The sequence below is a fragment of the Arachis stenosperma genome, chromosome 7, assembly GCF_014773155.1.
Source record: "Arachis stenosperma cultivar V10309 chromosome 7, arast.V10309.gnm1.PFL2, whole genome shotgun sequence".
In the NCBI taxonomy this organism is placed as follows: Eukaryota; Viridiplantae; Streptophyta; class Magnoliopsida; order Fabales; family Fabaceae; genus Arachis; species Arachis stenosperma.
The window spans coordinates 7500006-7572094 of NC_080383.1; the positions used below are offsets into that span (position 1 = coordinate 7500006).

Consider the following 72089-nt stretch of genomic DNA (forward strand, 5'->3'; position numbering starts at 1 on the left):
TTGCAAAAGGTTCCAGGGGTGTCCCAGAAATGGAAGGAGAACTGGACATTGACTATGAAGATTGGAAGGTTAAGTTAGCATGGAGAATAGGTAGTTTAGAAGCAGAAGTCAGAGTACATAGAATGTTATTATGCTTCATGTTCACTATTGTCATGCTAGTCATCTTAGTAGGAGTTTTACTTTGCATGTCATATATGTACAAGTAGGACTGGTTTCGTTGTTTCCAGTACCCTGGCTAAAGTATTGTAATCTGAAACTAGAGTTTATAAATAGCAATTTGGATTTTGGATACACCTTTGATGAAACGATAAAATGTAAAGAAGCAAATGACAAACCAGACACGTAACAAGATAATAAAGTTCCTTAAATTTCTTAATATAAAGTGTCATAACAAAAGGTAGTAGAGTTCCTAAAAGTGATTCAACAGAAGCACTCCATACCAAGGCATAACATGCACCCAAAATAGAGGCAGTACAAAACATTCAGACTAGATATTGTTTAACACAAACATATCTTTGCTAGTCTAGAGCCTAAAACAAAAAAAAAAAGTTGCATATGTTCAGATTAATGTGCTTCAGATGGCGTCGTCTTTCTTCCTAGACCATTTGAACCCTGGAGTCGGGATGAAGGTCATAAAACTTGCAAGCTTCTTGGTGGTTGCAGCACTAGATCCTCTGATTGTTCCAGCAGAAATTGGAGTTGTTGCTGTTGGTAGAGCAGGTTGGGGAGAGGCAGCTCTTTTCCCTTTTCCCTTACAAACTTGAAGCTTTGGTGGTCTTCCCCTCATTTTAGCCTGCATGACATAGTAAACACCAAACTGAGAAACTAGACAGATGTGGTAAAATGAAATTGAAATTAAAGCAATAAATCAAACCAGTGTTAATTCAGTGGCCGCATTCGATCGCTTTGGTGGTGGGGAAACAGACAATGGGAGAGGATTATGTAGAATAGCACTAGTAGCATCAGTTGGGAGCTCGTTTGGTATATCTGTGTTAGGTTTAGTTAAAGCCAGTTGCAGCTGCATTAAACGTGCTTCTTCTTCAGCATTAGCCTGTTTCTTCTTTTGGCATGTTCTCTTGTTGTGTCCAACCTCACTACAGAACATGCATCGGATGGGGTTATATTTTCTCTTCATTCTTGTCTTGGACCCAGATCCTCCCTCATCTTTGTCTTTTCTTCTGTTCTTTGTCAGTCTACCTGGTTTGGGCTTAATTGGAGGGGGAACTGGTGCAGGACGACCTGTTTTTTCCCATAAGTCTTGGCCCTTGACTGGGTTAACATAGAAAGCATACGTTTTTCGGTATGATTCCATGGTTAACCACTCATGGCAGTATTCCTCAGCCCTCTTATCATTCTTATCTTGTATATATGATATGGCATCCATACAAGGCATACCTGTGCAAGCAGTTAATATCTCAGACATAGTTTTGCAGTGTTCATAAAGTACACTTCAGAATCTTAATATAGAGTGAGAATATATACCTGTCAATCGCCAGAATCTGCATGTGCAAGTTCACCTTTCTAAGTCAACAACCATTGTCGTTGGCCAGCCGTGAACCTCGTATAACTCCTCATTCTGATCACCACTCCATTGTGGGCTACAATGCTGAGAAAGCTTTGTCATTGCCTCAAGCCTGCTCTGTTGCACTGGAGGCAGAATACCTTGGTAGTTGGCCAGTTTCTCCCTATTGTCGATCATGGACTTCATTATGATCCTCCTAACCTCCTCTGCCAGTGTAAGGATAGGCTTATCCCTATCATGTTTGGTCCTTGCATTAAACGATTCACAGGCATTGTTACAGATAGTGTCCATTTTAGACCCTTCACGAAAATGAGATTTTGTCCATGATTCTTTCGGCCACTTATCCAGATAAGCCCATGCTCATTCATTTAACACTTTCACCCTCTTCATGTTTCTTTCAAATTCACTAACAGTCCTAGACCTAGCACATTCCCACACCAGCTCCTTCAATTGAATATTGCCCCACTGTTTGGAAAAATTCCTCCACAGATGCCAGACGCAAAATCTATGGTGAACTCTTGGCATCACTTCTTGCATGGCTGGGATTAATCCCTGCAAAAACATATTACGTCGACAAGATTTTGCATTGAATCAGTCCTCAATTGATATTTCATTAAATCAAACTAGTCCAAATATATATTTCATTAAATCAAACAAGTCCAAATAGAAAGTTAATTAAATCAATTAGGTCCTTAAAAATCATTTCGTGAAGCAAAAATGTCCTTACCTTCTGCATATCCGAAATGCAGGCCCAACCATTTTCCCTGTAGTCACCAATGTCATTTTGTAGCATCTCAAGAAACCAGTGCCAGTTATCTCTGTTCTCAACATTCATAAATGCATAAGCAATCATGAAAACGTGATTGTTGGCGTCCTGGCCACAAGCAGTTAGCAGCTGCCCTCCATGCAAGCTCTTCAGAAAGGCTCCATCCAGGCCAATCAACGGTCTACACCCGGCCTTGAATCCTTTCTTACACGCCTCCAGACATATATAGAACCTTTGAAATTGTGGAAGACTCTCATGCATGGGAATGACACCAACCTGAACTGTTGAACCTGGGTTGGTGGTCCAGAGTTGGTTAGCATAATCCCAGATAAGTCCATATTGTTCAACTTCATCCCCTTCCACTACTTTCCTTGCTGCCTTTAAGGCCCTAGTAATGCAGGTCCTATTAAGCTTAACGTTGCACTTCCTCACAAACCAGTCATATACCTCTTTATGCTTCATAGTTAGGTGCTTTCTAAGCTTAGGAACCAGCTTACCCAATGTCCACTCTAGTGTTGCAGCCCTGTTCTTTCTCTTTCTAGGACAGGTGTATTCATCAACTAGTGTCTTAATCTGCTATACCCCATTGTGCTTATTACAAGCACAATAAACAACCCATGGACATCCCTCTGTTTCACATACAGCCCTCACTCTCACGTTATCATTTTTAGTGAAACTGATATTCTTACCCCATTGTATGGTATAATCTCTAGTTGCATTCATAAAGTGTTGTTTGGACTTAAAGATCATGCTAACCTCAAGCTTCAGATTTTCAAATTTTTCCTTTTCATTGTATGGTGGATAAACAGTGGCCTCCTCCTCATTAGAGTCCAGGACCTTATCCATATCTTCCGAGTGCCAGAAGTCACAGTCGGATTCACTCTCAATTCCAGTCTCCTCTCCAGAGTCTGTCAATCCAATCACAACACACAGGCCAGTTATCAAATTAATATGTGTGATAAAAAAAACATGACTAATATTGGTTGAATTACCAACCATCAGTTACCTGAATCAGATGGGTCATCCTCTTCAATATCTTTGTAGCTAGAGTCATCTGTGTCAATAACCTTCTCTTCCCTTCTAGAAGAAGCTGGTATGTGCTTCTCTCTAAAATCAGTCTTTCGTGTACCTCTACTTTCAAACTCTTCACCCCCACTGTCAGTGTCACTGACATCTCCCAAACCTTTGGTGGGTTTATATAGACTGTCTTCAGCACTCTCATATGAGTCATGAGAGTCACTATCATCCTGAATAGGGGGTGGCTTAACAGCTCTCCCAAATCTAGTGCAATGCTGAGATTCTTTGTTCTTATTTTTAGCATTTGACTTCTTTGGAGGTTGGTGCCTACTTCCTGGTTTAACAGTAGTGTTGGGATTTGCAGGTTGGGAGAAGCTTTTTGGTTGGAACTTGGGCTGGGGATTGGGCTTTTGAATGGGCTAAGAACTACACTTTTTGGTGGGCTTAGAATTGGACTTTTTAGTGGGCTTTTCTGTGGGCTCAGATTTGGGCTTTTCCTTGGGCTTCTTTGCTTGCTGGGAAGACCTTGTTTTGGGCTTAACATAGTCCATATTCTTGTGGTGAGGATTGGGTCCATCAGAGTTGGGAGTGGTTTTGGCTTTATTTTTGGGAGTGGGATGCAGAGGGTTTGTTGTCGGTGGCTGTGAGTGGCTGATTGTGGGCTGGGATGCAAGTTTCCTTGCTTGCATTGTAGGCTGTGTGCTGGGCAGCTTCAACAAAGGTGCATTGGTTGGCAGAATGACATCATCTTCCTCACTCATGCATTCCACCACGTGTGGCTCTGAAACTCCATGTTCAAAGAAAATGTTCATCACATTGTGATTCCTCCTACAGGTCTTACACAGTTTGAGCAGGTTTTTATCAGTCTCCAACTTCCTCAGCCCACTCTCAAGCGACAGCCAAGGAACCTTCCACCAACATATTCCCCCTCCCCCCAGCATATTCCAGTTCCTTATAGTATCCTTTAACAAAAAACACATCCAATGTATCCCCATCCACCCCCACCAACACTTCCGTATTATTTGGTTCGTAGATTCTACTTCCTTTTTCATCATTTTTAAAGCTTCCACCATGATGAAATATAAACGTCATCGAAGGACCCTCCATCTTCGAATTGAAAGTCCTCCAAACCCTATACAAAAATTAAAAAAGAACATGAAAAAAACTAAATCATCACCAACACAGCACCTAAACCACTAACCATTACTCCATTAACACAAGCAATAGTTATCATTTTTTTTAGGCAAAAAAAACAGAGTCTTTCCTCATTTACGCATTCACCCGATCATAAAACAAACCCTGGAATGAAACCCTAGACCCTATTCACTAACAGATTGTTAATGATCACTCAATCAAATAATGCGAAAACTAGGGGTTTACACATTTTTACCAGAGGGTTTTGGCAGCATACAAAAATTTTTACCTCTCTTACTTCGAACGCAGAAACAATGCTCTATACTTGCCTTCAGGTTTCCCACCAGGCTCCAGAGCAGACGCACCAACAATGCTCCACGCCTACTCCAATGGTTGCGGACAATGGGGCGGTCTTCTTCGTCTTCGTGATGCTTGCTTAGGGGCCAGAGAAACAGAGAGTCACGCTGAGAATGAAGAAGAACAAGTGAGGTTAGAGACCAAAGACACAGTGTAAAACGTTACACTCTACTCTCAAAACGAAGGCATTTCATTGCAACACGCTGGAGTTACCAAACGACGTCGTTTGGCTAGGGTGGGCAGCCAAGTCACAGTCCACGTCAGCAGATTTCTAACGGCGACGTCATTGAGTTAACGGAAGGACGAACGTGGTTTAAAATAAATCTTTCGGGGACTAATTTGATTAAAAAAAATATTCAGAGACGAAAATAAAGAACGCTTGATCTTTTAAGGACTAATTTAAATATTAACCCAATAAAAAAATATACATTAACTTTATTACTAATAAAATTAAATAATTTAGATATGAAGACACGAATCATATATATACCTTTTAAATCTTAAATCTTAAATCCTCAACTTAACAACTTTTAAATTTAATTTATTATAATCTCTAATCTCTGAATTCTCAAACCTTTTGATCTAAATTGTTTTGACTACACTAGGAATATTAATTTTGATACTATTAGTCGCAAATACATAGTTTCTTAACTTAAATAATCCCAAATTTAACATGCTATTATTTATGCATTTTACTTTATTAAAAAAAATGTTAAAGATTTGCAGTTGTATAAGTATAATATTACTAGTAGCGGTTTTTTTATTTTAATTAATAATTTTTACTACTTTATTGTTGTTTACGATGAAACCTTTGAGCATTAGGTATTACAATGTTTACTTTTATTTTTGGGCTGTATAATGATACAATGCTTACTACTTTATTTTGTATCAACTCCTTTTTTTTTTAAAACCACATTCTAACCATTTAATTTACTGAATGTCTAATTACTATTTTCTTTTATTTTGACACACATTTTTAGAATATTTCACTTTAATTCTATTTTTTTATTGTTTATTTCACTCAAGTCCCATTCCATTAAAAAAATTGTTCTAAGACCTGTAATTACTATTCTGTCATTATAGTAATATTTTTTGGACTACTGTATTTACTTTGAAGGGATACATTAGTTATTATTTTTTATCTAAGTGTCCTAATTTTATTAGTCAGTCAATTATAGCCACATTTAGCCACCATAAAATATGGCCACCACAGAAGTCACCATATATATATTATATTAAAAATGTTATTTGTACACTAAAATTAGTTACTAAAATCAGTCACTAATGTATTTATATATATATATATATATAATTTAATTTATTTTAAATATGTATTTATATTTTAACATATATTTTATATTAGTGATTGATTTTGATATACATATATAGCATTACTCTATATATATATATATATATATATATATATATATATATATATATATAATAAGGATCATGTGTACGCTCCGGTTGATAACTTTACATGGCTGAAATTGTAAATTTTGTTATGCATGATCTATGTGTTAGGAAATTATTTAATTTCCTAACTTATTTGTGGGTAATACATATATCAATTATAATCATAAATGATGCTATTTCAAATTAAATGACTTATATAATGATGATCTCATTTATTGTTATAAATGCTAATTGAATAAGTCATTATTACTTTTGATTTGGAATTAAATGAGAATAAAACCGGATATTATCCTTTGTTCCTTAGATAATTATCTTTTTGGATTTTAGATATATTATCTTTTGGGATTTAGATACTATTTTATTTAGGCTTAAGGGTTTAATGGGTGCCATGCTCAAATATAAATAGACCTTCAGGGTTTCGGTCCCCAATATACCAAAGCCGCCTTTGTTACTCTTTCCCCATCAAAAGAGTTGCAGTACAGCCTCCTAGAAATACAGAAGGCTTTGGTTGAGGAAGATCGAAAGAACCACAAGATCCAAATTCTTCCGATCATAATTCATGTTTATGAATTCAGGTACGCTTCCGCACTATAATATTTTTTGGTGATTCAATATGGATGATCTGGGTTATTGAAATTAATTTATTCCAACAAGTGGTATCAAAGCCATCCATAATTTAGTCATCAAAAATATCAGTATTTTGTAATATTCTTTCGATCGATATATATATTTATGTATGTGCGCGTTATATATATATATATATATGGTACTGAGGCACGAGCACAAGGATTATTTTTTTTAATGCAAATATTCTGTATTGCAATTCTTTATACACATACGTTTACCATGGTTGTGCTACTGTGCATATATGTATGGCTCTATTAAGCCTTTTGGTGTGGGTTTAATATGATTGCGTGTATATATATATTATTGCCCGCGCATATATATATATTTTACTGTATCTATTTTTTTTTAATTTGATATGATAATTGATTTATCCTATTAATTTAGCATACAATTGATTAATAATTCTTTTGGGATATAAAGATTATTATGTATATATCATTTATGCGAATATTGATCTATTCAAAAGAAGATCTATATTTGGCCAAATTATATGTACATATTAATAATATTTGAATAATAAAAAAATATTTTTATTGTTACATAAGAAAATTAGTAACAATTTGGATTATTATACCCATCTATTATAAAGATTTGGTTTTAGAATAAATTGATTGAACATTATGCTACCAAAGTAGCCTCTTTTGTGAAAATTGATTTATTTAAAACATTAGGAATATGGTGATATGTAATTCATGCGAATATTGATCGGCCCAAAGGAAGGTCTGTATTTGGCCGAATTACATACACATATTGATGGTAAATACATATTTGGGTAACTAATTAAAGAATAAAGTAATACTTATTATTTATGCGAACAATAATCGGCCCAAAGGAAGTTTATTGTTTGGCCAAATAATAAGCATTGCACACTTTTGTTTATTTTCTATTAATTATGCGATCAATAATCGGCCCAAAGGAAGGTTATTGTTTGGCCAATTAATAGAAAATATATGCGGTAATAAATAGGTTGCGAAGTTTAAGTCTCCATGTGCGCATTAAGTCGGTCCAAAGAAAGGCTTAATGTGTGACAGGAATTTTGACGATGTTTGATTACTGCAATGAGAGTATCACTTACAGTTAATTTTTCTATCCAAAGATTGAAAATTAATGTTGTACTAGATATCTCAATATGGATTTTTTTACCCATTAATTAACTAATATTTACTGCATGTTCTTTTTGTTCTAATCCAGAAACTATGGCTTTAGCTACCAATGTTTCTGCGCAAATTAGCAGTATTCCTATGCTGAATGGTTCAAACTTTAAAGTTTGGAAGGATACCGTGGAGATTGTCCTCGGTTGTATGGACCTAGATATAGCTCTTCGAGAGGAGAAACCCACTTCCACTCCGAAAAACCTCAATGAGGTTAAAATAGAGAAGTGGGAGAAATCCAATCGAATGAGCATTATGATCATGAAACGCTCAATTCCTGAGGCGTTTCGGGGCTCAATTACTGAGGATAAAGATGCCAAACAGTTCCTAAAGGATGTTGAGAAATTCTTTACTAAGAAATTCAGTGCTCACATGGCTTTATCTTCTTAGTATAAAAGAAAGCGTGATACTACTGCGGATGCGCCTTCTCAGCAGAAAAAGGCTAAGAAACAGGATCAAGTTTCAACCTGTTTCTTCTGTAAGAAGGCGGGACACATGAAGAAGGATTGTACCAAATATGCCACTTGGCGTGTAAAGAAGGGGTTGCCTGTGGAGCCGACCGCCAAGTGATGCTGAAAGATACATCTATGTGGCAGACGACAATATAGTTGCAGTCGAAACTATAGGAACCTTTAGATTATGTTCCACGAGTGGATTTTACTTGGATTTATTAGAGACATTTTATGTATCGTCATTTAAGATGGAATTTGGTTTCTGTTTCTTGTTTGGACAAATCAGGTTATTTTTTGTTCGTTCAGAGACAATAAAGTCAGTCTCTTTTATAATTCGAATAATATTTATTCTGGTCATTTGGTGGATAATCTATATAGGCTTGACTTAAAATAATAATGAAATACTGCAAACGGGTACAAAACAAAAACTAAATGAGAAATCGGCATCATTATGGCACAAACGCCTAGGTCACATCTCTAAACAGAGAATTCAGAGGTTTGTGTCGGATGGAATTATTGGACCCCTAAAATTGGCGGACTTTGAAGTCTGTATTGAGTGCATAAATGGGGAAAACAACAAACAAAAGGAAATTAGGTGCCGAGAGAGCTAGAGATGTCTTAGAACTAATACATACCGATATATGTGGCCCATTCCCTACTGTCTCTTGGAATGGACAACGGTACTTTATTACGTTCATAGATGATTACTCTCGTTACGGGTACCTATATTTAATTCATGAAAAGTCCCAAGCCTTGGATGTTTTCAAGTCTTTCAAAGCTGAAGTTGAACTTCAACTTGGAAAGAAAATTAAAGCTGTCAAATCTGATCGTGGTGGTGAATACTACGGAAGATATGACGGTTCAGGTGAGCAACGTCCCGGGCCTTTTGCTCTTTTCCTAGAGGAGTGTGGTATTGTTCCGTAATACACCATGCCAGGCAAACCTAGCATGAATGGTGTTGCAGAGCGAAGGAACCGAACTCTTAAGGACATGGTGGGAAGTATGATTAATCATTCTTCCTTACCTGAATCACTCTGGAGAGAAGCATTAAAGACCGCAGTGTACATCCTTAATAGGGTGCCAAGCAAAGCAATTAACAAAACCCCATATGAAATTTGGATTGGAAAAAGGCCCAATATAAAGCATCTGCATATTTGGGGATGTCCAGTTGAGGCGCGACCTTATAGGCCGCATGAAAGAAAATTGGACTCAAGGACAATTAGTTGCTACTTTGTTGGTTACGATGAGCGCTCACGGGGGTACAAGTTTTACAATCCTGCATCAAGGTCTATTTTGAAACAGGAAATACGAGATTTCTTGAGGATGTTGAGTTTGGGGGGAAGGAGATATTAGAAATGTTGCTTTTGATGAGGATTTTGTAACTGAGAATGATCAGGTCTTTGTACCTATTATTGTTCAAGTCACAGTTATAGTACAAAAGCACATTGAGAATCCTACTGTAGATCCAGTTACAGTACAAGAGAACAATGAGAATATCGTTGTTGCTCAAGATACTGCTACAGCACAGAAAAATAATGAGAATCCTCCTCAATCCCAATCCATACAGCAAGCTCAACAAACTCAAGAAGTGTCATTAAGGAGATCCAATAGAAAAAAGAGAAAATCCATCTATGATCTCAAACAAGCTTACTGTTAAATGGTATCACAAGTTTCATCAAGTCATTACCTCATACGATTTTGAGGTGAATATCATAGATGAGTGTGTATACCGCAAGTTCAGTGGGAGTAAATATATCTTTTTGGTCTTATATGTTGATGACATTCTACTTGCCAGCAACGATATAGGCTTGTTGCATGAAACTAAGAAATTTCTATCGAACAAATTCGAAATGAAAGATCTTGGTGATGCCTCTTTTGTATTAGGAATCGAGATACTAAGAGATCGTTCTCAAGGTATTCTTGGATTATCACAAAAGAACTATATCGAAAATATTTTAAGTAGATATGGCATGGAAAATTGTAGACCAATGGACACACCTGTAGCTAAAGGAGACAAGTTCAGTCTCAAACAATGCCCTAAAAATGATCTTGAGAGGACATCAATGCATGATAAGCCTTATGCATCAGCACTAGGAAGTTTAATGTATGCTCAAGTCTGTACACGTCCCGATATATCATTTATAGTGGGAGTGTTGGGTAGATACTTGAGCAATCTCGGTATGGATCATTGGATAGCTGTTAAACGCGTAATGCGTTATCTGAAGAGAACAAAGGATTACATGCTCACTTATCGGAGATCAGAAAATTTGGAGATCATTGGGTATTCTGATTCCGATTTTGCGGGATGCCAAGATAGTAGACGCTCTACTTCAGGCTGTATCTTCACTTTGGCTGGAGGAGCTATTGCATGGAAGTCTAACAAACAGACTCTTGTAGCTTCCTCAACAATGGAGGCAGAATATGTTGCTTGCTTTGAGGCATCCAAACATGGCATATGGTTGCGAAACTTTGTCACTGAGCTTCGTATAGTAGATGACATTGAAAAGCCATTAAAGATATTCTGTGACAACAAGTCAGCAGTATTATACTCCAACAACAATAAGAGCTTGACAAAATCGAAGCATATAGACATCAAGTTCTTAGTTGTCAAGGAGAAAATTCAAGAAAAACAGATTTCCATAGAACATATAAGAACAGAGTATATGCTAGCGGACCCATTAACCAAGGGATTGATCCCTAAAGTCTTTCATGAGCACACTGCTCGGATGGGTGTCAATAGTTGTGATGCCTTGGTTTAGTGGGAGTTTATTTTATGCTATATGTTCTATGACAGATATTGAGTTATTTTTCTGCAGAATTAAGTTGATGGTTTATTTCATGTTATATGAAATTTTCATTTTGCAATATTTGTATTGTGTTTGATCTCAATAAAGTAGGACCAGCTGGAAATAGACATGCATGAGATCACTTGGCATGTAATTTCCATATTACTCATCCAAATTTGATCAATGTCGTTAAGTATATTAGGATGGTGATTGGCGTGGTTTAGTCACGGCATTTAATGTGATAAAAGCTGCGGTAGTTCCATATCTAATGTATGAGACGGACCAGATTGTTAAAGTAATGAAAGAAATAGCATTCAGATGCGCGCATAAAGTTTATAAAATGTGATTATGTCAAGAAAGAATATATGTATAGCCCAAGTGGGAGATTGTTAGGAAATTATTTAATTTTCTAACTTATTTGTGGGCAATACATATATCAATTATAATCACAAATGATACTATTTCAAATTAAATGACTTATATAATGATGATCTCATTTATTGTTATAAATGCTAATTGAATAAGTCATTATTACTTTTGATTTGGAATTAAATGAGAATAAAACCGAATATTATCTTTTGTTCCTTAGATAATTGTCTTTTTGGATTTTAGATATATTATCTTTTGGGCTTTAAATACTATTTTATTTGGGCTTAAGGGTTTAATGGGTGCCATGCTCAAATATAAATAGACCTTCAGGGTTTCGGTCCCCAATATACCAAAGCCGCCTTTGTTACTCTTTCCCCATCAAAAGAGTTGCAGTACAGCCTCCTAGGAATACAAAAGGCTTTGGTTGAGGAAGATCGAAAGAACCACAAGATCCAAACTCTTCCGATCATAATTCATGTTTATGAATTCAGGTACGCTTCCGCACTATAATATTTTTTGGTGATTTAATATGGATGATTTGGGTTATTGAAATTAATTTATTCCAACACTATGATGTATTTGTAAGCTAAAGCACAGATAATAATTATGACAAATCGCTTGAAATCAAAACGGTAGGAAAGCAACTCTTTACTGAGTTTTATTATAAAACATTATACTACATATATACTAAAATTAGCTATTAATATAAAATATAAATTTAATCATCCATGTCATACACGTGATAAGATTGAAATTATAATTTTAAGTTGTTATATTAAATTTCATTTTAATTATAATAATTTAATTAATAAAAAAATAACTTATATGCGTTGTTTTTCTTTTCTTAATATAGTATTAATTGTATTAACTATAAAATAGTTATTTAATCTATTTTTTTCAATAAATCAGGCATTTATACTCAATATGACCATAAATAATCTAGTAATACTTAAATCTACCAACAAAGTTTTATATGTTGATTTACTGTGAAGTAAGAAAATATCAAAATCAGCTCAAAATGAAGAACAAATTAATAGAGAATCCTAATGCAAAAAGTTTTGTAATAAACAATAAATAATTTAAACCTGCTGAATAACAATTCAATGCTATCCTTTGATACCTGCAAAATATATACATGAAATAACACTGTATCAATGTTTGCATATAAAATTATATGATTACCGTAATTATAAAATTATTTGTCAAGAGAATAAAATTATACGACTTATATATATGTATACACACACTAATTACAAACGATATGAATTTTTAATGGAGATACTGGATACTAATAGAAAAAAATTATATAAATAGAAATTATTTAATTTTAATTTCAATTTCATATAACAAAACAGTGATTTTAAAAAATTATGGAATCTTTTTTTGATATATGTATTATGTCATACGTATAAATTATACGAGTTATTATATAAATTCATATATATGCATAACAAAACAGTTTAATATTATATATCTTTTACATTAATTATATGCTAATATTTTGAAAAAAAAAAGATAAAAGAAGAGATATATAAATATGTATAATATTATTGCTATATATGAAGCAATTTTATATTGTTTTAATTATAGAGACTTACTATAATTATATAAAATTTAATTTGAGGAAATAATTTTCATTACCATAAATAATATACTAAAACTGTTAGTATATTATATTATTTATGGTTAATTGAATTTATCAATGATTTTTCCGTGTAAATCGTTATTACCCAATTTTTAATAATGACTTAATATACAAAATTTGAAATTGTAAATTGTTATTACTAATTCAATTAACTGGTTAATTGAGTAATAATTATCAAATTATTAAGGTGCAAAATCATTGATTTACTCAATAGATTTCTATATATTATTTATATTTCAAGTAATAATTTGAAATAATATTATTTACTCAGGTAATAATACTATTATTAAAAATTATTTTTTGCATTGATTTTTAAATCAATTATTAAGTAATTATTTTTGTTAAGGTAATTGTTTATAAATTATTTCAAATTTTATTTTGTTAAGATATAATTATTTGATTATTACTCATGACACGGGTATAATTTCATTTTATAACAATTAATCAATTATAATTATATGACACGGGTGTAATTTTAATTTTATCTACGGATTATTTTCTGTAATAATATACAATATATTATTTACTGTGATAATTTGATTTGATTTATTTCTATTTTATTTATGTACATAAATGATTAAAATATATAACATAAATATCGTAATTATTATAATTCTATGATATAATTATAATTAAGATATTTTATCATAATTAAATATTGATTTGATATAATTATAATAAAAATACTTTTCTAAAATGATATAATTTACTATTATTCATCCACTAATTATTTGGCAATAAACCTTAATATGATTTTTTACATCTCCGCTATGGGAAATAACTACTTAGATATACCAAATAATATGTAACATATTACTACCTGTATAAGTTAAGGCACAAAGACAGGATTTAATTAAGGTGATTAAAACTTTCACCAAACAGAATATGACCTCAATCGAATAAAAAAAAAGTACTCGATTTTGTATTAATTAGCTAGTCGAAGAAATAACATACTCATTTATTATTCATATTTTATTATATTTTTTAAATAATATATAGAAAACATATATCTTGGGTATAAAAATGTGACTATTAGTAATTTTATTAATAAATCTTTTTTTAAACTATTACTAATTTCAATTTTAATAGAAAATCTGAGGAAATAATTTCGCTTGCCATAAATAATATACTAAAACTGTTAGTATATTATCTTCTATATGGTTAATTGAATTTATCAATGATTTTTCCGTGTAAATCGTTATTACCCAGTTTTTAATAACTACTTAATATACAAAATTTGAAATTGAAAATTGTTATTACTAATTCAATTAACTGGTTAATTGAGTAATAATTGTCAAATTATTAAGGTGCAAAATTATTGATTTACTCAATAGATTTCCATATATTATTTATATATGAAGTAATAAATTGAAATTATATTATTTATCCAATTAATAATACTATTATTAATAATTATTTTTTGCATTGATTTTTAAATCAATTATTAAATAATTATTTTTGTTAAGATAATTATTTATAAATTATTTCAAATTATATTTTGTTAAGATATAATTATTTAGATTATTACTCATGGCACGGGTATAATTTCATTTTATACCAATTAATCAATTATAATTATATGACACGGGTGTAATTTCAATTTTATCCACCGATTATTGGCAAATAAATTTTATTCCAATTATAAATAAAATCTGTTTTTATTGGCAAATAAATTGTCTTTAGGTCAACGATTTAATATATGTGTAGGTTCATTTTTTTGTTAAATATAATAAAAATACAAATAAAGAAATAAAGAATAAAGTTAAACTTAATAATATCTGACACTACTTTATTTTATTAAATTATTTAAAAATAGCACATCCACAAAAAATAATCGTAATATATAAATTGAGGCAATAATTTAAAATTCTATAATTATAATTTAATCAAATACTAATAGTAAAACCAAATTACCTAAACAATATTGAACCTATTTTAGTCCTTAGTCACGTATAGTATAGAATCATTCTTGTAACGACAACCAACTGAAATAACATCGTAAGTTTCAATATTTAGAATTCGTGCAAAATCAGACCATCCTCTTGTTAGATAAGTTTCATCATCCGCTATCCATGCAATGCGGTAAGGTATAGAATTGCCACATCGAGAAACCAAACTAACTCTTATTCCCCTCAATGGCATTGCATGCATGCAAAAGAAAGCTGGTAATTTCTGAAAAAAATCAAAATATGTTAAAAAATTATTCTAATAATAATGAACAGCTTAAACTAAGAAAATTTAAATATATTACCAATCGTTGAAATTGCATATCTAAATTTGTCATGAATTTAGCAAAACTGAACTAAAACTGAGGGAATTCAATTTCATTATGTGCTCCACTTCGAAGATTTTCGAGTAGACGTAAAAAGCATGAAGGGGATGGAACTTGAACTTGCCCTATAAAGTTCCGTGGATGCAATTCCTCAATCAAAAATTGAGTTCCTCCTAAGAAATCTAACTTTAACCACATTTCATTGGGTTGGTCATAATAGGTGAGTAGATCCAACCATCCTTCGGTAAAGTAGAGACTATTGCCTCTTCTTTGAACGCTTACATCCATGTAGTTGGAACCCGAATCAGTGAAGACAACTCGATGAAGTATTTCATGAATGTGATGCATTGTAAATGATTGTGGTAAAAGACAATCAAACTGGAACATTAGACGATAAGAATAACTTAGAGTAACAACAAATAAAAAATTATCCAAAGAATAATATAATAGAATGAGTATACGAAAAATATTATAAAAATTATAAATTGTACCTTAAAAGGATCAACTCAAATAAAAAAATGAAGAATATATTCTTATTCTATGAAGTAGTAAAAAAAAACACTAAATATAATATTATAAATTGACTCTCAAATTTAGATTCATGTACCATAGAAAAACACTATATATAGACTTTAGTAAAATAAAAATAAATATGTAAATTATCTATTATTAAGGTAATTTTTTAATAATGCATTAAATATTGATTTGATACAATTATAATGAATATATGTTCCTAAATTAGTATAATTATATATTAATTTCATCATATCACAGGTAATAAAGATTTTTTATTATTAGTATTACTATTATTGATATTATTATTATCATTAAAATGAATAAAAATATTTTTAATTGATAATTGATAAGTAGTTTAATAGTGCATTAAATTTTGATTTGATACAATTATAATGAAAATATGTTTCTAAATTAGTATAATTATATATTATTCATTAACTATTAAATACAAAATAATTATATTAAAGATGTTTTTTATAAGTCACCAAAAAAAGATGTTTTATAAAATAATTTAGAAAAATTATTTGATATACGTGAATCGGGTAACAAAGATTTATTATTATTATTATTATTACTATTATTGATATTATTATTATCATTAAAATTATTAAAAGTATTTTTAATTGATAATTGATAAGTAATTTAATAGTGCATTAAATATTGATTTGATATAATTATAATGAAAATATGTTGCTAAATTAGTATAATTATATATTGTTTATTTAATATTAATTACAATATAATTACAATAAAATAATTTAGAATAGAAAAAAAATTTATTCGTTTTGGAGGGAAAACGGAGGCATGAGAGATCGACACGTCACCTTTAGTAGTTGGGAAAAAATTCAGTTTTAGTATATTAAGTAGATATATTAAAATATAAGATATATATGTATTTATACGTAAATAAACGTAATAATTGTATGACTAATTTTAATAATTAATTTTAATATATAAATAATATTTTTATTTATTATATTATACTATCTTCATGACAACTTAAAATAAATCATTGATCACTCACTTATATATGCTGTTCGTTAACAAATTATATCCTATACTTTTAGTCCATAAACAAAGTTCACATTACAGAACATGAAGCTAAGTAGTCATTATATTCTTCTATGATATACATGGCTACATAGAAGTCTGGGCAAGCCAGACGACAAGGGTTTCTTTAATTCCCTAGTCAAGATAATACTTTGATTTGAAATATTTGTTTTATTAGATAGTATATTATTCTGGACACTAATTTTTCACAAAGCGCGTTGAATAACAATTTAAGTCGTAATCAGGGAAAGTTGCATTATATGGACAACGGAGAATGAAAAAACAACAAGCTAATTAAGAGTGATAACCAATGCCTATGAACTATTTTAGATCAATTAAATAATATTTTGAGAGTCGGTCAAGAATACATGCAAGAAAGGAAGAAAAAAAAATGTGGTTAATTAGATTTTTTTTCTGTTATCTAAAATACATGAATGGAAAGAAATAGCAGATTATTCAGGAATAAAAAACAGATGCAGCCAAGATTATTAAAAAGTCATTTATGAATTATATAGAGTAGAATGGTGTTGAATCTAATAGTTGTTGATGGCAATGCCAAAAATAAATATGAATTGAGTTTCTTATTTTATTTGTAAAATTTTTTTATATGTTAATTTTATATCTTGTTGTTCTACTTTATTGTGTTGAGCTCTTTCACTTAAAAAAATGATAACCAATACAAAATAATATTTTTAATTTTAATTTAACTATTACATTTTTTTGATATTATAAATAGGGATAAATCAGTTGATTTTGAATATTGATATTAGATCATATGATCTTATTATTTAAATTTTTTATATTTTATATTTTACATATTTAATTAATGTTTTAGGTTTTATATCAAATCTGAATTTTTTAGTGTGTTTGTACAAAAAAAAAAGGAACTAAAGTTATTTTTTGTACCATCTACATAAAATGAGCTTAATCGAAAACAACATTCTAGCCCATTTGGCAAATTTAAAATTCGTAAAAGGATCTTGTGTTGTACATTTTGGTATGATTGACGTTTGAATATGCGAGTATATATTCTCTAATACGTTAGTAAGCTATATAATAACTCAAGCAAGCTATGACAAATTATTTCAAATCAAAACAAAGCAACAGATCAAATATATAATAGTTTTCTTATCTTTAATTCATAAGAAGTTGAAATAATATATAGATGATTCATGTATAGTCTATTCATCAATAGAGATGCCATATTTTAGATGAGGGATCTTGCATTAGAATATTAGATAGTGCATGCTAAAAACATTTTTACAAAAAGCACATAAAATGAGTTATAAAAATTAAGCTGGCAATATATATGATGTATTCTATTAAGAATTTGCACATGAAAAATGATTTGGAACAGATTCTCCATAACCATAGAGTGCACACAATTTTATATATCCAAACTCCAGAGACCAAAGATCATGGCAACCCGTAGCAGAAAGTTTATGAGTCATAATCTGAGTTACTATTTCTTTGCATTTCTATTTTGCCACTCTTGTGATGTCCCTCTCAAGATCAAATTCAACAGCAATCTGTCTATAATTTTTTGTTTAAAAATTGAAATTCTTCAATGATAACTTTTTAAGGAATCATAAAAGATGGCATTATTTTTTTATATTAGAAAAAAATAAAAGCATCTGCAATGCACTTCACAATTTAACTCTAATATTTACATTTCACTCAATTCCACTGTTTATGAAGGAAATTTTCTTAGTTTTCATAGTCTTATTTTAGATTGATTTATAGTTTAAAGTATATTAATAAAAGCACAGAATGAGTTAATAATGAAAAACATACTTTCATGAGTTAATTATCTTTAATATCAATATCACTCACATAAACCACTCATATACATAATTATACATTTTTCTTTCCCTCTCCACACACGCTACAAAAACAGAGGAATATAGTTTCTTTACTGAATAACTCAATTCATTTCATTCTTGGCATTCATTTCATTGCAAGAGTAGTGGTACATCTTGATGAAGCTGTAATGATGTATGCATGGATAAATCACAAGCTTGATATCTAACACACTTTATTCCACAAACAAAAAATTCCCATGACAGAGAAAAGAAGGAAAAACATGATGCTTTGCATGGTCTCTGATCTGCTGTGCATGTTTTGTTAAGTATAACCACAAAGAAGTCTGGCAAGCCACACGGGTTTCGCAGTCTTGATGAACAACTTTCCAAGGAACATTCCAAATACCACTCCGCATCCATATCCCACTGCAACTGACTTCCACCCAAATAATGATTCTTTTGCCTCAGTAAACACTAAAGGTGGTTGTTCTTCATCATTGCCGCATGACTTTGACAAAGGGAATCCACAAAGCATTGGATTATCTTTGTAAGAATCATTTTGGAATGTATTGAACTGTTCTCCTGTTGGTATCATTCCCTCCAATTGATTTTTAGAAAGGTCCAAGACAGATAGAAAATTTAAATTTGTCAAAGACAAAGGTATCTCACCTTTCAATTGGTTCCGTGAGAGGTCTAACCATTCCAAACTTGTCAAATTTCCCAAAGTTTGTGGAATCATACCACTGATTCTGTTGTGTGAAAGGTTAAGCCCTTTGAGAGAATTCAATTCTCCAAGAATTTGTGGGATTTCTCCTTCAAACAAATTATTTGACAAGTCTATGGTTGTGAAAATAGTTAATATCCTTGACATTTCTGTCAATTGACCTTTCATAATGATCACAACAGAGTCATTATATGGTACACTGGTAATACTAGCATTGGTACCCATATACTTCAAACCAGCAATTTGAGTATTATCATTCCGAGCCATCATTCCTTGAAACTCTTGAAAGTATTGCATTGGCAAAGGGCCACTAAACTTGTTATTAGACACATCAAAAATTCTCAACTTTGGAAATGGGTGCTTCCTACTCAAACAAGTGATGGTACCATGAAATTTGTTATTTCGTAAACTGAGTACCTGTAATTCCTGAAGAGCTTCTAGCCTACTGGGAAATACATCTTTTATGTTATTGTCACTGAGGTCTAGAACTTCCAGTTTTGTGCAATGAGCCAACGATTGTGGTATTGGTCCCTCTAATTGGTTGCCATTCAACTTTATAGTCTCAAAAGCATTCTTCTTGGAGAAGTTTCCAGGTATGCTTCCATAAAAGTTGTTGATTTGCAAATCCAAAACCAGGAGTGAAGGAAAGGATCCCAAACATTGTGGAACCTTGCCAGTCAAATTGTTGTGAGACAGGATTAGCATATTGAGGGAGCTTGCATTGCATATTGTGGAAGAAATGCCTCCTGTGAAGTTGTTGTTTGAAACTGAAAAGTAATAGGTGCCATTTGGTGGAATTGGAAGATCTCCCTGCAGCTTGTTGAAACTGAGGTCAATAAAGTCCACTCTCTTCCATTTGTACAAGAGCTTGTCATTAAACCATTTGGGAATCACCCCTTCAATTTGGTTATCAGAAAGGTCTAGTTCTTGTAGATCTTGAATGCTTACTAGGAATCTAGGAAATTTTGTAATCTTACACGAAGATAAACGTAATGTAGTAAGGTTAGGTAAAAAATAGCCAACATTGTTGTCAAGGTTAATAGAGAGAAAAGTACTGTGAGATAGATCAAGAAATTCTAAAGACTTGAGCTTTGAAAATTGGTGAAAGTCTACATGACCGCTCAACTCAGTTGATGATAAATATAACTCTGTTAGATTTTCAAGTTCAAATAGTGAATTTGGAAAACTACCTTGGAGTTTGTTGTCAGAGAGAGACAACGTTTCCATGGAATAAGTCGAGAATTTACCGATTGGTCCTACGAACTTGTTGCTACTAAGATCCATATATGTCAATGAAGACAAAGAAAAACACCACTCTGGGATTGTCCCATTTAATAAATTATGCTCCAAATAAAAAAATGTTAATATTGAGAGTTTAGTGGCATTGCTTGGAATTGGGCCTTCTAAATTATTAGCTGATAAACTTAATTCAGAAAGTTGGGTTAGATAAAACAAAGATGGCGGTAGCTGACCTCCTAGACTGTTAGAATCAAGTGATAAAGATTCTAATTTGGTGAGGTTGTGGAACACATCTGGGATATGACCATTGAAATTATTAGCACTAAGATCTAAGTTGGTGAGATGTTTGAGGTTTGAAAGCAAAGATGGGATTTCACCATGAAGTGTGTTTTCTGGAAGGCCCAAATCAGTTAGTTGAGTGAGGTTCCACAAAGAAAGAGGTACCAATCCATCAAATTGGCAGTGCCCCAGGAATAGTTGGTTAAGAGACTTCAAATGGCCTATGGAATCAGGTATTTCTCCTGAGAAAACTATGCCACTGAGATCCAAGATCTTTAGAGGAGTGCTCCAGTTAGACTTTGGAAGTTCAACTTTGAGGTCTTGATTATCTGCCAAAGTTAGTTCTTGAAGATTAGGTAAACCAAGTATGCCGATTGGAAAATTTCCCTGCAACTTAGTGTCTCGAAGACTCAATGAAACCAAAGAAGATGACAAATTCATCAACAAAGACAGTGAACTTTCTCTGATGGAAGACATGTTTACCTCATCTAGAACTAGCTCTTTCAAGTTAGTGGTGTTTAGAATGAGTTTGTTCCATGTGGATGGATCAAATCTCAATTTGCTATATCCTGACTCATCTAGCATATCTGTACGGGAGAGATCAAGTGAGAGTAATTTAGACAAGTGAGAAATTGTGAAGGGAATATCACCACCCAATGCTGAGTTGGATAGATTGAGATGAGTCAGAGCCACAAGGTCACCGATTCTAGATGAAAGTGGAGAGGCAGAGAGATCATTGTAAGCGAGGTTGAGTTGTTGAAGATGAGTGAGATGGAAGAGTGTGCTGTTGGAATTGAGTTCACCTTGAAGCATGCTGCAACTGAGGTCAAGGCCAATCACGTGCCCTGACGTGGTGTTGCACGTGACACCATCCCACTGGCAACAATCAGTATTGTTCTTCCAGGATGCTGTCTTGGGATAAGATGAACAATAAAGCTCCACCTGCTTCCGCCACCACAATTGTTTGTAGAATGAAGTGTTGACGGCAATAGAGTTCTTGAATTGGAGCAAGTTTGAGCTGTCATCATGGTTACACAATGGCAACACTGATGATGAGGATGTGTAAGACGGAGTATGAATGATGAGTAACAAGAGTGTCAAACAATAAAGCACAAAAGATGGCAATACAAACCACCCCATTTCAGAATGTTCAGATTATTTGGTTTGATGTTGGAAGGAGAGGATTTGGGTATGTGTGGTACCGTGCATGCTTCCAATCCAAGAGTAAATGCAAATTTATAGAGAGCGCCCCATGGGATAATAATATGCCTCAATTTTCAATATGGGAGTGCTAGGTAGCAGATTTTATAATTTGTAATTATTAATTAGTCATTTATAATGTTTTTAATGGTGTGAAATTTTATTTAATGATAGAAAATTGCTCATTTTTTTTTGCTGATTAAGTATTGGTCAGATTTTAATAAAAGTACTCATCTTTTAAATTTTCTCTTTTCGATATATTACAATTATAAGGGTATAAACCATAAAATACTGCAAATTGATTTGAAATACTTGTTTTATATTAGTCTTGGTAAAATCAGAATAATATTATTTTACATAATTTAACGTAGTATTCGTGTGTTTATATTAGTATTTTATTAATTTTTATGCATTGAAAATTATTTCAAAAGCTAATACAATTCACCTTTGCAAAATTTTAAAACTAAGAAGAAAAGAGTTATATTTTAAATTTTACTTATATTGTAGCGTGTAGTGCGAAGAGACGGAAATTTGCCACAAGTAACACCTTCATTTATTAATATCATAACTCATAAGTATTATTAAAATTGAAGTCTATTATTGTAAGACTATATAGCATCTATCTTCTGTCTTGATCAAGGTGACAACTAATAACAAATGAATTTTTTCATGGATGACAGACAGAGATGAAACTACTCCTTCCAAATGAAGAAAAGTCATCAAACTTGAGTGATACAGAGTTGAACAAGTCCAAGTCTTCCTCACCATTTAATTAAAAAGGATATTCTTAAAGAATTATTTTTTGTTAAAATTAAATCATGCTGCGATAAAAAGACTATCTTCTTTGTCACCAGTGAGCCACAATTTTTCAAAAACTTTGTATGTGATGGTGAACGTGCTTAATTAATAACCTGTTGTTATCAGGGACGAACCCAGAAATAATATTATGGGAGAGCCAATAATACATATAATATTAAAAATTATGTAAAAAAAATTATATAATATAAGATGTATTATAAAAATATATTGACAGAGAATATATTTTAAAGTAAAAAGAAATATGTGTATACTTTTACTAACGAAATGGTCGATTCTTCATATGATAAAATTTACCGATAATGGAATTTGTGTAAAATTTTTCAGTAATTTTTTTTCAATATAATTAAAAGAAAATTATCAAGAAATTCATCTTTTATTTTGTTTTTAAGTTATTTTTCACAATATTCATAGTTGAAAAAGATCTCTTAATTGTAACAGTTGAAATAGAGAGAATTAATACCAAATGAATAAAAAAAGACGGCTATAAGAAGAAAAAGAATTCACTTTATGATATTTGAAATTTTTTATTTAATTAAAAAATATTAGTAATAATATTTTTTTCAGATTTCTTTAATATGTTACTTACTTTTTAAATATTAAAAATTATTAATATTTAAATTAGACTAAATTTTTATTTATACAGACAAAATACTAAATATTTTTTAAAAAAAATTAAATTATACATAATAATTTATTACTCTTAAAAAAAGTTGGGGGTCGAGGCCGCCACTCGCCCCTTTATGTCCGTCACTGCTCTTAATCCTTAAGAATTAATTTATCTGAAATTAAAAGTCTGATAATTTAATTGTCATTCGATTCAAGTATTTAAGATGCACAAACTAATTGCAAGTATAAAAAATACTTGGCTTTTATATTAGAGAAAATTGTTATAAATAATGATTTATTATACTTTATATATTTTGTTCTTCTTATGTATTTCTATTATAATTAATTATCATTAATATTAAACTAATAAAAAATAATCTATTTAAAAGAATGAAATAATGATGTAAAAAATGAAGAAAAAGAAAAATGTAAAAAAAATATATATTTAAAAGAAGTGAATATGAATCACATTAATTTTATTGAAATGAAATGGTGATGGAATGATATATATATATATATATATATATATATATATATATATATATATATGTTATTTACTCAATTAATGTTGCATTATAGGTTAGAAATGAAAATTGCATTACCCAACTAAGTTGCATTATAGTTGCCCAATCAAATGAAATTTGTGTTATTTTATTTTATTAGGATGTTTAATTAAATAACTAATGTTTAATTACTTTGCGGGTCTCTATAGTTTTATCGAATTTTCAATTAGGTCTTTATACTTTTTTTCTTTTCAATTGGGTTCCTATACTTTAATTTTTTTTAATTAAGTCCTTGTTAACGTTTAACGTTAAAAAAAAAAACGTTAGTGAGTTATGAAATGACTTATTTACTCCTTTCTTCCCCTATAAACACTCTATGTTTCTGAGTTATCTGAGGTTTCTTTTCTTCTCTATTTTTCATTTTCAGTTTTCATCTTCTCCAAATTTATGGCTCAAAGAAAAGAAGACACCTGTGTTTCTATGGAGAGGTAGCAACCGTTGCCGTTCCTCAACCGTTTCTGATCATAGTAAGAGGTATGTTACTTGTGAGAAGATACCGAAATATAACTTTTTTGAGTGAATTGATGATTTTGAGTGGATTGAGGTTGATGACGATGCAAAGAATGGATGGTCAAAGAAAAAGAAAAGGAGGGTTCACTGTTTTTGTGGTGATACTCTAAGTCTTCAAATTTCAGGAACAACAAAGAATCCTAATAGAAGATTTATTTCTTGCCCTAACAAAGATGTAAATTTTTTGAGTGGGTTGATGAAGTTGGTGCAAGAAGTAACGTGTCTGCTGCTGTTGGAGTTGTTGGAACACAAAATTATGCTAAGTTGGGGGTGAAATGTGAAAATTAGATGCACAAGATAGAAAGATAGAGAGACTAAATGTGAAGATGGAGAGATTAATTGTTGAAGGTAGAGAAATAGATGCTTGTGTGGGAAGATTATGTAATGAGTTAAATATTCTCCAAAAACAAGTTGGGAGATTGGATGACAATATGAAAATTTAATGTAAAATTCAATATATGTTATTTATGTTTTTGTTAGTCTTAATAATTGAAATGTGGTTTGCAAGAGTTTAAAGTTATCTGAAATTGTAATGTAAGAGATTCTATGGCTTCAATCTAATTAAAGCTAATTATGTTTAGTTTGAATAAATTTTGCATTTTGATGTATTTTGTGTGTGTATAACGATAAAATAATAGTTGGAAAAAAACTTTATCAATGTGAATATTTAAAGTTCCATAGGTGACAACAACTTACAGAAAAAAGTGGCCATATAATCTGCCACATATCTATAATTTTCATCAAATAAGTGTTTCTGTAAACCATACGTACACAAAATATCACAAAATAAAAGTCCAAGAAGTGCAACAATTAAAAGTGGTCCAATCTAATTCCAAAATATCAAAATAGTGGTACTATCCACATATAAATAGTGGCCACAGAGATACAAAATATGACAAGATATACTATTTAATAGCAACCCCAACAATCCTAACAATAAATTTAAAAGAAAGTCTAGGGGGCAGCACTTTTGTTGAAATCTGGTCAGCACTTAACCATCAAAAGAAAAATTATTAATCTTACACCATTAGATGTCATCTCACACCATTAAAAATATTGATGATGGCTAATTGATGGCTAAACATCACAAATTCTGCTGGCCCCCTAGCACTCTTCTAAAATTAAACATACTTCAGTCATCACTTAGGTCTATATGTAGACTAGGTGCCCTTTTTTGCTTTCTCACTCCTAACTTTAGCCGCCCACTTCCCCTCAAAGGATTCTTCACCACTAAGACTTGATGCTTGATCTTCATCACCAAGGGAACTCAATCCTTGCTCTATCCCATCCAAGTCTTCATATGGAGTATGCCTTGGAAGGTGTGCACTTTTCTCCCTAGAATCAATTTCAATCATCTTAGAGGGGTTTTCTTCAACTCTATGTTCCCATGGAGGCTCCGCATCTCCTAAGTTTTCTACCACTTCTTCCTTGTCTTCAACAATTAAAGCTTCCTCCAATTGTTCCAATACAAAGCAATTTTCCTCATTTCCCACCGGAGTTTTCAATCTCTCCTTCATGCTATGTTCTTCATTTGATTCTCCACATGTAGCCGTGGGAGTTCCTTGAGTGTTCAAGCATTGGGAGGCTAATTGATTTGTTACCGCATCCAAGACGGCCATGAAATTTTGCACATCCCTTTTTATCTCTTCTTGCCCTTGAACAAGAACACCAAGGGTTTCATCCATTAGAGATTAGGATTGGTGGAAGGGTTCCTCATTTTGACAAAAAGATTCATAATAGAAATGTGGTTCTTCTTGGTAGAAATGTGGTGGTTCAATTTATATATAGATATTATATATTTTAGTATTTGAAGAATTTACTGCTCAATATATGTATTTAGTAAACTTAAATATTATAGATTTATAGTACAAGAATAAAACAGTTTGACATAATACAAACATGAATATAATATTTCAATAATAAAAAATAACATCAATAAATTATGACATCATACTTTTTCAGCATTATATTATAGTTAAATAATATTAAAAAATAAATTATTGATAAAAAAGTAATATATAAATAAAAAAAACAATATATAATTGATTAACGCAATTGGATTAAAAATAGCAAAAGAAAATTTAAAAACATTGTAAGAATTTCATATATTATAATATTTTAAGAGTTCATAAAAATATATAGTAAGTAAATTATTTAGTAAACTAAAATAAAGAATTGTAATCATCAACCAATTTTTTTAAATAATTATACAAAACATTAACAATAATAAAAGAAAAAAAATAAAATGCATAAGATATTTAAAGCACATCAAGTAGTTGAAATGCTTGGACTATTTTTGTGAATGATGAATTTATGATAAATTAGTTAAAGAGGAGTGCAAAGAGTTAGCAAATTTTGTGATTTGTAACTATCAATTAGTTATTATTAATATTTTTAATAGTGTAAAATTTTATCTAATAATATAAAATTACTCATTTTTTTTTACTAATTAAGTACTGTTGACTCGTTAGACTTTCTTACTTAAATTATAAAAGTCTAAAACAACTTGAAATAGATAACCTTTTATTTATTATATCAACAGTAGTAACTAGTAAGTAGTACAACATAGATCACACATTTATTTCACAAAGAGAAAAGTTAACTTACAACAAACTAAAATAGAAAGGAAAAAGAAAAACATATTAAGCTAATTCATTCTTCTTCTACGATTCCCCTGGGCTCTGGTGTTTGGTCTCTTCACTCTTGCATTCTTAATTCCAACAAGCCTTGCAAGCCATTGGGGCCTTCCACTCGAGAAAAAACAAGTACCTAACACCATTCCAAACAACATACCACACGCATATCCCATAGCTACAGGTTTCCATCCAAATCCTGATTCCAATTCCTCTTGAAATATTGAAGATGGCACCTCTTCATCATTGCCGCACCATTTTGACAAAGGGAGTCCACATAGCATTGGATTTCCTCCGTAGGAATCATTTTGGAATGTGTTGAACTGTTTTCCTGTAAGTATGATTCCTTCCAACTGGTTTTGTGAAAGGTTTAGAACAGAGAGGAAATTCAAATTTGTCAGAGTCATAGGAATCTCACCCCTCAGTTGGTTCCATGAAAGGTCCAACCATTCTAAATTAGTCAATTTTCCCATTGATTGTGGAATAGTTCCGGTGATTGCATTGTGTGAGAGGTTAAGTCCTTTGAGAGAGTATAACCCTCCAATGACATGTGGAATCTCCCCCTCAAACAAGTTATTTGACATGTCTATGGTTGTGAAAATAGTTAATATCCTTGCCAATTCTCTCACTTGACCTTTCATAATGACCACCACAGAATCATTATATGAACCGTGGGTTCTATCCCTATTGGTAATCATATACTTTTGGCTACTATCATCCACAGTCATCATTCCTTGAAACTCTCTGAAGTATTGCATTGGCAAGGGGCCATTGAAATTGTTATTAGACACATCAAGAATTCTCAACTTGGGAAATGGATGCCTCATACTCAAACTAGTGATGGTACCATGAAATTTATTATTTCGTAAACTAAGTACTTGTAAGATTGCGGTACTGGTCCCTCCAATTGGTTGCCATTCAACTTTATCGTCTCAAAAGCATTAGTCTTGGAGAAGTATGCAGCTTCCATAAAAATGGTTGATTTGCAAATCCAAAACCTGGAGTGAAGGAAAGGTTTGGGGAATATCGCCACTCAAATTGTTGTGGGACAGGATTAGCATATTCAGGGACCTTCCATTGCAAATTGTTGGAGAAATTCCTCCAGTGAAGTTGTTGTTTGAAGCTGAAAAGTAATTGATGCCATCTGGTGGATTTGGAAGATCTCCTTGCAACTTGTTGAAACTAAGATCAATGAAGCTTATGTTCCATTTGTATAACAACTCATTAAACCATTTGGGAATCACCCCTTCAATTTGGTTATTAGAAAGGTCTAGCTCTTTTAGATATTGAATTCTTTCTAAGAATCTAGGAAATTTTGTAATGTTACAAGAAGATAAATATAAATAAGCTAGGTTAGGTAAGAAATAGTCAATACTACTATTATCATAATTAAAAGAGAGAAAATTATTGTGAGATATATCAAAGTAAACTAAAGATTTTAACTTTGAAAATTGGTGGAAGTCTACAAAACCAATCAAATCATTTGATGAGAAATCTAACTGTATAAGATTTTCATATCGAAATATTGAATTTGGAAAACCACCTTGGGGTTTGTTATTAGAAAAAAGCAAATGTGTGATGGAATGAGTTGAAAATTCATTAATTGGTCCTACCAGCTTGTTGTTACTAAGACCGATCTCTTTCAAGAGGGGCAACGAGTAACACCAATGTGGGATTGTTCCATTTAACAAATTATTATCCAAATGTAGAGCTTCTAGTTTTGAGAGTTTGGTAGTTTGACTTGGAATTGGGCCTTCTAAATGATTAGCTGACAAATCTAAATGAAAAACTTGAGTTAGTTGAAACAATGATGGTGGTAGTTAGGTAACCCAAGTATGGAATCAAGTGTCAAGGAAACAAGAGAAGATGACAAATTCATCAGCAAAGACAGGGAGTCCTCTCTAACAGAAGACATGTTCACATCAGTTAGAACAAGCTCTTTCAAGTTTGTGGCGTTAAGAATGAGTCTGTTCCATGTGGACGGATCAAGTCTTAGTATATTTTGTCTGAAGATATTAGTTGAGAGATCGAGTGAGACTAATTTAGACAGGTGAGAGATTGTGGACGGAATTACACCACTCAAAGCTGAAGAGGATAGATTGAGATGGGTGAGACTCACAAGATCACCAATCCCGGGATATATTGAAGAATCAGACAAGTCATTGAAGGCAAGGTTGAGTTGTTGAAGATGCGTCAGATGGAAGAGCGTGCTGTTGGGATGCAACTCACCCTGAAGCATGCTGCAACTGAGGTCGAGGCCAATCACGTGCCCTGACGTGGTGTCGCACGTGACACCATCCCACTCGCAACAATCTGTATCGTTTTTCCATGATGCTGTCTTGGGATAAGACGAACAATAAAGCTCCGCCCACCACGAGTCTTTGTATAACGAAGTGTTGACGACAAACGAGTTCTTGAATTGGAGCAAGTTTGAGGTGTCATCATGATTGCACAATGGCAACACTGATGATGATGAGCAAGTGTAAGATAGAGTATGAATGAAGAGTAACAAGAGTGTCAAACATGGCAACACAAACGACTTCATATCGCAAAATTTAGATTTCATGAGGTTTGAGTTGAAGGAAAGGATTTGTGTTTTTTTTTTTTTGGTGACTGAGTTAAAGAAAGGATTTGTGTGTATGTCATGTGCTAACAATGCAAATTTATAAAGTGCTTCTATTTTTCTACACAAGTACTTTTATTCCACAACGGCGTTGAATAAAATGTTAACTAGTGTCATAGTCTGCGTTGATTTATAATAATTTCCTAATATTTTACATACACATAGTTTATAATTTATATATATACAAAAGAAGAATGTTATGGACAGCAACTTTTGTGATTTGTAACCATCAAAAAGTTATCAATGATGGTTTTAATGATGTGAGATTGATGTAAGATTTCATCGAATAGTTCACTTTTCTTTGCTAGTTACATGTTAGGCAGAATTTAACAAAGTTGATGTCCTAGACTTTTCCTATATATAATTATGATAGAGAACTCATAGTTAGATAATATATCTAATTGAAATGGAAAAGTATAAGGAACTAAAAGTTTATCAGCCAAAAATTAAACAAAACTACATTATTAATAATTAATTAATTTTAATTTTTTTAAATTCAAAATTTAAAAAATTTTAAATTGATTAAGTAAATCTAATTAAAACCTATAAAAACCTTTCTCTTTTTTCTCACATTAACCTATCAACTTTCAACAATCACAAATTCAAAAAATATATAAAAGAACATCCATTTAATATGAAAAAAAAAAACATTCTGATACTTAGTAGAAAAAACATTCATATATATTAACTCGTAGAGATTTTGAATTCATCTAAAAGTATTTGGCTGAATTTTAGCTGATATGCTTTTGGTTCCTAGTTTTACTCAATTGAAATATAGTTTTTTGCTGTTTTATATGTATATAAGTTTTAATTTATTTATATAAAATTATAGATTATATTAATATTATTTACGTTAAATAATCAATTCGAAAACATTTATTAGTTTTTAAAATTTTTGTTTTAATAAAAGGTTCGGCTTTAAAGAATTGAGTTATGAGCTAAACTCAATTTTAAAACCATATACCTAACCATTTATCCAACCATTTATTTAATCTATGAATATCATAAATTCTAACTTAAATTTTATTATTGTTAAGAATTAAGACTATATCATCGAATAGATTGATGATGGAACTAATCAAATAAATCATTTTCAAGGAAGCTCGAATGATGGAATGGAAACTAAGAGTAACGATAATTGAGTGTTTTAAACTTTATTTTGTATTAAAAATAATTGATAAAAAGTGAGGTATAAAAAAACATTTTATTTTGATAGAAAATATATTAACTTTTGTTTTATTATATAAAATTTAAATTAAATTAAAATTAAATATTAAAATAATAAAGTTTACATTAGCCTCAAATAATTATATATTACATAAGATCTCACAAATATTATTGTGATATTTTATAAAATCTAAAATGAAATTAAGCTAAGATAGAGATGCTCTTAATATTTCCAAATGAAGAAAAGTCATTAAACTTGAGTGATACGGAGAATTGAAGAAGTCCCTAGTCTTCCTCAATCATCGGAAAAAAAAAACGAACTTATTTTCCTGAAATTTTTTTGACATAAACAATCAAATAATTATTTCTCCTGAAAGGCATATATAGTTTTCTAAAAAGACAATTTTCTTTTTGTGACGAATAAAATCAATAATTTTTTTCAAAAACATGTGGTAGTAAATACGCCCAACACAATATAGTTAGATTAATTCTATAATATGGTTATATAAGTTTGACAATATTTAAAATAGTATTGTTAAAGTTAAAATGATATTTTTCATATTTTTGTAATATTTTTTAATTAAAAAGTATTTTTAAATATTAAAGATATTATTTTGATTTTAACAATACCTGTTTGAATATTATCAAAGTTATATAATCATGGTAGTAACTAGTAACTATAACAATAGCTATAATAGCATATATCTTAAAAAATATTGTCACTGCATGTAATAACAGTGAAAACTGAAAAGTGAATATTAAAGATGGAATACATATAGTATCCAGATTTATTAGGTATGTTTTATATATATAACAAAAAATACTATGCATAATGATAAGTTTTGATAGATGTCAGAAAATATAAAAATGTAATTGTATTAAGTGACCAGATATGTTAACTTTCTTTTTCCTTTTGAGCAAGGCAAAAATACTTCATGCTAGTGAAACTTTAATTTTATTAAAATTTTAATATTTCCATTTCTTTTATTAAAATTTAGCCTTCTAATTATATGTATCTTACAATATTAAGTTTAAGGACTAAAAAAGTAGCTCAATATCATTTCTTTTTATCTCACGAGTGAACCAAAATTTTCCAAAATGCTCTCAACATGCTAGATTTATCTGTGCCTACTCACACTGCTTTAATTTGTCTCAGAAACTCTCACCCTTAACCTTGTTTTGCTTCTTTATTTATCAGCTGTAGCCTTATCATTAATTATTGCATATAGATTGTTCATCAGTTGCAGATCCAAAATATTCAGAGAAGGAAATGCTACAGACAAGTTGTGTGAGACAGAACAATGCTTTGAAGGATATTGCATTAGATAGTGCATGCTAAGTTGCTAACAACTCATTTTTACAAAAAGTACTAGTTTCAGTGCGATAAGATGTAGACTAATATCTTTTTTTAGAGTACTTAGATTATATTAGATTGATTTAAATTTCAATATAATATTAAATAAAACCACACAAAATGAGTTAAGAAAATTAAGCTGACAATATACATGATCCATTTTATAAAGAATATACACATGAAAGATAATACATGACCCATCCATGGTCCATTAATTAATAGAAATTACATATTTTATTCCACAAACAGAGAAACTAACATCATTACAGAAAAATATTAAAAAAAAGGAAAACACATGAAGCTAACAACAGTCTCCTACAGTTTACATGGCTTGCTTTGTTAAGTATAACCACAAAGAAGTCTAGCAAGCCATAAGGGTTTCGCAGTTTTGATAAACAACCTTCCAAGGAACATCCCAAATACCACTCCGCATCCATATCCCACTGCTACTGCCTTCCACCCAAATAATGATTCTTTTGCCTCAGCAAACACTGAAGGTGGTTGTTCTTTGTCATTGTCGCATGACTTTGACAAAGGGAATCCACAAAGCATTGGGTTTCCTCTGTAGGAATCATTCTGAAATGTATTGAACTGTTCTCCTGTTGGTATCATTCCCTTCAACTGATTTTCAGAAAGGTTCAAGACAGCCAGAAAAGTCAAATTGGTCAAAGCCATAGGAATCTCACCTTTCAGTTGGTTCCATGAGAGGTCTAACCATTCCAAACTTGTCAAATTTCCCAGTGTTATTGGAATCATACCACTGATTTTATTGTGAGAAAGGTTAAGCCCTTTGAGAGAACTTAATTCTCCAATGACATGTGGGATTTCTCCTTCAAACATGTTATTTGACAAGTCTATAGTTGTAAAAGTGGTTAATATTCTCACTAGCTCTATGAACTGACCTTTGATACTAACCACTACAGAATCATTGTACAACCTCCCAGTGAAGCTTAAGCTGCTACGCATGTATGACAAGCCACGAGGATGATGAGTACTATTACTCAGATCCTTCATTCCTTGAAAATTCTCAAAGAACGAGGTTGGCAAAGGGCCGCTGAATTTGTTGTTGGAAACATCAAATATTCTCAACTTTGGGAATGGATGTTTGGCACCGAAACTAGTGATGGTACCATGAAACTTATTTGCTCTTAAACTGAGTACTTGTAACTCCTGAAGACCTTCTAGCCAACTAGGAAACACATCCTCTATGTTATTCTCTGCAAGATCCAAAACTTCCAACCATGTGCAGTTAGACAAAGACCTTGGTAACGAACCGTCCAGTTGGTTGTTGTTCAACTTTATTGTTTGAAAATTGTTGTCTTGAGAAAAATTTGTAGGTATGTTTCCATGAAGGTTGTTCACTTGAAGATCCAAAATCATGAGATCAGGAACTGCTCCCAAGCATTGTGGAATCACGCCAGACAAGTGGTTGTGAGACAAGATGAGTGCATAGAGGAAGGTTCCATTGCAAAACATTGAAGGAATGGTGCCAGACAAGTGATTGTGAGACAAGATGAGTTGTCTACTGAGGGACAATGTTGAAGGAATGCCTCCTGTGAAGTTGTTGTTTGAAACTGAAAAGTAATAGGTGCCATTTGGTGGAATTGGAAGATCTCCTTGCAGCTGATTGAAACTGAGGTCAATAAAGTCCATGCTCTTCCATGTGTGCAAGAGATTATCACCAAACCAATTGGGAATCTTTCCATGGATTTTATTGTTAGAAAGATCTAAACTTCTTAGATTTTGTAGCCTAGCTAGGAATGAAGGAAAAACAGTAACACTACAAGAAGAGAAATATAAACTCTCAAGTTTGGGTAAGACATAGTCAACGCTACTATTATGATCAATAGAGAGAAATTTATTGTTAGAAAGATCAAGAGAATTTAAATTTTCCAACTTCGAAAAATGAGAAAAGTTCACAAGACCACTGAAATCATTTGATGACATATCCAAATATTTGAGATTTTTTAGAAATTCAAAGATCGAATTTGGAAAATCACCTTGAAATTTGTTATTAGAGAGAGATAAACAAGTCATTGAATAAGTGGAGAATTTGCTAATTAGCCCTGTTAGCTGGTTCATGCTAAGATCTAGCACTGTCAATGAAGACAAAGAATAGCACCAGTCTGGAATTGTCCCATTTATAAAGTTATTACTCAAATGTAGTTCTTCTAGTTTTGAAAGTGTGACATTTTTGCTTGGAATTGGGCCGATTAATTGATTATATGACAGACTTAAGTAAGAAAGTTGAGTTAGATCAAATAATGATGATGGCAGCTGGCCTCCTAATTTATTATATGACAAATCTAAAAAAGAAATCTGGGTTAGACAAAACAATGATGGCGGTACTTGACCTTCTAGACTGTTAGAAGAAAGATCCAAATAATCCAATTTAGTGAAGTTGTCGAACAGGTCTGGGATCTGACCACTGAACGCATTACGACTAAGAGCTAAGTAGGTGAGATGTTTGAGGTTTGAAAGTAAAGATGGAATCTCACCATGAAGTAGTCTATTTCCTGAAAGGTCCAAATGAGTTAGTTGAGTGAGGTTCCACAAAGACACAGGAATTAATCCATGAAATCGGCATTGGTATAGCCGTAGTTTGTTAAGAGACTTCAAATGCGAAATGGAATCAGGTATTTCTTCCGAGAAAGCTGTCCAAGAGAGGTCCAAGATCCTTAGAGGAGTGCTCCAATTGGACTTTGGAAGTTCACCTTTCAGCTCTTCATTGTCATTCAAACTTAGTTCTTCAAGATTAGTTAAACCAAGTATACGAGTTGGAAATTTTCCATGCAATCCAGTGTCATCAAGACTCAGGATCAACAAAGAGGATGACAAATTCATTAGCAAAGACAATGATGTATCTCTGATAGAAGACATGTTTACGCCATCGTCTAGAACCAGCTCTTCCAAGTTAGTGGTGTTACCAATGAGTTTGCTCCATGTGGATTCATCAAGTCTCAGTTCATTATACGAGAGATCAAGTGAGAGTAATTTAGACAAGTGTGAGATTGTGGACGGAATATGACTGCTAAATGATGAGAATGATAGATTGAGATGGGTGAGACTCACAAGATTACCAATTCCAGGATATATCGGAGACTCAGAGAAGTCATTGAAGGCAAGGTTGAGTTGTTGAAGATGCGTGAGATGGAAGAGTGTGCTGTTGGGATGAAACTCACCTTCAAGCATGCTGCAACTCAGGTCAAGCCCAATCACGTGTCCTGACGTGGTGTCGCACGTGACCCCATCCCACTCGCAACAATCAGTACCGTTTTTCCATGATGCTATCTTGGGATAAGAAGAGAAGAACCAATAATCATCGTACCATAGTGAAGGCTTGATGGCAAATGAGTTCTTGAGTTGGAGCAAGTTTGAGTTATCATGGTGGTTGCACAGTGGCAACACCGATGAGCAAGTGGAAGATGGAGTATCAACAAGAAGAAGAAAAAGCAACAAGAGAGTAAAACACCTCATCATTATGATGTCACAATAATAATGTTTAGATTTTTAATGTATTGAGTGTGGTGCAGGGCATCGAATGCAACTCATGAATGCAAATTTATATAGATAAGCCTCTGCGTATGGAATATGCTTGAAACTTAGTTTGATAGTGTAGTGTGTGGTACTGGCTATTCGCATTTTTCCACAACATTTTTCTACAACCTCATCGCATTATTCCATGCATAAATTAAAAATAATACGTTTAACTAATTGGTGTCATAATCGTCATTATTAGATACTATTTCAATGACCTCTTTATTTTTTTCAGCGTGTATACTATACGCTTATAGCACTAATGCAAGCTGAATTTTATAAGATTGTGCAGTTAAATAATTATGACAACACTGCATAAAAATAGAGTTGTAAGCAAAATTTCCGTCTTTCTTCAAAGTTCAGTACTTTCTATCTTAATTATGCCTCTGTACGTATATAACTTAATTCTTATATATATATATATAATGGTATAAGATTAAGAATGAAATCTATCATGTCAGTCTAACTCTTATATTCTTGTCGAATGTCATTAGTATTATTAAAAATTGAAGTCCATTATAAGACTATAATGGACAGTTGGAACGAACTAATAACAAATAAATCTTTTTCTGGGATAAGCTGGACTAATGATGGCTTTAAAATTTAACTTAATTTAATTTATATTGGGCAAGCCAGGCCACAAGGGTTTCTTTCCCAGTCAAGATAAACCAAATAGTGCTTTGCTGGGTAGCATGATGACAGGACTCTCATACTTTGATTTAAAACATTATTTGTTTGATTCGATAGTATATTATTTTGGGCACTGATTTTCCACAAAGCGCGTTGCATAACAAGTCTCATAACCAGGGAAGTTTCATGACTACGGAGGGAGAATGAAGAAGCAACAAGCCAATATCAATATGAGTGATAAGCAATGCAAAATGATATTTTTAATTTTAGTTTTCTTCCATTCCTTTCAAATTTTCTCACACACTTAATCAAAGTAACAAATCTTTTTCATGGATGCTCAACATGTGAAAATTGAACCACCAATAACATGCCAATTGAAAAAAAGACTCTTCATACTTAGCGCTAAGAAGAGTTGAACAAGTCCAACCCTTCCTCACCATCTAATTAAATTTGAAAACAATTTTTTTCTAATTAAAATTCTTACCACAAACAAGAAGAAGAATTGGTTTCTATAAGAACAATCATGCATATAGTGTCATATACAATAATACGGTATTTTCAATCAAAATATCATCCCTATTAAAAATCTAATATATCTATATGAACTGAAAATTAGTTCTATTTACAGTCCAATTTCATTTCATATATATTATCAAATGCGATAAGATGTAGAGACGAATATCTTTCTTAGAAGTGCTCCAATTGTTTTAGATTAATTTAAAATTCAAAACACATTAAATAAAAGCATAAAATTAGTTAACCATAATAAGTTGACAACATGGTATTTTTTATTAAGAATTTTCACATGAAACAAAATATAATATGCGAACAAATTAAAGTTCAAAGATTCATAATTTTATGCGATTTAAATTGAAAATAACATAACAGAATTTAAATCTAGTTTACATAAAACGAACTTAATCCATGATAATTTTTTTGTAAATCGAAAATAATATTCTAACCCATTTGGCACATAAAATTTGTAAAATGATATATACCGTATGTATTTAATTTAGTTTCAATTCTATTCGAAAATTGTAAATCTTGATATGCTTTACATTTGAAATTTTGAATGTGTGAGTATATATAATATATTCTCTAATACATCAATAAACTATATAATAACTCAAGCAAGCTATGACAAATTTATTTTAAATCAAAACAAAAGCAACAGATCATCAATAATAGGTTTTTTTATCTTCAATTCACAAGTTAAAATAATAGATGACTCATGTATAGTCTATTCATTGATAAAAATGGCGTATTTTGGATGAGGGATCTTGCATTATAGAGTGCATGCTAAAAACATTTTTACAAAATGTTTAAAATTAACTTAATCAATGCTGCATGAAACTTAAGAACACTGAAAGAATATTATAATGTCATATATAATCTTACCGTGTCTTCAATCAAAGATTCAAAATGTCATCCCTACTGATAATCTGAAATTATATATATCACATTAATGGAGAATACTTCTTTACACAACCCAATTTAATTTCATAATATTTTCTTTATCAAATGCGATAAGATGTAGACTAACATCTTTTTTTTGGAAGTGCGTGCTTACAGTATTTTTTGATTCATTTAAATTTCAATATGACCACTGAGCTCTGAATTCCATGACAAACTTAGATAATCCAAGTATGGCAACTCAGTCCCTTGAAGACTCAAGGAGACCAGAGAGGATAGATGCAACGATGATCACTATCGTTTTTCCATGATGCGTTGTGTTGGAATAAGAGGAGCGCACCCTTGATCGATCATTGTACAAAGAAGTGTTGATGGCAAATGAGAGTTCTAGAATTGGAGCAAGTTTGAGTTGTCATGGTGGTTGCACAGTGGCAACACCGATGAACAAGTAGTGGAAGATGGAGTTTGAAGAAGAAAAAGAAGCAACAAGAGACTAAAACAAAGCACAAAAAACTTCATCATCATCATCATGTTACACTGTTTAGATTTTTTATTTATTTGAAGTTGGGAAGGAGTATATGCATGTGTGTGGTGCATGGCATCCAATGCAAGTGATGAATACAAATTCATGGAGTGTCCCATGGAATAATAATATGCTTCAATTTTCATCAAATTCAAGAGAGTCAGAACCCTTTATTTAAAAGCCATTATCCGGCTGAAGCACACAACCAAAGTCGGTAAAAATTATGATCCTAAAAGATGCTAGCATTGCAATTAACTTTTACCATGTTTGTAGGGGGAGCATCCCAAACAAGAATTAAAATCTTTTTTCGCAGTTTAGAGCGCCACAACCTATTCCTATTAACATTATTATCCTAATTAACATGCACTAAAAAATTATTAGTAAATATTTAAATTGATTTTAAAAAAATTTACATACAAAATTTTAATTAAGCTTTTAAAAATGTAGATTTCGAACAATTAATCCCTAAAAAAAATTACTAAATAAATTTTTAAAAATTATAAATATTTGACGCAGTTTAATCCTCTCAATTTCTAAGATAAAAATTAACGAATTTGTTTATATATAAAGTTAACTCTGATTGACATGTCTTTCTATGTCCCATTGAAATTATCTCAAATGTTAAAAACAATTTAGTTCTCCAATTTGATTGAGTTATATCAGCACTCAAATCCTAATTGTCTAAATTCCCCAATTGAGCATCTTCAAATTAAAGTCAGTGCCTTCTAAAATCTATAGCAACACGTGATGGAAAGAAGCCAAAGGAGTGGTAGAGGTGATTCAACACATAAGAGAGTATTCAGCGACAAAATTGCTTACAAAAATAACTGTCAATTATATCTAACAATATACAAATTTAGAATAGTGAAGAATCCAAATAGATTACTTTTTGGGCGTCCAACTATAGGGTAATTGATTTGTTTGTGCTTTATTGCTTGAAAAGAAGAAAAATGTTTGGAATTGAATTTTTTTTTTCATCTTTGTGCAGAACAATTTGTCATATTGTAAATTCTTTAAATCATGAGTGTTCATAAAAAATCAAAATATAGTTAACCAGTTAAAAAATTATAACCACATTTTGGTTAATCAATTTATTAAAATAATTTTAAAAATAATATTCATATTTTTTAAATTTGATTAACTAAAACCAAATTAAAAAATTGATTTTTAACCGATTAACCGATTAACCGATTATCGAAAAATATGTATAATCTTAGTATATGAAATACCATAAACAACATCATAATTAGTTTAAATTTATTTTTTATGTTCCTTCTAATCAAGAGAATTTATAAGAGTTGCATCCACAAAGCTATTGTGAAGAGCAAAATTGTTAAAAAAACACTTTAAAAAAAATTCAAATTCTTAAAAAAGACAAATGTACCATATCGAAGTAAGAAAATGTTAAAAGCAAAAAATACAAACTCAATAATTTGTATGTTTACATAAGAGAATGTACTAACATAATGTTAAACTGACAATTGAATGCAAACCATCGTTTTCAAGGAGATGAAAAAAAAAAAAAAACTGTTTAAAGCAGTGAACAGAGTAAAATAAATAATACAGTTCAATACACTCTTATAATCCAGTATCCACCATCTATTACAATCACACACCTAACACCGCATTAATGTAGTTTTTTTGTTTTTCGTTTATTTTTTGTTTTTTGTTTTTTTCTTTTTTAACTTATAACCACACTATGACACTAGGCACGCACCCTTTTCATTATTGGAAGGTTATAGAACTTTGAAGCAAAGATGACCCAAAGGATTTTATTATTTACGAATGTTATTTATATTATGTAAAAAAAATTAGATTAAAAAATTTAATTTAAAAAAATTATAAAAATTTAAATTTTTGTACGTAAAAAAATTAATTTTTGTGTAAAAAATGATTTTTGAGTGTAAAAACTAATTTTTTTAGTATGAAAATCAGTTTTTTAGTATAAAAACTGATTTCTAAATATAAAAACTGATTTTTTAAATTTAAAACTGGTTTTTTTTATATAAAAACTGGTTATTTTTTTAAAATTAGTTTTTATTTTAATAACTGATTAAAAATCGATTTAAAATTTTACTAACCAATTAATAACCAATTTTATTATATAAAACCAATTTAGTTAATTAACCAAAATTATATTTTTGATTAACTAAAAAATTGGTTTGATTTTTGAATTAACTAAACTATAAACACCCCTATTTCAAATGACTAGATGAAATTATTGGTGATGATGATGTTCAAAGTGTTAAGAAAGGCTTGAAGCTTAGATTGATAGATATATAAGAGATAATTCTGCAATTGGATCGGAAGAGACTTGTAAGAAGAATGATTCAATAAATTTGTTGGTAGTAGATGCACAATTTTGTGTATTTTATGGTTGGATTTATGATTGCAATTACTATCACTGTTTTGTTCAGCGACTTTGGGTGAAGGTGATTTTGCAGCTTTAGCATGAATGAAGTATTATAGGTAGTGTTTAAACCCGAGACTCAATGTTCTGAAAATCGGACTGGACTGGCCGGTCGGACTGATTCAATCAGAAATCGGCATGAAAAACGGTCCGATCCTTTTTTTAAAACCGTGATTCTCAAAACCGCTGAAAAATTGTTGAACCGGCCGGTAACCGGTTGGTTGAACCAGACCAGAAACCGACCGGTTCTTAAGAAACGACGTCATTTTCATTTTTTTAAAAAAAAATAAAAAAAATCCCACCCCCACGCGAGTCCCTCACCCACATACCCCCCACCCCCACATACACCAAACACCCACACACTCAAGCCCTAAGGTTCTCCAAACGGCAAAACCTAAATTCCAGCTTTGTCAATGGAACTGCCGCCGCCGTCCGTGGTTGTCGGCCTCTCCGCGGTCTCCTCCTTCCCCTGTCCCAAATCCATACGGCCAGACCTTCTCTTCTAGGCTTTCTAGCTCGGCACGTCGTCCTATCTTCGTCGGTGACTTCGCTGTTCAAGGCTTCCAGCTGCTGCGCCGTCGTCGTCCTGCTGTCAGTGGAAGGTTAGTGAATTTGTTTTTGATTTTGAGCTGTCAAACCCAAAAAACTCCTAAGCTGCTTGAGGTTTTTTTGTTGTTTCCAATCCGGCACAACCTTGGATGAGAGCAAAAGTGACCCTTGAATTTCTTTTTCCCCTGTTTCAATCAGCTTTTCATTTTTTTTTTATTTGTGTATTGGTCTTTTGTTATTCAGCTTGTGAAGTTGTGATTGCTTTTAAGCATTTATCGTAGATTCAAAGTTGTAGTACTTTGATGGAAATTCTGAATGGATATCAAAAGCTTATTTCAAGGGACCCATAATCGCGAATCGTGATGGTGACTATTTGAATATCAGTTCATCCTTTATCATACCCTATATTTGTGATAATAATTATATTTGATTCGATTATTCGGTTGCAGCTCATTTTCGTCGATATGTTTCTCATATTTTCATTTTATTAAAAAAATTTGAGCTAATTTGATTTTAATCTTCATATTATCGGAATAATAACGAAATGAAGGATGATGGCCATGGGAAGAGTGTTGTTTCTGCTATGGCCAATGATGAAAATCAATTTTATAATAAGATTCTTGTTTTGTAATTGCTGGTTGCTGGGTGCTGGGTGCTGGGTGTAGGTTTAGTGTCATCATTGATTTGGAATGTTTTATAATGTACAATGTTTGTTGCTGTTTTGTAGTTGCTGTTTTGTAATTGCTGGTTGCAGGTTTAGTGTGATTATTGGTTAATGTTTTGTAATATTTGGTGCTGAAGGCTGATTATTGAGTTCAGATTTAGTTGTTTATTTTGACTTGGGTAAAGAGACTTATGGTCATTTTTTCCTGCCTTGTACCAATTCAGATGATTATTTTCAGAGGATGAGCACTTATTTATGTATCTTGAGAAACTGTTTCTGTTTGTTATGAGCACTTAGTTTCACCATGAAAGCTTAGTTTCACTAAATGATTTTCAAAGCAACTCATCCAAAATGGTGCTGCACAAATCCAAGTCTATTGTCTCTTAAAATCTGCATGCTCCTTCATTTGGTGAAGCCTTTCTAGCACTAGTCCACTGCCAACTTTGTTACTAATAATGTTATCAAATTTGTTTATTCAAGTATTATGTTTATTTTTTTCAGTTGGATTTATGATAATTCATTTGATATTCTTCCTATTCTTGTGAGATATTTCTTTTAACATTTTGTGTACAGATGAGCAATTGTACTTAGTTGGTATCGTGCTTTCATGTGGCAATTTTGTATTTACTATAAAAAAAAGGAAATCCTAAAAGAGTAATTCACCACTCCATTGGAAAAACTTCATACGACCCTATACCCGCAACTTAATACTTGCATATTTATAATTTATTTATTATTTTATTCTAAAGCGGTTTTTTCGGTTGAATTACTGGTTGAACCGATTAGACTAGTAAACCAATAAACTAGTAACTAGAGCAGTTTGATGACTGGTCTGATTTTCAAAACCTTGCTGAGACTACACATATTGGGACCACAAAGATTGGATTTGACAAAAAAAAAAAAAAAAAAGCTCAAAGTGCCAACAACAGTAGTTATTATTTATCTCAGAAAATACTTGGACTACCAATGACAGTTTTGTTGCCACACAATTGCTGACAGAGTTTAACTAGGGTTTATGGTAAATAAAAAGAAGGGAAAGTATGAGGAGTCAATGGAATATTTATACAATGTATACAATGAAAGTTATAAAATATTAGAGATATAATCATTAGTGTTACCTTTACGAGAAAATACAAAATATAAGAGAGGCTCCAACAATTTTTAATGATGTCGTCCCAATGTTAAGCTGGTTAAAACGGGACACGTCAATCTATATTACGAGTTAGCTAAAATTGGCCAGGGACTATTTCTATCATTTGTTTCTATATATCGTCGAAGCTTTTCTTAAAGCCCCTGATGAGAAAGATATTAAGAGAGCATTTTTCAACATTGGCGCCTTTAAGGCCCCAGGAGAAGATGGTCTTCGAGGAGCCTTCTATCAGAAAATTTCTGTCCTTCCTCAAAGTTCAGTATTTTCTATCTTAATTATGCCTCTATATAAGTTAATTCTTACATGAAAATAATAATGCTATACATATGTGATATGCATACATGATGATGTATATAAAAAATGGTATAAGATTAAAATCTATCATTGTCTCTCTGTCTCTTATATTCTTGTTTAGTGTCATTAGTATTATTAAAAATTGAAGTCCATTCATTATAAGACTATTATATATACATCCAGCCATCGTCGAATGGACAGTTGGAACGAATTAATAACAAATAAATCTTTTTTCTGGGATAAGCTGGACTAATGATGGGTTTAAAAATTAATTTAATTTATGTTAGGCTTCTATAAATTGTAATTTGTAAGGGCTGAAGTGATGTAACTTGGATCTTTGATGTACAGAACTAGGTTACTATATATTTATCTTATGGGCATACATGATCTATATTTCAAGATCATGTGTACGCTCTTTTTTGTTGACTAGTCTATGATGTCATCATATTATCTCATTCAAGAACACGGCATCGATCGTCACGGAAAAAAAAATCCTATATATAAAGCACAACCCTCTTGCACTCAACTCAAACCAAACTCAACAATAATGATGGCCATAACCAAAACCCTCTCCATCTTCCTCGTCCTCGCCACCACATACCTCGCTGCTGCCAGGGCAGCACAGTTTGACATAATCAACAAATGCTCCTACACCGTCTGGGCCGCCGCGGTGCCCACCGGAGGCGGCCGGCAGCTTAACTCTGGCCAAACATGGACCATTCAGGTTGCTGCCGGCACGACCGCAGCACGCATTTGGGCCCGAACAGGATGCAGCTTCGACGGTTCAGGAAACGGACACTGCAACACCGGCGACTGCGGCGGTCGGCTCCAGTGCAGCGCATACGGCCAACCACCGAACACGCTGGCAGAATTCGCCCTAAACCAATACAACAACCTGGACTTCTACGACATATCCTTGGTGGACGGTTTCAACGTTCCCATGCAGTTCAGCCCCACCTCAAACGGGTGCACGCGCTCCATTAGCTGCACTGCCGACATCATCGGACAGTGCCCTAGCCCGCTGAAGACTAATGGCGGCTGCAACAACCCTTGCACTGTTTTCAAGACGAATCAGTATTGTTGCAATTCTGGTAGCTGCAGCGCCACTGATTATTCAAGATATTTTAAAACTAGGTGCCCTGACGCATACAGTTACCCTAAGGATGACCAGACAAGCACGTTTACTTGCCCCGGAGGAACCAACTACAAGGTTGTCTTTTGCCCTTGAACCTCCCGTACACCGCCGCTAATTAATTATGTTAATTAGCACCTCCAAATAAAGGGCCCACTTTGTACGTCTTGGGCGTATATAAATCTGTCATTAATATGATAATTAACACATGGAGTGTTCTTAATAAATTATTCATGGTGACAATAAAACATTAATGCTGTGTGTACATTTTCATTCTCATTACAGTTAGTATTATTGGCATCCTGCCTTACAGGTCGTTGACTACTTATTTCGATAATTAATTTAGATTAGTCTAATAATTAACTTTCTAATTTATTTAAGTAAGTATTAGTTCCAATAATTCAGTAATTCGTTGACTAAAGGCAAGCCCTTAAATTAATACTTTTAAAAAGAGTCGGTGAGTATAGCGTTTTGTAATTCAATTTCATGGCCGAAATTGTAAATTTTGTTATGCATGATCTATGATGTATTTATTTGTAAGCTAAAACACAGGTAATAATTATGAAGCTAAAACACAAATTATATCATACACTTTAGTCCATAAACAAAGAAGTTCACATTGCAGAACATGAAGCTAAGTCATCATATTCTTCTATGATTTAAGTCCACAAGGGTTTCTTTCCCAGTCAAGATAAGCCAAATAAAATGCCAAATAGTACTTGGAGCTAGCATGAAAGACCTCTCATACTTTGATTTGAAATATTTATTTGATTCGATAGTATATTATTCTCGACACTGATTTTCCACAAAGCGCGTTGAATAACAAGAAGGTATGTCAGAATCTGGGAAATAAAGTTGCATGATATGGACCACGGATAATGAAGAAGCAACAAGCTAATTAAGAGGGATAACCACCAATGCAAAATATTTTTTTATTTTTAATCTTCTTCGATTCCTTTCAAATTTTCTATCACACCTATCTTAATAAAAGGTAAAGTATTTTTTTTATTCTTAAAATTTGTGATTTTTGTTAAAAAATATTCATAATGTTTAATTTTATTCAATTTTGAACTTATCATTTTTTTTGTCAAAATTATTCTTAAACGTTAATTCTATGTAAAATTTTAGGAATAAATTTAAAAACTTTTAAAGATAGTTTCAAGACAAATTAAATATATTAAAGACAAAATTGAATAAATAGAAAACGTTAAGACAAAATTAAATAAAATTAAACATTAGAAATATTTTTTTAAAAAAATGGTAAAAGATAATTAAAATTTATTATTTTAACTATTATTTAACCATCAATATTTAAAAATATAGAATAAAATTTGTTGTTGTATTATTAGACTAAAAAAGCTAAATTAAAAAAATTAAATTAATAACTAAATAATGACTAAAAATAATAAATTCAAATAACCTTAATATTTTCTCTTTTAAAAAAAATATTATAAACATAAAAAACAAAAAATATACCTTATCCGTTAATCAAATTAACTAATCTTTTTTATGGATGCTCAACAAGAGAGAGTTGGACCACCAATAACATGTCAATCGAACAAAGACTCTTCGGACTTAGCATTAAGAAATAGTTGAAAAGTCCAACGCTTCCTCATCATCTAATTAAAATTTATAATCATATTTTCTGTAATTAAAATTCTTGCCAAGAAGAAGAAGAATTGGTTTCTACTATAATCATGCATATAGTGTCATATATAATAATCTGACGGTGTTTTCAATCAAAGTGTCATCCAACTAAAAGTCTATATATATATATATATATATATATATATATATATATATATATATATATATCATATTAATTGAGACTTAGTTATATTTACAGTCCAATTTCATTTTATATATATTACCAAATGCGATAAGATGTAAACGAACGTCTTTCTTAAAAGTGTTCTGATTATTTTAGATTGATTTAAAATTCAAAATACGTTAAATGAAAGCATCAAATTAATAAATCATAATAAGTTGACAACATGATGCTTTTTATTAAGAATTTTCACATAAAATATAATATAATATGCAAACAAAGTTCAAAGATCCATAATTTTATGCGATTTAAATCGAAAATAACATAATAAAATTTAAATCTTGTTCACATAAAATGAACTTAACCATGATAATTTCTTGTAAATCGAAAATAACATTCTAACTCATTTGGCACATAAAATTTGTAAAATGATCCCATATGTATTTAGTTTAGTTTCGATTCTGATCTATTTGAAAATTGTAAATTTTGGTATGCTTGACATTTGAAATTTTGAATGTGTGAGTACTGAGTATATATAATATGGTGAATTCTATCCAACTCTCTCTAAAATAACATGTAAATTGGTTATTATCTTAACTATAGTTGGGTTATTTTATAATTTATTATTTGAGATGGGTAATTGTATAATTTTTTAAAATATTAAAATTCTACCCCGTAAGCAGCGCTGACTTAGTTGCGATCTACTGCCTCTCACGCAATCTCTTTCTACAGTGCGTCATTCCTTAACGAGTCGTTGTAACTTTCCCGTTCTTCCCAATATAGCCAGCGCCGACTTTATTGCTATCTCCTGTCCTCTCACTCAATCTCTTTTTTTTTTGCCATGGATCACTCCTTATTAAATTTTTTTCATTAAAAATAATATAATAAAATAAATCTATTCAAAGTAATCAAAAGTATAATTAAAATCAGGAATATACAAATATAATAATAAAATTTGTACTCTAAACAAGTAAACATATCTTTTATCATACATAAATTATTTAAAAAAATATAAATTATTAAAATTAATAACACAAATTTAAAATGATAAAATTCAACTTTCTTACAAGTATTTTTTATAATATTTTTATTCTTTTAATTTTTTATTTATTAATATTTTATTATTTAATTAATGATTAAACAAATTATTTTTATGAGAAATCATTTTTTGTATAATTTCAAAGATGAGACCTGTTCATACCCTGACCCAATAATAAAGGCCCAGGTCCAAACGAAAGGCCTAGTCCAGAGGATTGAGCCTTGCTGAGCACCGACCTTTGTACTAAGAAGTCGGTCTTGACTACGATTTGTTCTAAAGAAGTCGGGACGGAGAATAGCTGGCGGATAAACACTCATTCAAATGAGTAACTACCCCTAGAATCTCTCTAACCACTTCCACGAGTCATATCTTAACCTCCCTAAGATAATGGGACGGTTAACACCCTAAAAATATGGCACTACTCCAACGGTGGTTATTGGTTCACACTATAAATACACTGACACCCCTCAGGTATTTCTAAGCCCAATACATTCTAAGCCTGCTCACACCCTTGCTAACTTAGGCATCGGAGTGTCTTTGCAGGTACCACCTCCCATTCACTCACGTATACAAGTCGGAAGGAGGTTCCAGCGTGCAAACCTGCTCGGAGGCTACCATCCGCAGACGATTAGGCCGGCCGAATACAATCCAGACATTAATCTCCAGTTACCCACCGTAACATTGGCGCCGTTGCCGGGGACCCGAGAGATCAACCACTGATGGCGAACAGATCCCACGAAGAAGGTCATGTGGAGACAGATTCTGAGCAAGAGAATCTGGACACAGGCAATAACGATGCGGACTTCACCCTCCACCGGGAAATTGATAATCAACACAGGGAAGGTACCTCCGGAGTAAAAAACCCGAAAGTAAACTCCTCAGAAGGGCGCAAATCAGAAAAAGAGGGACCATCCCATGTAACTGAACTCATGGGATTAGTCCACAGTCGCTTGGAACAGTTAGAACAAGAACGGGAGTGACAAAAGGAAACCGAAAAGAGCCTAAAAGAGGAGATGGAACGACGAAAAGAGTTAGAAAGAAAACTCTTAAAGTTAGAATCCTCCCTCAAAGGTCGCAACTCCCGTGACGAAAAGGAAGAGCCGCCCTTGGGTGGGGAGGATCCTTTCAGCGAAGACATAATGAGGGAAAAAGTTCCGAGAAACTTCAAAAACCCTGATATGGACCTCTATGACGGAACCACGGATCCAAAGCATCACCTGAGCAACTTCAAAAGTCGAATGTACCTAGCTGATGCTTCCGACGCTACGCGATGCAAAGCCTTCCCGACCACTCTATCGAAAGCAGCGATGAAGTGGTTCGATAGCCTCCCCCCGAGGTCGGTTACCAGCTTTGAAGACCTCTCAAGGAAGTTTTTGATGAGGTTCTCTATCCAGAAAGACAAAGTGAAACATGCACCGAGCCTCTTGGGAATAAAACAGGAGGTCGGAGAATCTTTACGAGCCTATATGGAAAGGTTCAACAAAGCATGTTTGGAGATTCAAGACCTGCCCACCGAGGCAGTAATAATGGGGTTAGTCAATGGGCTTAGAGAAGGTCCCTTCTCGCAGTCCATATCCAAAAGACACCCCATCTCCTTTAGTGATGTGCAGGAAAGAGCTGAAAAGTACATCAACATGGAGGAAAATGCTAAGCTGAGAGACCTAAGTTGGCGACCTGGGCACCCTCCCTCAATAAAAGAGAGGGAGAGGGAGACCAAGAAGAAGGAAGAACTCGGTCTCGACAGACCAAGGAAGTACCACTCTTATACTCCTCTAAAAGTTTCAATAGTGGATGTGTACAGAGAAATTTGCAACACTGAAAGGCTGCCACCCCCCAGACCCATCAAAAATAAAAAGGGGGGAAGCCGCAGCGACTACTGTGAGTACCATAAAATATATGGTCACTCCACGAACGACTGTTACGACCTTAAAAACGTGATAGAAAAGTTGGCTAGAGATGGTTGGCTTGACAGATATCTCATAGAAAGGTCGGACAGTCATGGGAAGAGGAAGCGAGATGATATCGACAGAAGAGACCCACCACCGTCGACTCCTGAGAGACATATCCATATGATCTCAGGGGGGTTCGCGGGAGGGGGACTCACAAAATCCTCTCGCAAAAGGCACCTCAAGAGAGTCTATCAGGTCGGAGGAGAGTCATCCGATCTCCCCACCATCTCATTCACTAAAGAAGATGGGCAAGGAATAATCCCTGGACACGATGATCCAGTAGTAATAACTATGATCCTGGCGAATGCCCATCTCCACAGAACCCTAGTAGACCAAGGAAGCTCGGCGGACATCCTTTTTAAGCCCGCTTTTGACAAGCTAGGGTTGGACGAGAAAGAATTAAGAGCCTACCCCGATACCCTGTACGGATTAGGGGACACGCCCATAAAACTATTGGGATTTTTGCCCCTCCACACCACTTTTGGAAAAGGGGAAAAATCAAAGACTCTGAGTATAGACTTCATAGTCATCGATGTGGGGTCAGCATATAATGCTTTAATCGGCAGAGCTACCCTTAATCGACTCGGAGCCGTGGTATCCACTCCCCACCTTTGCATGAAATTCCCGACCTCAGCAGGAATAGCAACGGTAAGAGGGGATCAAAAGTTGGCAAGAAAATGCTACAATGAAAGCCTAAATCTGAGAGAAAAGGGCAGAGAAGTTCACACAATAGAGCTCGGCGGTACAAGGGCCAGAGAAGAGCTGCGACCACAATCGGGAGAAAAAACCGAGGAGATACAGATCGGTGAAGAGGAAGGGAAAAATACTCATATAGGAGCCAACCTAGGGGAAACCCTAAAACAAGAATTGACTAAGCTCCTAAGAGATAACTCTGACCTCTTCGCCTGGAAGGCCTCTGACATGCCTGGGATAGACCCCGAGCTCATGTCCCACAAGCTCTCGGTTTATCCAGGATCCCGACCTGTACAACAAAGAAGACGCAAGCTCGGCCCAGAACGAGCCCTAATAGTAGAAGAACAAGTGCAGGCGCTCCTGGAAGCTGGCTTCATCAGAGAAGTCAAGTACCCAACATGGCTAGCCAATGTAGTGCTAGTCAAAAAACAAAATGGCAAATGGAAAATGTGTATCGACTATACCAACTTAAATAAGGCATGCCCCAAGGACCCTTACCCACTGCCAAGTATTGATACCCTAGTGGACTCTAGCTCGGGGTATCAATACTTATCATTTATGGACGCTTACTCGGGATATAATCAAATCCCAATGCATGAGCCAGACCAGGAGAAAACATCATTCATCACACCCAGAGCTAATTTCTGCTACGTGGTCATGCCATTCGGATTGAAGAATGCAGGAGCCACATATCAAAGGTTGATGAATAAAGTGTTTTCCCCTCACCTGGGGAGTCTAATGGAAGTATACGTCGACGACATGCTGGTAAAGACCAAGAAAGAACTCGACCTCTTGTCAAACCTCTCACAAGTCTTTGACACCATAAGGCTGCACGGGATGAGACTAAATCCCGCAAAGTGCACCTTCGCGATAGAGGCAGGGAAATTTCTAGGATTTATGCTAACACAAAGAGGGATCGAAGCCAATCCCGATAAGTGTAGAGCCATCCTAGAGATGAAATGCCCGACTTGTTTGAGAGAAGTCCAGCAGTTGAATGGCCGACTTGCAGCCCTTTCCAGATTTTTGGCAGGATCGGCACTAAAATCCCTTCCACTGTTCTCCTTATTGAGAAAGGGATGTCAGTTTGAATGGACTCCTGAATGCGAGGAGGCATTCCAGGAGTTCAAAAAGTTTTTAAGCCAACCTCCTATTCTGACCCGACCAGTATCTGGAAAAGACCTCGTCCTGTACTTATCTGTAGCGGACAAGGCTGTCTCATCAGCCCTGATAAGAGAATATGAGGTCGGACAACATTTAGTCTATTTCATCAGTAAAGTTCTACAAGGCCCTGAGCTAAGATACCACAAACTAGGGAAGTTTGCCTACTCCTTAGTAATAGCCTCACGAAGGCTACGACCTTACTTTCAGGCTCACACAATAAGAGTCCAAACGAACCAACCCATGAAGCAAATCCTCCAAAAGATGGATGTTGCAGGGAGAATGGTTCAATGGGCAATAGAGCTCTCCGAGTTCAACTTAAGATATGAAACTCGGACGGCGATCAAAGCCCAATGCCTCGCCGACTTCGTTGCAGAATACGCAGGGGATCAGGAGGAAAAACCAACTGCATGGGAACTCTATGTAGACGGATCCTCCAACAAAACAGGAAGCGGCGCAGGCATAATACTGGTAGATAAAAGGGGAACCCAGATAGAGGTTTCCTTAAAATTTGAATTTCCAGCTTCAAATAATCAGGCTAAGTATGAAGCCTTGATTGCTGGATTAAAGCTGACAGAAGAAGTCGGTGCTACAAAGGTGATGATATACAGCGACTCACAAGTGGTGACCTCCCAGATAAGCGGAGAGTATCAGGCAAAGGACCCAAATATGAAGAGGTACTTGGAGAAAACTCTGGAGCACCTTGGGCGCTTTGCAGAAACCGAGGTTAAACACATAGCTCGGGATCTAAACAGCAGAGTGGACGCCCTATCCAAGTTAGCAAGTACCAAACCGGGAGGGAACAACAGAAGTCTGATCCAAGAAACCCTCCAGGAACCCTCAGTAGTAAAAATAGAAGACAAACAAGAAGTACTTGAGGTAGTCGGTTTAAATCTCGGATGGATGAACCCCTTGGTCGAATACATGAAATTCGACATCCTCCCTAAAGAGGAGAAAGAGGCTAAAAAGATCCGAAGGGAAGCACAACACTACACCTTGGTGAGAAATATTCTCTACAGAAGGGGGATATCTACACCATTATTAAAGTGTGTACCGACCTCAAGAACTACCGAGGTATTAGAGGAAGTACATAGTGGGATCTGCGGAAACCATCTCGGAGCAAGGTCACTAGCCAGGAAAGTAATCCGAGCTGGATTCTACTGGCCGACCTTGCAGAAAGATGCCACAGAATTTGTGAAAAAGTGTCAACCATGTCAGATGCATGCAAATTTCCACGTGGCTCCACCAGAAGAGCTCATCAGTATCACTTCTCCATGGCCCTTTGCAAAATGGGGAATGGATTTGTTAGGTCCTTTTCCCCAAGCGCCAGGACAAGTCAAATACCTGATCGTGAGAATAGATTACTTCACAAAGTGGATAGAAGCAGAACCATTGGCCACCATCACCGCTCAAAGAAGTCGGAAGTTCCTCTACAAAAATATCATCACAAGATATGGGATACCTTATTCCATTACTACAGATAATGGAACCCAATTCACCGATTCCACCTTCAGAAGCTTAGTAGCCAGTATGAAAATCAAACACCAGTTCACCTCAGTGGAGCACCGGCAGGCCAATGGGCAAGCCGAGGCAGCCAACAAAGTCATACTGGCAGGGCTAAAGAAAAGATTACAAGAAGCAAAAGGAGCTTGGGCTGAAGAGCTCCCCCAAGTGCTATGGGCTTACAGGACAACGCCCCAATCCGCCACTGGGGAAACGCCCTTCCGACTAGTCTATGGAGTAGAAGCAATGATACTAATAGAATCAATGAACAAAGCCCAAGGGTAATTCTCCATGACGAGGTCGGAAATATACAGGGGCACAAAGAGGAGCTCGACTTGCTCCCCGAAGTCTGAGAAGATGCCCAGATAAGAGAAGCAGCATTGAAGCAAAGGATGACTACAAGGTACAACAAAAAAGTCATTCGAAGAACATTTGCCCCGAATGACTTGGTCTTAATCAGAAACGACATTGGAGTCAACAAATCAGGGGAAGGAAAACTTGCTGCTAATTGGAAAGGACCATACAAAGTCAATGAAGTTTTAGGAAAAGGTTATTATAAAGTAACCGACCTGAACGGCACCGAGTTCCCAAGGTTATGGCATGCTTGTAATATGAAAAGGTACTACAGTTAAAAGCGAACTCTACTCCCTGGTGTACTATTTTCCCAACTTCATGATTTTTTCCCAAAATAAAAGGGTTTTTTCTGGAGAAGGATTTTTAATAAGGCATCATAGTAGAGGCTAAGGGAAAAAAGGCTATTAAAAACCCTTAGTAGCAAGAAGGTACCTCCCCAATCAATAAAAGATCTTTTTTCATTCACAATATCTCTTATAAACTCCTTTCTATTTTCTAAGTCTTTCTACGAAACGCGCCGACTTAAGCTCGACAAAACGTGAAAATCCCATGAACCGATCTAGATGGTCGTTAGGATAAAATGATGAGGTACAATTCGGTGTAAAGAGGTTATACGAGTTGATCGTAAAAAACTCGGGAGCAATCCGACTCATAAGTCGAAATATAAATCCGAGTAGAAAAGCTCGGAAACACTTCGATCCGTGAATCGGAGTGAAGAACCGAGTAGAAGAAAAACGCATCGCAAAAATAACCTAAGTCATAAGAACTCACTAAAGCAAAGTTGAGTATAAGGAATAATAAAAAAGAGATTGAAAAACCTAGGAAAAAGTTTAAAGGCTGTCCTAAAGTCCTTAAACAAAAGGCTCAGAAAAACAGACAAGCCAAAGGGAAAGGTTTTCAGAAAAAGATCAAGGGGACTTCGAAAAATCAAAGTCAGAAAAGCATACACGCATAAGGTAACCTAAACCCTTATCCAAAAAAGGTATTTATTTTGTTAATTTAAAACCCTTATTAAAAAGGGTATTTTTTAATATTTTGTTTACGGCCTTGAAAGGCCAAAAGAAATTGTTTAACAAACACCACCAACCAAAAGTAAATAAAAGAGTTTAAAAATGGGGGACCCACAGACCGGGCCCCCAAATAGTCCACAAATCATTTTTTAGGAAGAGGAATAGCCGGATCACCACCACCGGAGTCAGGAGGAGCGCCACCAGGACCACGAAGAGAGGCATCCATAGGAGATGAAGAGGAAATAGGAGGAACTGCTGAAGAACTCGGAGCATCCTTTCCATGAGGAGGAGACTCAATGATCCTCTGCCCTCGAGTCTCCAACTCTAATTCAGAAACGATCACAGGGACAGGGGGATCAACTATGGCCCCGTCAATAACAACTTTGTCAGGATGTAAAGGAGAAAGATCCAAGTCGGGAGCAATAACTCTGACTTGCTCCAGGAAGATCCTCCAAGACTCCTCGGCGCCATCGGCAATAGAGTCCTCCAACTCATCGTATGCCTTTCGAGAATTCAGCAGATCATTCTTCACAAACACAAGATCATTGAATAAACTCTGATAGCTGGCCTGCGCTGTTTTCCTCAAATCCATCTCCATGTTGCATTGGGCTTGCAAAACCTTCCCCTTCTCCTGGAGGGCATCTCTCTCCTCCTTCAGCTTGGCGACTTCTTCCTTCAACTCCCTCTCATGCTCTTGGTATGAGCGAAGCCTTCCTTCCAGCTCCTCGACCCTCGAGGTCATCCCTAAAGAGCTGAGAGGAGCCTTCTCAAAAATATCCAAGAGCTTGCTGTAAACCCCCGCCGCCTTGAGACTCTCCTCAGCCATAGTGGTAAGGTGGCTCCGAACGGACATATCATCCATGCTTATACGAGCATGGGGGTAGATGTTCTTTCGGACGAACGCAAGAGCATCCGCCTTAACCTCACCAGAAGAGCCAGACTCTAAGGTCTTGCGCTTCTTCTTCTCTGGCTCAGGGGAGGGTCGGACGACGGGGGGCGGTTGAGAGGAAGCTGAAGAAGAAATCACAATGAGCTTGGAAAGAGTCCCAACGTTCCGAGGAGGAGGAGGAGAAATAACCCTGGTACCACCAGTCCTGGCGCGAGACTTTGCTTTGGCCTCCTGGACTCTCTGGTAAGATTCCTGAGCATTCGTCTTCGCCATTTCTGAAAAATAAAACAATAGCTAAGGAATTAAACAAGTCGGAAAGTTCAGTTAACGAGTCAGGAATCTAACAAACAAATGAAAGCTACCTAGCTGCGCTTGGATAAAGGTCGGAGACCCTTGGAGAAACTTTTTAGTGTCCAAATATAGGGCCCTCCCCCACACTTCTCGGAGGAACCCCACAATGGCGGCCTCTACTTTATCCAGGTCATCCAGACCATATTTCTCACAAGGAGAGGCCTCCATCCAGTATAAAGGAAAGCGAGGAGAAGAATTATCATCCAGGAAAAAGGGGTGGTGACCCTCTATAGCTTGCACCTTGAAAAAATAATTTTTAAAGTCGTGGAAGGATTCGTCAAAAAGGGTGAAGATTCTCCGACCTTGTATGGTCGGAAAGAAACCCATTGTTGTTTATTGTTTAGCCCACTGAAGGGTTTGGTCATATGGAAAAGATGGAAAAAGATTTTCAGAGAGGTCGGAAACTCCAAAGCATGGCTAATAAATTGATAAATTTTCAAAAAACCCCAAGAGTTGGGGTGAAGTTGGGTAGGGGCAACCTGACAGTGTTGCAAAATAGACATCTCAAAGTCTAAAAAGGGTAGAAAAACGCCCAGACGGGTGATCATGCATTCATACATAAAGAAGAAATGAGGGGCCGTTCCGCTGGCCCTCCCATGGCAAACTCGGTCCTCTGAACTTGGGATAAGCAATTCATACTTAGGCTCGTCCTCATCGGAGGTACAGAGCCGGTGGTGAGTACGAAGATGGGTAATAAACTCAACATCAACCAACGGCTCCTCCCCTAGGACAGTAACATCAACCCAATCTACGGAGGCCATTTTCTTTTCCTAAAGAAGATGAGGAAACCTACAAAGGGAAAAAGAAAAGAAAAAATAAAAAACAAAGGTCTCTAGAGGGGAGAAAAAAGGAACCAAGCAAAAGTCTACACACCTACTTATCTACAAAATAAAGGCATACGAAAAATATGAAAGAGAAAAAGAAACTAACCTCTCTCTGAAGACGAAGGTTGCAGGAAGTAAAAGCTTCGAGACACAGAAATGTGGCACAAACGAATGAAGAACGAACGAGGAAAAAATTAGAAAAATCGCAGAAAGAAGATAATGAAAGAGAGGGAAAAGTATTTATAAATACTCTAGGGGCATAATGGTAAAAACGGGGCAGTCATTAATAAGAGTGCACCGTTACCAAAGCCATCAATCCCTAGGGGCATCCCTAACGGACACGACGCTTGAATAGACGTAACTGTCAGAAACAAAAGGTCGCGAAAATCACGTCGGTTTAAAAACCCGCGTCTCCTCCAAGAAAGTCGGCTACGAACCCGAGTAAAATACTCGAACCCAAGTCTTAAAGAGATCTTGGGCTCAAGTAGGGGTACTGTTCATACCCTGGCCCAATAATAAAGGCCCAGGTCCAAACGAAAGGCCTAGTCCAGAGGATTGAGCCTTGCTGAGCACCGACCTTCGTACTAAGAAGTCGGTCTTGACTACGATTTGTTCTAAAGAAGTCGGGACGGAGAATAGCTGGCGGATAAATACTCATTCAAATGAGTAACTGCCCCTAGAATCTCTCTAACCACTTCCACGAGCCATATCTTAACCTCCCTAAGATAATGGGACGGTTAACACCCTAAAAATATGGCACTACTCCAACGGTGGTTATTGGTTCACACTATAAATACACTGACACCCCTCAGGTATTTCTAAGCCCAATACATTCTAAGCCTGCTCACACCCTTGCTAACTTAGGCGTCGGAGTGTCTTTGCAGGTACCACCCCCATTCACTCACGTATACAAGTCGGAAGGAGGTTCCAGCGTGTAAACCTGCTCGGAGGCTACCATCCGCAGACGATTGGGCCGGCCGAATACAATCCAGACATTAATCTCCGGTTACCCACCGTAACAAGACCAATATAACAGTTTAAAAATTAATGTAAAAATGATATAAAGAATAGTTAATATTAAAATTTTTAAATACAAAAGCAAATTTTATAGATATTCAGGATATAAATATGAAATACATGTTTAAAATAAATAAAGAAGACAAAAATAATTATTTATTTCTCATGAGTACTCCCATTTTATCTGTTTTATTTATTTTATGCATATATTTATATTTATCTTTTAAATATTTATATAAATTACTTTTGTATTTAAAAATTTTAATATTAAATATTTTTATTTAAAATTTTATTTTTACGTTATTTTTTAAAATATTATATTGGTCTCTTCTCTAAGATAATACAAAAAATAATTTTTTTATAAAAATAATTTGTTTAATCATTAATTAAATAATAAAATACTAATAAATTGTAAATTAAAAGAATAAAAATATTATAAAAAATACAGTAAGAAAGTTGAATTTTATTATTTTAAATTTGTATTATTAATTTTAATAATATATTTATTTTTTAAATAATTTATATATGAAAAAAATATATTTACTTGATTAGAGTACAAATTTTATTATTATATTTATATGTTCATAATTTTAATTATACTTTTAAGTATTTTGAATAGATTTATTTAATTATATTATATTTTACATATGAATATATATTCTATCATGTAATTAAATAAAGATATATTTTTTTAATAAAAAAATAATTAATAATCGAACTAGTCATTAATGATGTTGATATTGGTAAAGAGTGATTCATGGCAAAAAAAAAAAAAAAAAAACAAGGGTTGAGTGAGAGGACAAGGAATAGAAATGAAGTCGGCGCTAGCTATATTGGGAAGAACGGGGAAGTTACGAGCGATGGGAATTCAACGACCCGTTAAGGAATGATGCACTGTAGAAAAAGATTGCTAAGAAATTATACAATTACCCATCTCAAATAATAAATTATAAAATAATCCAATTATAGTTAAGATAATGACTAATTAAAGTGTAACGCATCATAAAGGGTAACTTACATGTTATTTTAGAGGGGGTTGGATAGAATTCAACTATAGAGTGCATGCTAAAAACAATTTTACAAAATGTTTAAAATTAACTTAATCAATGCTGCATGAAACTTAAGAACACTGAAAGAATATTATAATGTCATATATAATCTTACCGTGTCTTTAATCAAAGATTCAAAATGTCATCCCTACTGATAATCTGAAATTATATATATCACATTAATGGAGATTACTTTTTTATCAAATTGGTAAACCATTTTTGCACAGTGGCAACACCCATGAACAAGTGGAAGATGGAGTTTGAAGAAGAAAAAGAAGCAACAAGAGACTAAAACAAATAAAGCACAAAAAACCTCATCATCATCATCGTGTTACACTTTTTAGATTTTTTATTTATTTGAATTTGGGAAGGAGTATATGCATGTGTGTGGTGCATGGCATCCAATGCAAGTGATGAATACAAACTCATAGAGAGTATCCCATGGAATAATAATATGCTTCAATTTTCATCAAATTCAAGAGACTCAGAACCCTTTATTTAAAAGCCATTATCCGGCTGAAGCACACAACAAAAGTCATTAAAATTATGATCCTAAAAGAAGCTAGCATTGCAAGTAACTTTTACCATGTTTGTAGGGGGAGCATCCCAAACAAGAATTAAAATCTTTTTTGGCAGTTTAGAGCGCCACAACCTATTCCTATTAACATTCTTATCCCAATTAACATGCACTAAAAATTATTAGTAAATATTTAAATTGATTTTAAAAAAATATACATACAAAATTTTAATTAAGTTTTTAAAAATGTAGATTTCAAACAAATTAGTCCCTAAAAAATAAAAAATTACTAAATAAATTTTTAAAAATTATAAATATTTGACACCGTTTAATCCTCCCAATTTTTAAGATAAAAATTAACGAAATTGTTTATATATAAAGTTAATTCTGATTAACATGTCTTTTTATGTCCCACTAAAATTATCTCAAATGTTAAAAACAATTTAGTTCTCCAATTTGATTGAGTTATATCAGCACTCAAATCCTAATTGTCTAAATTCCTCAATTGAGCATCTTCAAATTAAAGTCGGTGCCTTCTAAATTCTATAGCAACACATGATGGAAAGAAGCCAAAGAAGTGGTAGAGGTGATTCAACACATAAGAGAGCATTCAGCGACAAAATTGCTTACAAAAGTAACTGTCAATTATATCCAACATTAATATACAATTTTAGAATAGTGAAAAATCCAAATAGATTATTTTTTGGGTGTCCAACTATAGGGTAATTGATTTGTTTGTGCTTTATTGCTTGAAAAGAAAAAAAATATTTGGAATTGAATTTTTTCTTTTTATTTTTGTGCAGAACAATTTGTCATATTGTAAATTCTTTAAATTAGGAGTGTTCATAAAAAAAATTAAAATATAACTTTGAAAATTGGTGAAAATCTACAAAACTAATCAAATCATTTAATGACAAATCTAACTGCAAAAGATTTTCATATCGAAATATTAATTTGGAAAACCACCTTGGAGTTTGTTATTAGAAAAGCAAATTAATGTGTGATGGAATGAGTAGAAAATGAGTAAACTACCATTTGTACCCACAAAAATTAAAAATATTGACATATCTACCCATAGAAAAAAGAAATTACTATTTGTACCTATAAAAAATTGTTTTTACAGATAAAAACTCTAAAAAATTAAATAAAATTCTTAAATTACCCTTCTCTCCACACTATCATCTCCTTCCTCCCTCCTCTCTCTCTCAATATTCTCAGCCACCCAATCCCAGCATCAACCACAAACCACCGTCTCATCCTCCTCATCATCGTTCACCCTTCTCCGCTAGCAACGTCGCGGACCTCTGCCAGCCCAGGAGCACCGCGCCAGCTTTTTCTCGCCACCATCACCATCGGCCTCAAACCAGAGCCTACCGCGTCAGAGACCCTCTTCTTCACGCTACCTTATCACCGCTATAGCCAACCCTCTTCACCTCTTTCTGCGTCATAGAACCACCACCGCCGCTGCCCTTCCAGTTGGGACGAACAGCGCCGAGGTCGCGGTCGTTGAAACTTTCTCTGTCAGGACAGGTGTCAATGACTCCAATGACGAGATCTGAACCGAAATCCGTCTCCTTGAGGAAGCCAGCCCTGTCAGCAGTTTTGAGGCCCAAGAACTGCAGCAAGCGGGTAGTGTGGAGTTGGCGGACCTGCTCCGGGATCACTGCGATGACCACTACAAGAAAGGTCGTTAAAATCGACGGCTTAGCCATCAATAATATTGAAATTCGACGGCAAAATAGACGGCGCAGTTGGTCGCTATAAAGCTTGTCGATTTTTCAAAATGCTAATAAAATCAACGGCTTTCATGGCCGTCGATAATAATTTAATAAAATCGACGTCCATTCTGTCTGTAATATGGGTGTGAGAATTTTACATTCTTAATAAAATCGACAACATTGCCGTCGATATTATTATTTAAAATCGACGTCCTCTTTGTCGATAATTGATTCAATAAAATCGACAGCCTTTGTGTCGATATTTAACTCAATAAAATCAACAACATTTTTGTCTATAATATATGCAAGCTTTAAATCACCAAAATCTACTAAAATATTTGCCAAAGAATATTATGCACAATGATAATGTTTTCCTCTCTTTCTTTCTAATAAAGAAAACGTTAACTAGTTATGTAGGGTAGTTTTTAATTATTAATTTCTGTTTAATTAAACAGCTATAGTAATTAAACAAAATGAGAATCCTGTAGAGTCAAGCTCGTAACAGTTTTTCATTAGGAATAACACCACTTTATTTGATTAAAAAAGAAAAAGAGAATAACAAGAAGGCAGAATATATAGAACATAATGAGCAATGAATGTTATTCATAAGGAGCATAAAGAGATAGAATTTACCCTCCACTCAATCCACCATATTTTTCGAGTATCATCATCTGCCTCATTAAAACTCAGCCAAGACTTGTTGTAGTTTTTCCTAAAAACCTGAGAAATACGCTTCAATCCAGATTTAAGTGGGTGCCAACTACATCAAAAACTAAATGACACCATTTAAATATATGGATCTTGGACACAGGAAGCAAATAGTTAAGCTAGCTTTGATAACAACTAAAAGAACTAAGAAGATAGGCATATCGAATCAAAGCAAATAGTTAAGCAAATATTTTCATTAACAAATATCCAACTAAACAAATAAAAGCACACCATTTAAAATGCACGCTTAGTTAATAAAATTTAAAATAAATAACAAACCATTTGGCACCATCATATCTGAGCTTTGGAGCACTTGTGCTGGAGTGACCAGTGGCAGTGGATGTTCCTTGATCCTGAGCATCTTGGGTACTATTAGATGTTGTTTGTCTTTTCCCACAAGATCCTGCTCGACTGAGAGCTACAATAGCTGGATCATTCTGCACACCATGTGAGGCAGTGTTGGAAGGTTCATTGGCTTGTTGAGTACATGATCTTGGCACACCCGGAGTAGGCATCATTTGTAATATATCATACAACCATTGACACAACAATCTATCTTAACCTCCTTAAACCCAAGTTGGAAAACAATTTTCTTAGCTTCATAGTAATTAGCAGGAATTTCATTTGGAGTTGTTTGCATTTCTCTAAACAAATTTGTCCACTGGTCAAAAGATCCCTGGGATTGGTTTCCCTCTGATTTTATACTCAGCATCCTACTAGCAAGTGACAATCGTGAATGGATACAATTTTCCCACAAGGGTTTACTAACTAAATCTAAGAGGTCATAAAATCTCTTAGCATCTCGATTTGGTTCCTCCACTGTTGGTTGCATGTCCATGTGAAACTCAGGTTGCAAAGCATCAACAACCATCTCATGATAACGATCAAAATTTTCTTTCCATTTAACACCACCTAATTCAGAGTTACTTTCAATATCTTCTTCTATCCTAATCTGATTCTCTGTGGGTATCTCTTCTCCATGCTCTGTCCAAATCCAATAATTAGGTTTAAACCCATGAGTATATAGATCAATCTTAATGTTGATCAACAGTTTAAACGTCCCACATTGACATCTGAAACATGGACACCTAACTAAATCTCCTCTGAGAAATTCATGAGTTCTAGTACACACATCCACAAATTCATTTACCCCTTTAATAAAATTGGGTTTAAGATCCCGCCTCTGATCATACGTTCTATCATACATCCAACTTCGGTTCTGATTTTTCATTATTAATGAATTTAATTTCCTACATATCAAAGGGATAATATTCACTTTTTAATTTTTTTATTCAACAAGAAACCACAACAAATAAAAATCTTATCATCAATATAATTTATACTTTCACCATGAATGGTTTACACAAATAAGCATACATAAGTAAGTATAGATAAGCATGCATAATAATTTAACAGAGATAATAAAGATAAAGATAAAGATAAAATAAAACTCAATAATTTAATAAAGATAATAAATAAATAAAAAAGTAGAAGGTTAAACCTTGAATAACTTTTTTGAAAATCTTAAACTCTACCAATACTTGTGATAGTGTAAATGAATGTCATTGGAACTTTGATAATACTTGTGACTATGTCAACCCTGCCAAAAATATATATATAGGCACATCAACACTAAAAACAATACATAAAAATCTTTTAAAAACTTGAATATAAAAACACTTGTTCATTCAACAATTTTTTATAAACAATTAATCAGGTTGGGTTCATAGTAATTAGAGTACTAGACCTGAGATAAATGAATACTAGTATTTCCATTGGAATAAAACAAATTAAGATTCAAAAAACAAAAGGGATTATGCAATCTACTATTTGCGCCAAGTCTCTTGTGGAGGCTTTGTTGTTGTTGTAGAATTAATTGTCTGTTTTCTTGTTGGTGAAATCAATCCAAGTTTTGTCACGCTCCATTTTTGGGCAGCTCATTTAACTACTGCAAACTAGTCTGGCACGAGGAGAAAATAATACCCCATTCCGGTTCCGAACACAAAGCTATTACACTATTGACCCAAATAAAAAAGCTATGACACTGATGCTCCCCAATAGAAAGAACATTACCCTTTGTAGCTCTTTTTCAAAAGCTCTATATACTTTTATTATCAATATAATTACAATGCTCTGAAATATTATAGCTTGTTGCTGAATTCTTAAGCAAATGGAACCTAAGCATCAATCAAGTAAATGACACAAAGCTTTTCTTTTATGAGGGAAATGACGCAAACCTAAGCATAATGGTTTCTTACCAAAATTAGGCATCAATTGAAACATAGAAGATACATGAATTGCATAATAAGGCAAAGCAAAAAGCAAAATGATTTTGTAATTTCATTCAGGTCACTAACGAATAATGAAGAGTAATCCCAAATAAAAATAAAAAAAAAATAAAAATCCCCTAAACCCAAACCTTACAAGAAACTGCAAAACCTTCCCACACCCCATCCTCAATTACAAAATAGGGGGAAAATAATAGGTAAAAAGAAAGGAAGATAATAGAAAAGAAAATTGACATAAGTAATGGTATATATGTAACACATTCAATAACTCAACAAGAAGACATACCCTAAAATTGGATGAGTTCAAGAAAGTTAATTTCGATACATCTTATCTCTTCGTATTAGTTTGTGTGACTTTCAAGTACATCAAAAAGAAAATGATGTACGTGGACGTCACTCATCACTGGTTGATGCATATTTTTTTGTGGACGATAAAATTTTGATAAACCATGGGCAAGTTAAATATTATATTTTATAATTTTGGTTAAGATTGGTGTAAAACACAGGTTCAGTGCTGTTGTCCTAATAACATAATTACAAGTGATCTAAGAATAGGATTCAGTTTGAGTAGTGTTGAACACATGGTTTTATAAAGATCCACAGATATGAGATGCAATTTAAGTTGAACCACACACTCATCAAATAATAACCAGAATAAAATTCTTGGAATCTTACCAAACTTAAGCATCAGGGAAGTCAATTACTAACAACGCGTAAGAATGGGAAGCCTTGAGGAGCTTGATATCTGATTGGAAGCCTTGAATCACTTCCATCAAAATACATAATCATAAAGGGAAAAAAGGGTACACATAGTTTGAAATGATGATTAATTAAAAAAGATCTCATAAAGGTTTTTTTCATTGTTATTAGAGTTTATTAGCTAGCTTCTACGTGTTCTGATCATTTGCCTCTCAAAAACTGGCCTATAAACTACAGATGGCTCAAGTTTGGAATAAAAAAATAAATTAAAAAAATACATTATATAATTGATCAAGGTAAATAGATTAACTTATTTGTTGTTACATCTATCTGCGCTTTATGGAGATTTAGTTGCACTTCACAAAATCTCCTTAACTGGCATCAAGTTTGGATTGTACAAACTAACTCCTAAAATTTCGTTGAAAGCACTTCGGCCAAAATAAATACATTATACCCTCTTGAGAACAGTTTAATTCTAGAGAACAGTCCACTAATGACCACTGTTATGGATCTTATCTATTAATCATAAATTAATGCATGCAATTCAGAGACATTGAAATATAGCTAGCAAGTTGAAATAATACCATAAGCACCATAATCTAAAACTAAACAGTGTAGTAATAGTACCAGAAAATATAATTGATCAAGGTAAATAGATTAAATAAAATCAAAACTCGAGCCATGACATTTTATTTGAAAACTTTTAATGATCAACAAATAAGTTAACAATATTTATTTGTAATAAGATAGAACTGGAAGAAAGATGATAGTATGTGTTCCATTCAGGCATTTCTCCGAACATGTGGTGTGTAGAGTTCAAAACAGTAAATTTCAGTTCAATCTAAACAATATTCAACCCAGTAATTTCAAAAAGATACAGCCAAAAATACAAGTTTTAACAAACCTAAGCCTAACCAAAATTTCAAAAAACAGAATTAAAAAGCAGTGAAAATAAAAAAAAAAGACAGGGAACAGGGGAAGGGAACCTGCATTGATGAAAGGAGGAAGAAGAACGGAGAGGCGATGGGATGGTGGTGATGTCGCGGTGGCACAGAAGGTCGCCGCCGCTGGTGGTTGCTTGTCGGTGCTTGAAGACGCGGACAGAGGGTGACTCCATGAACAGGGGTGTCGCACACAAGAACGAAGAAATGGAGAAATGGGGAAGAAAGAGAAGAAGGAAGAGCGAGAGGGTAGGCGATGGTGGTCGCCGGTGGTGGTGTCGGACGGAGGCAGTGGTGAAGGGAAAGCGAATCAACCAAATGATACCTAGCTTGAATTTGGGGAAGTTTGCGTTTCTGAACTTTGGAAGTGGGAGTTGACGCGAAAACATGTATTTTTAGTGATGAAAATCGACGGCACATTTGTCGATTTTAATTAAAAAAAAACAACACACATAGCGTCTATTTTATAGATTAAATTTACATCGTCCATTCCATTTTAGAAAGCAATCAAGACCGTTCAAATTTATCGACGGTAAAGGTGTCGATATTTGAAATAATAAAATAGACGCTATATACGTCGATTTTAATATAAAAAAACAACACATATAGCGTATATTATATAGATTAAATTTAGACCGTTCATTCCATTTTAGGAAGTAATCTAGACCGTTCAAATTTATCGACGGCAAAGGTGTCGATATTTAAAATAATAAAATAGACGCGACATTCGTCGATTTTATTTTCGACTTCTGGTTCGCCTGTAACATGACGATAATAGAGAAATAAATTAATGCATTATAAAAACATCGACGACTAGACTGTCGATTTTAATATTTTTATTTTTAATTATTTTTTTAGTAATATCGACAGCAGGTCGTCAAAAATTATCGACGGCAGAAATAGCCGTCGATTTTTGGCGTAAAAAAACACGCTTTTTCTTGTAGTGGACGTGGGACAGGGATTCCAGCTTCTGGGCCTCTAAAGGTGAGAGCTTTGCTAAGAAGACGTGAAAGACAGTGTCGTAAGTGTGAAGGACGGCGGCGGTAGTGGTTTCAGCTGCAGTGGCATGGTTGATAATAGAAGCGAGAGAGGATTCATACCAGTGCTTGTGGGTTGGAAAGATGGAGGGCTTGGCTTCATTTCATGGTGGACTTGCGTCGTGAAGGTGCTCTTTTTCTCCGGAGAAGCGGCAGCAAGTGTTACTGTGACTGTGAGGATGAAATAGAGGAGGGTGTGGCAAAGAGCCATTGGAGCAGTGGTGGGAACTGAGTGGAAAGTAATGGTGAGAGTGTGTTAGAAAGGGAAAGAGGGGTGGTGGCTGGGTGAAGAGGGTGGTGGTGGGATTTGAGATTAGAAAGGGAAAGAGGGGTGGTGGCTGAGTGAAGAGGGTTAGGGTTAGAAAGGTGATTGGGTGAAGGAGGTGGTGTGGTGGTGAAGATAAGGGTAATTTAGAGATTTTAGATAGTTTTTTAGGGTTTGAATAATTTTGCCTATAAAAATAATTTTTTATGGGTACAAATGGTAATTTTTTTTTCTATGGATAGATATGTCAGCATTTTCAACTTTCGTTGGTGCAAATGGTAGTTTACTCGTTGAAAATTCATTAATTGGTCCTACCAGCTTGTTGTTACTAAGACCGATCTCTTTCAAGAGGGGCAACGAGTAACACCAATGTGGGATTGTTCCATTTAACAAATTATTATCCAAATGTAGAGCTTCTAGTTTTGAGAGTTTGGTAGTTTGACTTGGAATTGGGCCTTCTAAATGATTAGCTGACAAATCTAAATGAAAAATTTGAGTTAGTTGAAACGATGATGGTGGTAGTTAGGTAACCCAATAAGTATGGCAGTTGGAAAATGTTACGGTCTGGCCCAAAGTGGTATGGGCCAACCTGACCCATGGGCCCTCCGATCCGGTTGGCTGGGCGAGAAGCACGAAGTTCGACCCGGACACACGTCCAGGGTATCTCCCCATCACAGTTGTCTAAGGAAGCTTTGAGGAAGGTGGGCTCTGTCCTTGCGGGGCCCACCCCTAACACGGTATATATGGGGGGTCCAACCCCTCCCCGAGGTACGTCACACATTCCACCTAACCTATTTTTTCGCCTGCACACTAACTGACTAGAGCGTCGGAGTGTCTTTGCAGGTGACACCCCCTTCTTTCCACATCGAGAGCTCGGCCACCCGGTAGATCCAGTCCCAGCACAATCGCTCCGGACGAGGCGTTCTCGCCACCTCAAATCTCCACTCGAACCGTCCGGTAACCAACCAACCGTACAGAAAATTATCCTGTAACCCGGTGTAATCAAGTGTCAAGGAAACAAGAGAAGATGACAAATTCATCAGCAAAGACAGGGAGTCCTCTCTAACTGAAGACATGTTCACATCAGTTAGAACAAGCTCTTTCAAGTTTGTGGCGTTAAGAATGAGTCTGTTCCATGTGGATGGATCAAGTCTTCTGAAAATATTAGTGGACAGATTGAGTGAGACTAATTTAGACAGGTGAGAGATTGTGGACGGAATCACACCACTGAAAGCTGAAGAGGATAGATTGAGATGGGTGAGACTCACAAGATCACCAATCCCGGGATATATTGAAGAATCAGACAAGTCATTGAAGGCAAGGTTGAGTTGTTGAAGATGCGTGAGATGGATGAGCGTGCTGTTGGGATGCAACTCACCCTGAAGCATGCTGCAACTGAGGTCGAGGCCAATCACGTGCCCTGACGTGGTGTCGCACGTGACACCATCCCACTCGCAACAATCAGTATCGTTTTTCCATGATGCTGTCTTGGGATAAGACGAACAATAAAGCTCCGCCCACCACGAGTCTTTGTATAACGAAGTGTTGACGACAAACGAGTTCTTGAATTGGAGCAAGTTTGAGGAGTCATCATGATTGCACAATGGCAACACTGATGATGAGCAAGTGTAAGATAGAGTATGAATGAAGAGTAACAAGAGTCACAAACGACTTCATATCGCAAAATTTAGATTTCACTAGGTTTGAGTTGAAGGAAAGGATTTGTGGGTATGTCATGCATGTGCTACCGCCAACCAACAATGCAAATTTATAGAGAGTGCTTCTATTTTTCTCTACACAAGTACTTTTATTTCACAACCGCGTTGAATAAAATGTTAACTAGTGTCATAATCTGCGTTGATTTATAATAATAATATTTTACATACACATATAGTTCATATATATAATTATGATAGGGAACTCATAGTTAGGTAATATATCTAATTGATAGCTTTTTATACGTAAGTTATAATTTATTTATATAAAATTATAAATTATGTTAATTTTATTTAAGTTAATTAAATAATCAGTTCCAGAACATTTAGTTTTTTAAATTTTAGTTTTAATAAAAGGTTGAACTATTAATGATTGAGTGATGAAATTAATTTTCGTTAGTCGAAGTTGAGTTTAATTTGGTTTAGCTTGAATTAGTCACCGTTTTGTGGAAATATGATTTTAGCTTATCATAAAATTTTTTGTTATATTATTGTAAATAAATTTGACTATTTATTTATTCTTATTTTGATTATTTTACTGGCATATTTGATTATTTTAATAGCCAATAATTTAATAAAATATATAAATTAACATATATTTTATTATGATATATTTGATTATTCTATCTTTTTGTCGTTTCCGGAAATAATAACTGCGAGGTGGGACTTTATTATGTGACATCGTCGTTTTGTTAATACGGTGGAAAATAAGAATTAAATTATTGAATTTGTTAAATTAAAAAAAAAATTGTAAGTTATAACGTCTCTTTATTCTTTTTTTTTTTCAAAAATTATGTTGAATAATAGAGCCCTAGTAGAGAGTAAACAACTAAAATGAATTACTGAAATCTTCGTATTCGAGTTTGTTGTAATTCATGGCTTTTGTCCAATTCTAAAGGCAAACGTGATACGTGGAGAAAGGTAAGTTCACATGCAGAGTAGTAGGTGAAGAAGGAGAATTAAGCAACAAACGCAATCAAAGGTAATGTTTTCTCCCCTTGTTAATTGTTGATTTCGATTTAGATTTATTGAAAAATATTGTTCATCAGTGATTGATGTTAATTTAAATTTTGGTTGTTTTATAATTTATTAAGAATTTTTTGATAAATATATGGTAAATTATATAATTTTTCTATATTAATATAAGGGATTTGAAAGAAATACAAATAGAATTATCAACTATATTTTTTTATTTAGAGTAAAAAAATAAAAAATTTGTAACAATATCTAATAAAAAAATTTAAAATTTTAAAACTAATTTATTCCGCCTATGCTCTATTTGTCAACGTCAATGATTTAATCTTATGATGAGGAGCGCTAATGCTTGATGAACCAAAATAATGAGATTAATAGATAGATGATTTGGTGGTTAGATATAAGTACGTATATATTTTTTGAATTTATCTATGTGTAGATAATTATATATGTAGTGAATTTTATAAGTTTTGTGAGTGAATGATTTAAGATAAATGAACAAACGTTGTCACTTGTAAATAATTTTTTATTTAAATTTAATAAATTTAATAATTTATCACTTATTTTTACTATGTTATTAAAATGGTCACATCATACAATGTATAGAACTAACTAGTAGAGTAGTAGTTAGTAACGCCGAAAAAAATTATTCAGACAATGAAAGAATAAAAATAACAACGGAATTTGATATTGGTGTGTACAATTAATTCATAAAAAATTAGAGTATATATTTATCTATTGTATAAAAATTTATATATATTTTTGTCTATTTTTATCTATTTTTTATTTTTTTTCAAATATCATAATTTCATTTATCACTAACAACTACTCACTATTGTTTTGTCCTACCACCTCTTGTGTGGAACAACTATCTATTAACTACAAGAAAATCACCCATTCAAAAATATTTTAAAAGTGTAGTAAAAAATAAAAAAATGATGCTTTAGACTAAGGCGATACTTTTTAACTTTTAAAGACGCTTTAATGGGAATGTTTATACTAGCGTTGTCTATTCTTAAAGGCTACGCTTTCATGTATCAAAGATTACGTTTTTGACTTTTAAAAATATCGTGTGTTTTTCAAGTGATGTTTTTTAGAACTAAAAGTTACGCTTTTCAATTTTAGTGGTTACCATAATTCAAAAGAATAGGCTCTACTTTTTTTTGCTACGACATTACTTTAAAAATATAGCAACATTGTATACTTATAAATATTCTATATAAGTGTAATTTTAGGTCTCTTCCTTTTTTTTAATTTTTGTATATATATAATATTTTAATAATTATTTTTTAAAAATCTAATATTTTAGAAACGTAAATATATATAATCCTGTATTTTTAATTAAATTAGTCAAATATTATAAAATAAAAATAATATATAATAATATTATATATTAATTTATAAATAATAAAAAATATCTTTAAATAATATATTTATAATGAAACAAAAATATTAGAATAATTATAATTTTGAGTATTTACTAAGCAGTTTGCTTAATGATTTATTTAAAAATGGGAAAGAATCTCTAAATGCTTCTGCCTGCATAAGGATTAAACAAAAAGGTCAATGCTAGCATTGCAAATGGACAAAACAGAAACAAAGGAACAAGTATAGACCACCGTAGTCCTAATACCAGCTCAGCAAAAAGCATCTTTCTAAGCTATGTAATTACAAGCCTGATCAAGAGATTGTGTCTCACCAATCTAAATACACTAGGTCCCAGGACTTGCTTTCTGAACCCAAACCTGTTTCTGCAATTCATAGGAGATACTGACATTTTATTGAACCAGAAAAAAATATACAGTGTACAATCATGCAGAAATCAAATTTAGGTACCTCTGCATGACCTGTTTCAGATACATATAAAAATTACCAAATGAGAACAACACATAGGCAGGCTGCAACAGATTTCCAGACAATAGTACAATACTGTGCCCTAAACATCAGTGGTATAGTTGATTGAACTGATTTTCACTTTTTCACATTTTATACAAGCACTAAGGATTCTTTTGAACAAATAAATAAATAAAAATAATAATTACATAAAAAAACTGATAAGACAATATCATTAAGACAGAAGAACAAATTCAAGGAGGATAGAGATCTTCTACAATAGACAAAACAAAAGAGCCATCTATAAGGCATAGCTTTGTAATTGATCTCTCTACATGTCCGAGGCAAAGTCCTTTACAAAGATCATGAGCTTTAAATGCCAAATGTATGGTTCTATCTCATAAAAACATGCTTTTCAGAAGACCTGTCATTGAAATCATAGTAAAAATAATGAAGCATCTACCTTCCAAATGGTCTACTTGTGAGGAAGCAGACAATGATAAAGAATCATCGCCTCCAATGGAATGATTTGTCCATACACCACGATCAGGTCTATCCTTATGCCTAACACATTTCTCCAGTCTCTCACTTGAATTACGTGAATCATGCATGCCAGTCCTATTCTCTGGTGTCCTATTAGAACCCTTTAAAATCAATTGCATATGTACAGGGCGAGGTGGTTGACTTTCTTTTTGTAGATCAGATGTTGGTATTGTCTGTTCTGATTGAGGTCTGGCTGACTGACTTTGACACATTTCCTTGTTTGAGAGTATGCTTCTAATAATCCTTGCACTACCTTCATGCCTTTGATTCTGCTTCAGAGGTGTTGAGCCAACAATTATTTTGACTGAAGTCTGCTCTAATAAACTATCTAAATCAGACTCCTGC

General features: G+C 33.5%; 4 protein-coding genes and 1 pseudogene across 4 annotated transcripts; 2 read left to right on the forward strand and 3 right to left on the reverse strand.

The window, feature by feature from the left end:
- Window positions 1-8035: 8035 nt before the first annotated feature.
- LOC130939324 (uncharacterized) lies at window positions 8036-8380 on the forward strand. The gene has a single exon (XM_057867434.1). The coding sequence runs from the start codon at window positions 8036-8038 to the stop codon at window positions 8378-8380; it is 345 nt and encodes a 114-aa protein (XP_057723417.1).
- A 10532-nt stretch (window positions 8381-18912) lies between these two features.
- Window positions 18913-22336, reverse strand: LOC130941942 (receptor-like protein 7). Its single transcript, XM_057870585.1, has one exon. The coding sequence runs from the start codon at window positions 22262-22264 to the stop codon at window positions 19205-19207; it is 3060 nt and encodes a 1019-aa protein (XP_057726568.1). The 5' UTR covers window positions 22265-22336; the 3' UTR covers window positions 18913-19204.
- Window positions 22337-27376: 5040 nt separating this feature from the next.
- LOC130939325 (receptor-like protein 9DC3) lies at window positions 27377-30000 on the reverse strand (annotated as a pseudogene).
- A 2724-nt stretch (window positions 30001-32724) lies between these two features.
- LOC130940312 (receptor-like protein 7) lies at window positions 32725-36121 on the reverse strand. The gene has a single exon (XM_057868422.1). The coding sequence runs from the start codon at window positions 36077-36079 to the stop codon at window positions 32939-32941; it is 3141 nt and encodes a 1046-aa protein (XP_057724405.1). The 5' UTR covers window positions 36080-36121; the 3' UTR covers window positions 32725-32938.
- An 8155-nt stretch (window positions 36122-44276) lies between these two features.
- On the forward strand, window positions 44277-45180 carry LOC130940461 (protein P21-like). The gene has a single exon (XM_057868591.1). The coding sequence runs from the start codon at window positions 44317-44319 to the stop codon at window positions 44995-44997; it is 681 nt and encodes a 226-aa protein (XP_057724574.1). The 5' UTR covers window positions 44277-44316; the 3' UTR covers window positions 44998-45180.
- Window positions 45181-72089: the final 26909 nt, after the last annotated feature.

Bases quoted from the DNA above. Each gene is read 5' to 3' on its own strand.
- LOC130939324 (XM_057867434.1), top strand. From the start codon at position 8,036: ATGGCTTTAGCTACCAATGTTTCTGCGCAAATTAGCAGTATTCCTATG.
- LOC130941942 (XM_057870585.1), bottom strand. From the start codon at position 22,264: ATGGGGTGGTTTGTATTGCCATCTTTTGTGCTTTATTGTTTGACACTC.
- LOC130940312 (XM_057868422.1), bottom strand. From the start codon at position 36,079: ATGATGAGGTGTTTTACTCTCTTGTTGCTTTTTCTTCTTCTTGTTGAT.
- LOC130940461 (XM_057868591.1), top strand. From the start codon at position 44,317: ATGATGGCCATAACCAAAACCCTCTCCATCTTCCTCGTCCTCGCCACC.